Here is a 72,089-nt window from a genome sequence, read left to right as displayed (position 1 = left end):
GCTTCAATCCAGAGACTAAATCCCAACCAAACCTCACAAATCCTGCCCAAAACCTCCCAAAGTCCAAGGGAGGAACCTGGACAATTCCTCACCAAATCCCCCATGACTTGCTGAATCCTTCCCCAACCCCCCACAACCTGACCCAAAACTCCCAAACTCCTAGGGAAGAACTTGGACAAGTGCTGGACCAAGCCAGAACAAATCCTGCCCAAATCCTTCCCCAGACCTCCCAAAGTCCTAGGGAGGAATTTGGCCAAATCCTGGGCAAACCAGACCAAAACCTCCCAAATCCTTCCCCAAAACGTCCAAACCTCTAACCAAGACCTCCCAAACCTGGGTACAACCTGACCAACTGCTGACCAAATCCTGCCCTAAACCTCCCAAAGTCCCAAATAGAAACTTGCCCAAAGCCTGACAATTTCCGCCAAAAATTTCCTCAATCCATTCCCAACCTCCCAACTATGACTATAATTAATAATAGATCTAATCATACCGATAATAATTAATAGAGCAAATAATCCAGCAAATGCCTATAAATAATGTGGCTAATAATATTAACTATGGAAATAATTAATTAAAGACCTAATAATACAGCTAATAATAATTAATTGCACTAATAATCCTGCTAATACCTATAAATATTAGGGCAAATAATCTTAACTATGGCAATAATTAATAAGAGAGCTAATAATCCTCCTAATAATAATTAATATCTCCCAAATTAATATCTCCCAAAGTCCCAGGCAAGAACTTGGACAAAGCCTGAAAAATTCCCCCCAAAACCTCTCAAATCCTGCACCAACCTCCCAAGTCCTTCCCTAAACCTCCCAAATTTTGGACAGAATTTAGCCAAAGATTGGTTCAATCCAGAGACCAAATTCTCTCCAAATCTGCACAACCACCTCCCAAAGTCCTAGGGAAGAACTTCACCAAGTCCTGGCCCAAGCCAGAACAAATCCTGACAAATCCTGCCCCAAACCTCCCAATGACCCAGGGAGCAAGTTAGCCAAAGCCTGTCCAAATCCCCACAAAACCTTCCAAATCCTGCCCAAAACCTCCCAACGTCCTATGAGGGAACTTGGACAAAGCCTGACAAATTCCCCCAAACCTACCAAATGCTGTACAGAACTTGACCAAATCCTGGCCCAAATGAGACCAAAACCTCCCAAAGACTTCCCAAATCCTCCCAAAGTCCCAAAGAGGAACTTGGCCAAAACCTGAGAAATTCCACCCAAAAGGTCCTCAATCCTATCAAAACCCCCAACAACCTGACCCAATCCTGACAAAATCTCCCTAAAACCTCCCAAATCCCGCACCAATCCCCCACAACTTGACCCAAAAGTCCCAAATCCACAACAAAACCTCCCAAATTCTGGGCACGATGTGACCAAACCCTGCTTCAATCCAGAGACCAAATCACAGCAACCCCCCCCAAAACCTCCCAAATCCTGATCAAAACCTCCCAAAGCACCGGGTAGGAAGTTGTCCAAAGCCTGACCTAATCCCCCCTAAATCTCCTCATTCCTGCACTAACCCCCAAATCTTGACCAAAACTTCCCAAATCCTTCCCCAAACCTCCCAAAGTCCCAGGGAGGAACTTGGCCAAATCCAGACCAATTCCCCTCAACCCTTCCTCAATCCTTTCCCAACCCTCCAGAACCTGACCCAAACCTCTCAAATTCTGGCCAGGATTTGACCATAGCCTGCTTCCATCCACAGACCAAATTCTCACCAAATCCCCACATACACCTCCCAGATCCTGCCACAAAACCTCCCAAAGTCCTAGGGAACAACTTCCCAAGTCCTAGCACAAGCCAGAACAACTCCTGACCAGATCCTTCCCAACAACTCCCAAAGCCTAACAAATACCTCCTTAAACCTCCACAATCCTGCACCAACCCCCCACAACCTGACCAAAACCTCCCAAATCCTACCCAAAATCCCCTCAATCCTGTCCCAACCACCCACAACTTGACCCAACCCTCCCAAGCTCTAACCAAGACCTCCCAAACCTGGCCACAATCTGACCAAATCCTGACAAATTCTGACGCAAAACCTCCCAAATCCTGCCCCAAACCTTCCAAAGTCCAAGGGAGGAATTTGGCCAAGTCCTAGCCCAAGCCTGACCAACTCGTGACCAAATCCTGACCAAAACCTCCCAAAGTCCCAAAGAGGAACTTGCCCAAAGCAAGATAATTTTCACCAAAAATTTCCTCAATCCATTCCCAACCCCCAAAAACCTGACCAAAACCTCCTAAGCTCTAACCAAGACCTCCCAAACCTGGCCACAATCTGACCAATTCCTGACAAATTCCCTGCAACACCTCCCAAATCCTGTCCCAACCCCCCACAACCTGACCCAAACCTCCCAAATCCTGAACAAAACCTCCCAAATTCTGGGCAGGATTTGACCAAAGCCTGCTTCAATCCAGAGACCAAATGCTGCACCAAATCCTCACAACACTTCCCAAATCCTGCCCAAAACCTCCCAGATCCAGGACAGAACTTGGCCAAATCCTGGTCCAAACCAGACCAAAAGCTCCCAAATCCTGACCCAAACCTCCCAAAGTCCCAGGGAGGAACTTGGCCAAAGCCTGACCAATTCCCCCCAATACTTCCTCAATCCTTTCCCAACCCTCCACAACCTGACCCCCCACATCCTGACCCAAACCACCCAAACCCTGAACAAAACCTCCCATAGTCCTAGGGAGGAACTTGGCCAAGTCCCGGCCCAAGCCAGAACAACTCCTGACCAAATCCTGCCAATACCCTCCAAAAGTCCCAGGGAAGAACTCAGCCAAACCCTGACAAATTCCCCCCAAAACCTCCCAAATCCTGACCAACCCCAAAAAACCTGACCAAAACCTCCCGAATCCTTACCCAATCCTCCCAAAGTCCCAGGGAGGAACTTGGACAAATCCAGGACAAATTCCCCCCAAAACCTTCCAAATCCGGCACCAAACCCCCACAACCTAACCCAAACCTCCCAAATCCTCAACAAAACCTCTTAAAGTCCTAGGGAAGAACTTGGCCAAGTCCTGGCCCAAGCCAGAACAACTCCTGACCAAATCCTGCCCCAAAACCTCCCAAATTCCTAGTGAAGAACTTTGCCAAAGCCTGACAAATTCCCCCCTAAACTTCCTCAATCCTGTCCCAACCCCCCACAACCTGACCCAAACCTCTCAAATTCTGGCCAGAATTTGACCATAGCCTGCTTCCATCCACAGACCAAATTCTCACCAAATCCCCACAAACACCTCCCAGATCCTGCCCCAAAACCTCCCTAAGTCCTAGGGAACAACTTCCCAAGTCCTAGTGCAAGCCAGGACAACTCCTGACCAGATCCTTCCCAACAACTCCCAAAGCCTAACAAACACACCCTAAAACCTCCCAAATCCTGCACCAACCTCCCACAACTTGACCAAAACCTCCCAAATCCTACCCAAAATCCCCTCAATCCTGTCCCAACCACCCACAACCTGACCCAACCCTTCAAAGCTCTAACCAAGACCTCCCAAACCTGGGCACAACCTGACCCAATCCTGACAAATCCTGACACAAAACCTCCCAAATGCCTCCCCTAACCTCCCAAAGTCCCTAGGAGGAACTTGGCCAAAGCCTGAACAAATCACCCCAAACCTACCAAATGCTGTATAGAACTTGGCCAAATCCAGGCCCAAACGAGACCAAAACCTCCCAAATCCTTCCTTAAACCTCCCAAAGTCCCAAAGAGAACTTGGCCAAATTCTGACAATTTCCAGCAAAAATTTCCTCAATCCTATCCCAATCCCCCAACAACCTGACCCAAACCTCCCAAGCTCTAACCAAGACCTCCCAAACCTGCCCACAACCTGAACAATTCCTGACAAATTCCCCTCAAAAACTCCGAAACCCTGCACCAATCCCCCACAACCTGACCCAAACCTCCCAAATCCTGTACAAAACCTCCCAAATTCTGGGCAGGATTTGACCAAAGCTGCTTCAATCCAGAGACCTCCCAAACCCTGCACCAAATCCTCACAAAACTTCCTAAACCCTTTACAAAACCTCCCAGATCCAGGACAGAACTTGGCCAAATTCTGGTCCAAACCAGACCAAAACCTCCCAAAGTCCTAGCGAAGAACTTGGCTAAACCCTGACAAATTCCCCCCAAAACTTCCTCAATCCTGTCCCAACCCCCCAAAACCTGACCCAAACCTCCCAAGCTCTATCCAAGACCTCCCAAACCTGGCCACAACCTGAACCAACCCTGACAAATTCCCCTCAAAACCTCCACAATCCTGCACCAACGCCCCACAACCTGCCCCAAACCTCCCAAACCCTGGGCAGGATGTGAACAAATCCTGCACCAACCCACAACATATCCTCACCAAATAATGACAAAAACCTCCCAACGTCCTATGGAAGAACCCAAATCCTCAACAAATTGCCCCCAAAGCTTCCTCAATCCTGCCCATACCCTCCAAAACCTCCCAAGCTCTAACCAAGACCTCCTAAACCTGCCCACAACCTGAAACCAATCCTGACAAATTCCCCCCAAAACCTCCCAAATCCCGCACCAACCCCCCACAACCTGACCCAAACTACCCAAATCCTGCCCAACACCTCCCAAAGTCCTAGTGAAGAATTTGGCCAAGTCCTGGCCCAAGCCAGAACAACTCCTGACTAAATCCTGCCCCAAACCTCCCAAACTCCTAGAGAGAAAGTTGGCCAAATCCAGACTTGCTGAATCCATCCCCAACCCCCCACAACCTGACCCAAACCTCCCAAATCCTTCCCCAAACCTCCCTCCCAACCCTCCACAACCTGACCACAACCTCCCAGATCCTGGGCACGGAGTCCTCCAAATCCTTCTTCCTAGAGCTGAGAGTCCTGCTAAGGATTACTAAAGCTAATAGCCCTGCTGCTGAGAATGAATGCTGCTAATGATCCTGCTGGGAGGCATCAACACCATGGCTGCAGTGGGGTTATTGTTGTTATTGTTGTTATTATTATTATTATCATTATCATTATTATTGTACAGAGCTAAAAGTCCTCCTAATAATTACTAATGGAGCTAAGAATCCTGCTAATATTAAGTAATGGCACTAACAATCCTGCCTATAATTAATAAGAGAGCTAACAGTCCTTCCAACAATACGTAGATGAGTAAATAATCCTATTCATAACTAATAACAGACCTAATAGTTCTGCTAAGAATAATTAATAGAGCTAATAATACTGCTAATACTGATAAATAATACGGCTAATAGTCTAAATAATTATTACAGCAATAACTAATAGAGCTAAAAGTCCATCTAATAATAACTAACAGAGCTAATAGTACTGGTAATGAGTAATACTGGAGCTACAATCAGGCTAATAATGATAAATAACATGGCTAAGAGCCTTACTAGTGTGGTGGGTTAAGGACTTTTGCTGAAAACAAAAGAACAAAGCAGGGTGGAGGCCTTGCGGGTACTTTACCCTCCCCGCAGGGCGCTTCCCCTGGCAAAGCTGACTCTGTTCCACTCCCCCCTCCCTGCCCAGCTAGGCTAGAAAAAGCAGGACATCATAGCTGTGGGATCTCCTTTTGGGCTCCTGCCTCTGCTGGATGAGAGCCACTGCAGCTGCCCTCCTGCTCCTCAGCCACGTGGCCGCACCTGATCCTTTTCCCTGCTGCCTCCGCACCTCCTCAGAGAAAGACTGGTTTTGTACTGCTCTTTTCTGTCCCCCTCCCATCCATTCTTGCTCCTTGCCCTTGGGAACTTTTTTTTCCTCTTATTGTCATATATATATAATTTAAAGACAAATTCTTCGCCTCTCTACTTCCAAGCTGACTCCAGATTGTTGTTTAGTGGATTTGCTACTTACTCCTTTTTATTCCCTCTCCCTGTTTGGAGGGAGGAGGGGGGGGGAGTGGGGAAGAGATTCTCAGCCTTTTCCCCATTTGAGCTTTTAACTCCCAGTTAAGGCTCAAACCACTACAACTAGGAATAATAATAAAACTTAGCACTAATAATCATGCTAATCATAAAGATCAGAGCTAATATTCCTGCTAACAACAATCAAGGGAGATAATAATTCTGCTTCTATTGAGATATACTATGGCTAATAGCCTTAATAATGGTAAATATAATGGAGCTAATAGTCCTGCTAGTAACAACAACTAATAGAGCTAACAATCCAGCTAATATTGATAAATAGCATGACTAATAATCCAAATATGGCTAATAATTAATAGGAGAGATAAGAGCAATGCTAATCATGACTAATGGAGCTAAAAGCCCTGCTAATGGTTAACAGAGTTAAGAATCCTGGGAATAAAAATCTATATCGCTAATAATCCTGTTCACAATTAATAATAGAGCTAATACAGCAGCTAAGAATAAATCATAGAGCTAATAATACTGCTAATAATAATTACTGGAGTTAATAATCCTGCTAATACCTATAAATAATATGGCTAAGGATCTCAACTATGACTATATTTAATAATAGAGCTAATCATACTGAGAATAATTAATAGAGCTAATAATCCAGCAAATACCTATAAATAATGTGGCTAATAATATTAACTATGGAAATCATCTTAACTATGGCAATAATTAATAAGAGAACTAATAATCCTCCTAATAATAATTAATATCTCCCAAATTAATTTCTCCCAAAGTCCCAGGGAAGAACTTGGACAAAGCCTGACAAATTCCCCCCAAAACCTCCCAAATCCTGCACCAACCCCCCACAACCTCACCCATACCTCCCAAATCCTTCCCTAAACCACCCACATTCTGGGCAGGATTTCACCAAAGCCTGGTTCAATCCACACACTAAATCCTTACCAAATCCCCACAAAACCTCCCAAATCATGCCCAAAACCTCCCAATATCCTATGGAGGAACTTGGAAAAAGCCTGGCCCAAATGAGATCAAAACTGCCCAAATCCTTCTCCAAACCTCCCAAAGTCCCAGGGAGGAACTTGGCCAAGTCCTGAAAAAATTCCACCCAAACCTGCCTCAATCCTATCAAAAACCCCAACAACCTGACCCAATCCTGACAAAATCTCCCCAAAACCTCCCAAATCCTGCACCAATCCCCCACAACTTGACCCAAACCTCCCAAATTCTGGGCACGATGTGACCAAACCTTGCTTCAATCCAGTGACCAAATCCTCAGCAACCCCCCCCAAAACCTCCCAAACCCTGACCAAAACCTCCCAAAGTACCGGGTAGGAAGTTGTCCAAAGCCTGACCTAATCCTCCCTAAATCTCCTGAATCCTCCACCAACCCGCAAATCCTGACAAAAACTTCCCAAATCCTTCCCCAAACCTCCCAAAGTCCCAGGAAGGAAGTTGGCCAAATTCAGACCAAATTCCCCCCAACACTTCATCAATCCTATCCCAAACCTCCAACAACCTGTCCAAATTCTCCCAACCACTAACCAAGACCTTCCAAACCTGGCAACAACCTGACCAACCCCTGACAAATTCCCCCCAAAACCCCCCAAATCCTGCACCAACCCCCCACAACTCCTGACCAGATCCTGCCCCAAACCTCCCAAACTCGAAGGGAAAGCCTTGGCCAAAGCCTAACAAATTCCCCACAAAGCCTCCAAAACCCTGACCTAAACCTCCCAATGACCCAGGGAGCAAGCTGGCCTAATCCTGAACAAATCCAACCCAAACCTTCTCATACCTGTCCCAACCTCCCAATCCATAACCAAGACCTCCCAAACCTGCCCACAACCGGTCCAACTCCTGACAAATTCCCCCCAAAACTCCCAAATCCTACCCAAAACCTCCCAAAGTCCCAGTGAACAACTCGGCCAAACCCTGAAAAATTCTCCCCAAAACCTCCTCAGTCCCCCCACAACCTGACCCAAACCTCCCAAATCCTTACACAATCATCCCAAAGACCTAGGAAGGAACTTGGTCAAATCCAGGCCAAATTCCCCCCAAAACCTGACAAATCCTGCACTAACGCCCCACAACCTGACCCAAACTTCCTAAGCCTAACCAAGTCCTCCCAAACCTGCCCACAACCTGACCAAATCCCAACTAATTCCCCCCAAAACCTCCCAAATCCCGCAACAACACCCCAAAGCCTGACAAAACCCTCCCAAACCCTCCAAATCCTGCCCAAACTCCTGGGGAAGAACTTCACAAGTCCTGGCCCAAGCCACAACAACTCCTCACCAGATCCTGAACAAAACCTCCCAAAGTCCTAGGGAAAAACTTGGCCAAAGCCTAACAAATTCCCCCCAAAGCTTCCTAAATCCTGACCAAAACCTCCCAATCACCCAGGGAAGAAACTGGCCAAATCCTCAACAAATCCAACCCAAACCTTCTCATACCTCTCCCAACCCCCCAAAACCTACCAACCTCTGTCCAACACAACCCAAACCTGCCCACAACCTGACCAACTCCTGACAAATTCCCCCCAAAACCTCCCAAATCCTTCCCCTAAACTCCCAAAGTCCTAGGGAGGAACTTGGCCAAATCCTGGCCCAAGCCAGAACAACTCCTCACCAAATCCTGCCCAAAACCTCCCAAAGTCCCAGTGAAGAACTCGGCCAAACCCTGACAAATTCTCCCCAAAACTTCCTCAATCCTGCACCAACCCCCCACAACCTGACCAAAACCTCCCAAATCCTTACCCAATCATCCCAAAGACCCAGGAAGGAACTTGGTCAAATCCAGGCCAAATTACCCCCAAAACCTCCCAAATCCCGCACCAACCCCCCACAACCTGAACCAAACCCCCCAGGCTCTAACCAAGGCCTCCCACACCTGGCCACAACCTGATAAATCCTGACTAATTCCCCCCAAAACCTCCCAAATCCTGCACCAACCACCCCACAACCTGTCCCAAAACTCCCAAACTCCTAGGGAAGAACTTGGACAAGTCCTGGACCAAGCCACAACAAATCCTGTACAAATCCTTCCCCACACCTCCCAAAGTCCCAGGGAGGAAGTTGGCCAAATTCAGACCAAATCCCCCAAGATTGCTGAATCCTTCCCCAACCCCACACAGCATGACCCTAAACCTCCCAAATTCTGGCCAGGATTTGACCTAGGCCTGCTTCAATCCAGCAACAAATCCTGCAACAAATCCTCAGAGAACTTCCCAAATTCTGCCCAAAACCTCTTAGATCCAGGACAGAACTTGCCCAAATCCTGACCAAACCAGACCAAAACCTTCCAAATCCTTCCCCAAAACCTCCCAACCTCTAACCAAGACCTCCCAAACCTGGACACAGCCTGACCAACTCCTGACAAATTCCCCCCAAAACCTCCCAAATCCTGCACCTACCCCCCACAACCTGACCAAAACCTCCCAAATCCTGACCCAAACCTCCCAAAGTTCCAGGGAGGAACTTGGCCAAAGCCTGACCAATTCCCCCCAACACTTCCTCAATCCTTTCCCAACCCTCCACAACCTGACCACAACCTCCCAGACCCTGGGCACGGAGTCCTCCAAATCCTTCTTCCTAGAGCTGAGAGTCCTGCTAAGGATTACTAAAGCTAATAGCCCTGCTGCTGAGAATGAATGCTGCTAATGATCCTGCTGGGAGGGATCAACACCATGGCTGCAGTGGGGTTGGGGGTGTTGTTATTATTATTATTAAACAGAGCTAAAAGTCCTCCTAATAATTACTAATGGAGCTAAGAATCCTGCTAATGTTAAGTAATGGCACTAACAATCCTGCCTATAATTAATAAGAGAGCTAACAGTCCTGCTACCAATACTTAGATGAGCTAATAATCCTATTAATTACTAATAAAAGCCCTAATAGTCCTGCTATGAATAATTAATAGAGCTAATAATACTGCTAATACTGATAAATAATATGGCTAATTATCTAAATAATGTTAATAATTAACAATAGAGCTTATAGTCCCGCAAATAATGATAAATAATATGGCTAACAGTCTAAATAATTATAACAGCAATAAGTAATAGAGCTAAAAGTCCTCCTAATAATAACTAACAGAGCTAATAGTACTGGTAATGAGTAATACTGCAGCTACAATCAGGCTAAGTGTCTTATTTCTATTAATAATAAAACTTAGCACTAATAATCATGCTATTCATACAGAATAGAGCTAATATTCCTGCTAATAACTATTAAGGGAGCTAGTAACCCTGCTTATATTGATAAATACTATGGCTAATAGCCTTAATAATGGTAATAATAATGGAGCTAATAGTCCTGCTAATAATAACAACTAATAGAGCTAATAATCCTGCTAATATTGATAAATGACTAACAATCCAAATATGGCTAATAATTAATAGTAGAGCTAAGAGCCCTGTTAATCATAACTGAAGGAGCTAAAAGCCCTGCAAATGGTTAATAGAGTTAAGAGTCCTGGGAATAAAAATCCATATAGCTAATAATCCTGTTCACAATTAATAATAGAGCTAATACACTGGCTAAGGAGAAATGATAGAGCTAATAATATTGCTAATTATAATTAATGGAGCTAATAATCCTGCTAATACCTATAAATAATATGGCTAAGGATGTAAACTATGACTATAACTAATAACAGAGCTAATGATACTGATAATAATTAATAGAGGTAATAATCCTGCTAATACCTATAACTAAGATGGCTAATAATATCAACTATGGAAATAATTAATAATAGACCTAATTACCCAAATATCCTCATCATAATAATTAATGAAGCTAATTATCCTGCTAATACCTATAAATAATATGGCTAATAATTTTAACTATGGCAATAATTCATAATAGAGGTAATAATATTCCTAGTAATAATTAATAGAGCTAACAATCTTGCCAATACCTATAAATAATGTGGATAATAATCTTAGCTACTGCAATAATTAATAATGGACCTAATTATCCTGGTAATAATAATTAATGGAGCTAATAATCCTGCTAAAACCAATAACTACGGTGGCTAAGAATGTTAACTATGGTAATAGGTAATAATAGAAATAATAAAGAAAGGTAATAATCCTGCTAATGCCTATGAATAGCAAGGCTAATAATCTCCACTATGCAATAATTAATGATAGAGCTAATTATCCTGATAATAATAACTAATGGAGCTAATTATCCTGCTAATACCTATAACTACAGTGGCTATTAATCATAATTATGGCAATAATTAATAATAGACCTAATTATCCAATTATCCTGGTAATACTAATTAATGGAGCTAATAATTCTGCTAATACCTATAACTAAGGTGGCTAATAATCTTTACTATGTAAATAATTAATAATAGAGCTAATAATACTGGTAATAATTATTAATGGATCTAATAATCCTGCAAATACAGATAACTAAGAAGGCTAATAGTCTTAACTGTGGCAATAATTAATAATAGAGCAAATAATCCTAAAAATTATTAATAGAGCTAATAATACCACTAACATGTCTAGTAACCTTAATTATGGTCATAATTAATAATAGAGCTTATAGTCCTATTACTAGTAATAACTAATAGTGCTAATAATAGTAATTATAGTCAATGGAGCTAATAGCTCTGATATCAGCAATTAATGGAGGTAATAATCTTGCTAATAGTAATAAATCATATGGCTTATAAATAATAAGTCTTAATACTACCACTAATAATAATACTACTAATAATTAACAGAGCTAAAAGACCTCCTAATAATAACTAATAGAGCTAACATTCCTGCTGGGGATTAATACTAGAGCTAGAATCAGGCTAAGAATGAGAAACAATATGGCTAAGTGTCTCAGAAATAATAAGAAGAACAAAGAATTAGAGCTAATATCCCTGCTAATAAGAAGTAATGGAGTAGTAGTAAGATTTAATCATCATCATCATCAAATAGTGATGTTAATGACAACAGGGCTAATAACTCTGCTAATAATTAATATCATCATCATCATCATCATCATCTAATAGTGATGTTAATGACAACAGGGCTAATAATTCTGCTAATAATTAATATCAGGGGATTCCCCCAGAGACCCAGAGGACCTCACAGCCTCCAAGAGTTGTCTCAAGACCAAGCGTGGCCAAGCCCTTCCCAAAACCTCCCAAAGTCCCAGGGAGGAACTTGGCCACAGCCTGGCCCAATGCAGAACAAATCTTCCCCAAACCTCCCAAATCCTCAGCTGAACCTCACCAAATCCTGACCAAAACCCCCAAAACCTCCTGAACCCTTCCCCAGTCCCCCAGAACTTGAACCGAACCTCCCAACCTCTAACCAAGACCTCCCAAACCTGGGCCCAACCTGACCCAATCCTGACAAATTACCCCCAAAACCTCCCAAATCCTCCCCAAAACCTCCCAAAGTCATAGGGGAAAGTTTGGCCAAAGCCTAAAAAGTTCTCCCCAAAGCCTCCTAAATCCTGACCAAAACCTCCCAATGACCCAGGGAGGAAGCTGGCCAAACCCTGAACAAGTCCACCCCAAACCTTCTCATACCTCTCCCAACACCCCAAAACCTCCCAACCTCTAACCAAGACCTCCCAAACCTGGCCACAACCTGACCAACTCCTGACAAATGCCCCCCAAAACCTCCCAAATCCTTCCCCAAAACCTCCCGCAGTCCTAGGGAGGAACTTGGCCATAGTCTGACAAATTCCCCCCAACACTTCCTCAATCCTGCACCAACCCCCAACAACCTGACCCAAACCTCCCAAGCTCTAACCAGGACCTCCTAAATTTGGCCACAACATGACATAATAATGGTAATAATAATGGAGCTAATAGTCCTGTTAATAATAACAACTAATAGAGCTAATAATTCACCTAATATTGATTAAGAACACAACTAATAATCCAAATATGGCTAATAATTAATAGGAGAGCTAAGAGCCCTGCTAACCATATCTAATAGAGCTAAAAGTCTTGCTAATGCTTAATAAAGTTAAGAGTCCTCAGAATAAATTTAATATAGCTAATAATCCTGTTAACAATTAATAATAGAGCAAATAAACCTGCTAAGAATCATTAATAGAGCTAATATTACTGCTAATACTAATAATTCAAAAAGCTAATAATCCTGCTAATACCTATAACTAAATTGGCTAATAATCTCAACTCTGGAAATAATTATAGACCTAATTAGCCAATTATCCTGAAAATAATAATTAATGGAGCTCATACTCCTGCTAATATCTATAAATAATGTGGCTAATAATCTTAACCATGGAAATAATTCACAATAGAAGTAATAATACTCCTAATAATAATTAATAGAGCTAAAAATCCTGTCAATACCTATAAATAATGTGGATAATAATCTTAGCTATTGCAATAATTAATAATGGATGTAATTATCCAATTATCCTGTTAATAATAGTTAATGGAGCTAATAATCCTGCTAAAACCTATAACTAAGGTGGCTAATAATCTTAACTATGGCAATAATTAATAAGAGAGCTAATAATACAGCTAATAATAGTTAATGGAGCTAATAATCCTGCTAAAACCTATAACTAAGGTGGCTAATAATCTTAACTATGGCAACAATTAATAATAGAACTAAAAAACCTGCTATTTATAATTATTGGAGCAAATAATACAGGTAACATTGATACATAATAGGTCTAATAATCTTAATGATGGTAATAATAATAGAGATTATAGTCCTATTACTACTAATAACTACTAGTGCTACTAATAATAATTATAATTAATGGAGTTAATAAACCTGCTAAGAGTGATAAATCACATGGCTAAAGGCTAAAGACCACAACTAATAATAATAATACTACCAATAACTAACAGAGCTAAAAGTCCTCCTAATAATAACTAATAGAGCTAATATTCCTGCTGGGGATGAATACTAGAGCTATAATTAGGCTAAGAATGAGAAACAATATGGCTAAGAGTCTGAGAAATAATAATAAGTAATGGAGTTAATATTCCTGCTAACACTGATAAATACTATGGCTAATAATCTGACTTATGGTAACAGTTAATAACAGACCTAATAACACCACTGATGCTAATGTTTAAAAGAGCTAAGAATCCTGCTAACATTGATGAATAATATGGCTAAGCATCTTAATAATGGAAAGAATTCATAATAGAGCTAAGAATCCCACAAATATTGAGTAATGGTGCTAATAACCCTGTGAATAATTAATAACAGAGCTAATACTCTTCTTAACAACTAATTACACAGCGAACAGTAATACTAATACTTAAAAGAGCTAATAATAATTAATGCACCTAATAGTCCTGCTAATACTGATAAATAATGTGCCTAATAGTCTTAATAAGATAATAAATAATAGAGCTAAAAGACATCCTAATAATAACTAAGAGAGATAATTACTAATACAGCTAACAGTCCTGCTAAGGAATTAATTATAGAGCTATAGTCCTAATAATGGTAATAATTAAGAATAGAGCTGGTAGTAGCTACAGAAAACAATTGACAGAGCTAATAACCCTGCTAATAAAAATAGATAATGTGGCCAATAATCCTGATAATAATGATAAACAATGTGGCTAACAGTTATAGTCTCAGTAGTAGGAGTAGTAGTAATAATAATAACAACAATAATAATAATAATAACAACAACAATAATAAAGCAGCTAATAGTCATGTTAATGACAATAGGGCTAATAATTCTGCTAATAATTAATATCAGGGAATTCCCCCAGAGGAACTCACAGCCTCCCAGAGCTGTCTTCAGACCAAGCCCTGGCCAAACCCTTCCCAAACCTCCCAAAGTCCTAGGAGGACTCGGTCAAAGCAGAACAAATCTTACCCCAAACCTCCCAAATCCTCAGCTGAACCTCACCAAATCCTGACCAAAACCTCCCAAAACCTCCTGAACCATTCCCCAGTCCCCCTGAATCTGAACCAAACATCCCAACCTCTAACCAAGACCTCCCAAACCTGGGCACAACCTGGCCCAATCCTGACAAATTCCCCCCAAAACCACCCAAATCCTGCACCAACCCCCCCACAACCTGACCCAAACCTCCCAAATCCTTACCCAATCATCCCAAAGACCTAGGAAGGAACTTGGTCAAATCCAGGCCAAATTCCCCCCAAAACCTCCCAAATTCTGCACCAACCCCCAAAACCTGACCCAAACCTCCCAAATCCTTCCCTAAGCCCCCCAAATTCTGGACAGAATGTGACCAAACCCTGCTTCAATCCAGAGACTAAATCCCAACCAAACCTCACAAATCCTGCCCAAAACCTCCCAAAGTCCAAGGGAGGAACCTGGACAATTCCTCACCAAATCCCCCATGACTTGCTGAATCCTTCCCCAACCCCCCACAACCTGACCCAAAACTCCCAAACTCCTAGGGAAGAACTTGGACAAGTGCTGGACCAAGCCAGAACAAATCCTGCCCAAATCCTTCCCCAGACCTCCCAAAGTCCTAGGGAGGAATTTGGCCAAATCCTGGGCAAACCAGACCAAAACCTCCCAAATCCTTCCCCAAAACGTCCAAACCTCTAACCAAGACCTCCCAAACCTGGGTACAACCTGACCAACTGCTGACCAAATCCTGCCCTAAACCTCCCAAAGTCCCAAATAGAAACTTGCCCAAAGCCTGACAATTTCCACCAAAAATTTCCTCAATCCATTCCCAACCTCCCAACTATGACTATAATTAATAATAGAGCTAATCATACTGATGATAATTAATAGAGCTAATAATCCAGCAAATGCCTATAAATAATGTGGCTAATAATATTAACTATGGAAATAATTAATTACAGACCTAATAATACAGCTAATAATAATTAATTGCACTAATAATCCTGCTAATACCTATAAATATTAGGGCTAATAATCTTAACTATGGCAATAATTAATAAGAGAGCTAATAATCCTCCTAATAATAATTAATATCTCCCAAATTAATATCTCCCAAAGTCCCAGGCAAGAACTTGGACAAAGCCTGAAAAATTCCCCCCAAAACCTCTCAATTCCTGCACCAACCTCCCAAGTCCTTCCCTAAACCTCCCAAATTTTGGACAGAATTTAGCCAAAGATTGGTTCAATCCAGAGACCAAATTCTCTCCAAATCTGCACAACCACCTCCCAAAGTCCTAGGGAAGAACTTCACCAAGTCCTGGCCCAAGCCAGAACAAATCCTGGCAAATCCTGCCCCAAACCTCCCAATGACCCAGGGAGCAAGTTAGCCAAAGCCTGTCCAAATCCCCACAAAACCTTCCAAATCCTGCCCAAAACCTCCCAATGTCCTATGAGGGAACTTGGACAAAGCCTGACAAATTCCCCCAAACCTACCAAATGCTGTACAGAACTTGACCAAATCCTGGCCCAAATGAGACCAAAACCTCCCAAAGACTTCCCAAATCCTCCCAAACTCCCAAAGGGGAACTTGGCCAAAACCTGAGAAATTCCACCCAAAAGGTCCTCAATCCTATCAAAAACCCCAACAACCTGACCCAATCCTGACAAAATCTCCCTAAAACCTCCCAAATCCTGCACCAATCCCCCACAACTTGACCCAAAAGTCCCAAATCCACAACAAAACCTCCCAAATTCTAGGCACGATGTGACCAAACCCTGCTTCAATCCAGAGACCAAATCACAGCAACCCCCCCCAAAACCTCCCAAATCCTGACCAAAACCTCCCAAAGCACTGGGTAGGAAGTTGTCCAAAGCCTGACCTAATCCCCCCTAAATCTCCTGAATCCTGCACTAACCCCCAAATCCTGACAAAAACTTCCCAAATCCTTCCCCAAACCTCCCAAAGTCCCAGGGAGGAACTTGGCCAAATCCAGACCAATTCCCCTCAACCCTTCCTCAATCCTGTCCCAACCCTCCAGAACCTGACCCAAACCTCTCAAATTCTGGCCAGGATTTGACCATAGCCTGCTTCCATCCACAGACCAAATTCTCACCAAATCCCCACAAACACCTCCCAGATCCTGCCACAAAACCTCCCAAAGTCCTAGGGAACAACTTCCAAGTCCTAGCACAAGCCAGGACAACTCCTGACCAGATCCTTCCAACAACTCCCAAAGCCTAACAAACACCTCCTTAAACCTCCACAATCCTGCACCAACCCCCCACAACCTGACCAAAACCTCCCAAATCCTACCCAAAATCCCCTCAATCCTGTCCCAACCACCCACAACTTGACCCAACCCTCCCAAGCTCTAACCAAGACCTCCAAACCTGGGCACAATCTGACCAAATCCTGACAAATTCTGACGCAAAACCTCCCAAATCCTGCCCCAAACCTTCCAAAGTTCAAGGGAGGAATTTGGCCAAGTCCTAGCCCAAGCCTGACCAACTCGTGACCAAATCCTGCCCTAAACCTCCAAAGTCCCAAAGAGGAACTTGCCCAAAGCAAGATAATTTTCACCAAAAATTTCCTCAATCCATTCCCAACCCCCAAAAACCTGACCAAAACCTCCTAAGCTCTAACCAAGACCTCCCAAACCTGGCCACAATCTGACCAATTCCTGACAAATTCCCTGCAACACCTCCCAAATCCTGTCCCAACCCCCCACAACCTGACCCAAACCTCCCAAATCCTGAACAAAACCTCCCAAATTCTGGGCAGGATTTGACCAAAGCCTGCTTCAATCCAGAGACCAAATGCTGCACCAAATCCTCACAACACTTCCCAAATCCTGCCCAAAACCTCCCAGATCCAGGACAGAACTTGGCCAAATCCTGGTCCAAACCAAACCAGAATCTCCCAAATCCTGACCCAAACCTCCCAAAGTCCCAGGGAGGAACTTGGCCAAAGCCTGACCAATTCCCCCCAACACTTCCTCAATCCTTTCCCAACCCTCCACAACCTGACCCCCCACATCCTGACCCAAACCACCCAAACCCTGAACAAAACCTCCCATAGTCCTAGGGAGGAACTTGGCCAAGTCCCAGCCCAAGCCAGAACAACTCCTGACCAAATCCTGCCAATACCCTCCAAAAGTCCCAGGGAAGAACTCGGCCAAACCCTGACAAATTCCCCCCAAAACCTCCCAAATCCTGACCAACCCCAAAACACCTGACCAAAACCTCCCGAATCCTTACCCAATCCTCCCAAAGTCCCAGGGAGGAACTTGGTCAAATCCAGGACAAATTCCCCCCAAAACCTTCCAAATCCGGCACCAAACCCCCACAACCTAACCCAAACCTCCCAAATCCTCAACAAAACCTCTTAAAGTCCTAGGGAAGAACTTGGCCAAGTCCTGGCCCAAGCCAGAACAACTCCTGACCAAATCCTGCCCCAAAACCTCCCAAAATCCTAGTGAAGAACTTTGCCAAAGCCTGACAAATTCCCCCCTAACCTTCCTCAATCCTGTCCCAAACCCCCAAACCCTGACCCAAACCTCTCAAATTCTGGCCAGGATTTGACCATAGCCTGCTTCCATCCACAGACCAAATTCTCACCAAATCCCCACAAACACCTCCCAGATCCTGCCCCAAAACCTCCCAAAGTCCTAGGGAACAACTTCCCAAGTCCTAGTGCAAGCCAGGACAACTCCTGACCAGATCCTTCCCAACAACTCCCAAAGCCTAACAAACACACCCTAAAACCTCCCAAATCCTGCACCAACCTCCCACAACTTGACCAAAACCTCCCAAATCCTACACAAAACCCCCTCAATCCTGTCCCAACCACCCACAACCTGACCCAACCCTTCAAAGCTCTAACCAAGACCTCCCAAACCTGGGCACAACCTGACCAAATCCTGTCAAATCCTGACACAAAACCTCCCAAATGCCTCCCCTAACCTCCCCATGTCCCTAGGAGGAACTTGGCCAAAGCCTGAACAAATCACCCCAAACCTACCAAATGCTGTATAGAACTTGGCCAAATCCAGGCCCAAACGAGACCAAAACCTCCCAAATCCTTCCCTAAACCTCCCAAAGTCCCAAAGAGAACTTGGCCAAATTCTGACAATTTCCAGCAAAAATTTCCTCCCAAATCTGGCACCAACCCCCCACAACCTGACCCAAACCTCCCAAATCCTTACCCAATCCTCCCAAAAACCCAGGGAGGAACTTGCTCAAATCCAGGCCAAATTCCCCCAAAAAACCTCCCAATTCCTGCACCAACCCCCCACAACCTCACCCAAACCTCCCCAATCCTTCCCTAAACCCCCCAAATTCTGGGCAGGATCTGACCAAACCCTGCTTCAATCCAGAGACTAAATCCCCACCAAAACTCCCAAATCCTGACCCAAACCTCCCAAAGGCCAAGAGAGGAACCTGGACAATTCCTCACCAAAACCCCCAAAACTTGCACAATCCTTCTCCAACCCCCCACAACCTCTCCCAAACCTCCCAAACTCCTAGGGAAGAACTTGGACAAGTCCTGGCCCAAGCCACAGTTAAGAGTCCTCGGAATAAAGTTAATAGAGCTAATAATCCTGTTAACAATTAATAATAGAGCTAATAAACCCGCTAAGAATAATTAATAGAGCTAATATTACTGCTAATACTAGTAATTCAAAAAGCTAATAATCCTGCTAATACCTATAACTAAATTGGCTAATAATCTCAACTATGGAAAGAATTAATAATAGAGCTAATAATACTCCTAATAATAATTAAGAGAGCTAACAATCCCACCAATACCTATAAATAATGTGGATAATACTCCTCTTAACAACTAATTACACAGCCAATAGTAATACTAATACTTAAAAGAGTAATAATAATTAATGCACCTAATAGTCCTGCTAATACTGATAAATAATGTGCCTAATAGTCTTAATAAGATAATAAATAATAGAGCTAAAAGACATCCTAATAATAACTAAGAGACATAATTACCAATAGAGCTAATAGTCCTGCTAGGGATTAATTATAGAGCTATAGTCCTAATAATAGTAATAATTAAGAATAGAGCTGGTAGTAGCTAAGGAAAACAATTGACAGAGCTAACAACCCAGCTGATAAAAATAGATAATGTGGCCAATAATCCTGCTAATAATGATAAACAATGTGGCTAACAGTTATAGTCTCAGTAGTAGGAGTAATAGTTAATAATAATAATAATAATAATAATAATAATAATAATAATAATAATAATAATAATAACAATAATAATAATAATAAAGCAGCTAATAGTGATGTTAAGGAGAATAGAGCTAATAATTCTGCTAATAATTAATATCAGGGGATTCCCCCAGAGCACCTCACAGCCACCCAGAGCTGTCTCCAGACCAAGCCCTGGCCAAACCCTTCCCAAAACCTCCCAAAGTCCTAGCGAGGACTCGGCCAAAGCCAAAAAATCTTGCCCCAAACCTCCCAAATCCTCAGCTGAACCTCACCAAATCCTGACCAAAACTCCCAAAACCTTCTGAACCCTTCCCCAGTCCCCCACAACCTGACCCGAACCTCCCTGCCTCTAACCAAGACCTCCCAAACCTGCCCACAACCTGACCCAATCCTGACAAATTCCCCCCAAAACCTCCCAAATCCTGCACCAGTCCCCCACAACCTAACCACAACCTCCCAAATCCTTACACAATCATCCGAAACACCCAGGAAGGAACTTGGTCAAATCCAGGCCACATTCCCCCCAAAACCTCCCAAATCCTGCACCAAAACCTCCCACAACCTGTCCCAAAACTCCCAAACTCCTAGGGAAGAACTTGGACAAGTCCTGGACCAAGCCACAACAACTCCTGATCAAATCCTTCCTCAAACCTCCCAAAGTCCTAGGGAGGACCTTGTCCACAACCAGGCAAATTCCCCCCAAAACTTCCTCAATCCTTCACCAACCCCAAAAAACCTGACCAAAACCTCCCAAGCTCTAACCAGGACCTCCCAAATTAGGGCACAACCTGACCCAATCCTGACAAATTCCCCCCAAAACCTCCCAAATCCTGCTCCAATCCCCCCACAACCTGACCCAAACATCCCAAATCCTGAAGAAGACCTCCCAAAATCCTACAGAAGAACTTGACCAAGTCCTGCCTCAAGCCGCAACAACTGCTCACCAAATCCTACCCAAAGCCTTCCAAACTCCCAATGAGGAAATTCACCAAATCCTGATATATTCCCCCCAAAACTTACTAATTCCTACATCAAACCCCAAAAACCTGACCAAAACCTCCCCAGCTCTAACCAGCACCTCCCAAATTTGTCGACAAACTGACCAAATATTGACAAATTCCCCCCAAAACCTGACAAATCCTGCACTAACCCCCCACAACCTGACCCAAACTGCCTAAGCCTAACCAAGTCCTCCCAAACCTGCCCACAACCTGACCAAATCCCAACTAATTCCCCCCAAAACCTCCCAAATCCCGCAACAACACCCCAAAGCCTGACAAAACCCTCCCAAACCCTCCAAATCCTGCCCAAACTCCTGGGGAAGAACTTCACAAGTCCTGGCCCAAGCCAGAACAACTCCTCACCAGATCCTGAACAAAACCTCCCAAAGTCCTAGGGAAAAACTTGGCCAAAGCCTAACAAATTCCCCCCAAAGCCTCCTAAATCCTGACCAAAACCTCCCAATGACCCAGGGAAGAAACTGGCCAAATGCTGAACAAATCCAACCCAAACCTTCTCATACCTCTCCCAACCCCCCAAAACCTACCAACCTCTGTCCAACACAACCCAAACCTGCCCACAACCTGACCAACTCCTGACAAATTCCCCCCAAATCCTTCCCCTAAACTCCCAAAGTCCTAGGGAGGAACTTGGCCAAATCCTGGCCCAAGCCAGAACAACTCCTCACCAAATCCTGCCCAAAACCTCCCAAAGTCCCAGTGAAGAACTCGGCCAAACCCTGACAAATTCTCCCCAAAACTTCCTCAATCCTGCACCAACCCCCCACAACCTGACCAAAACCTCCCAAATCCTTACCCAATCATCCCAAATACCCAGGAAGGAACTTGGTCAAATCCAGGACAAATTACCCCCAAAACCTCCCAAATCCCGCACCAAGCCCCCACAACCTGAACCAAACCCCCCAAGCTCTAACCAAGGCCTCCCACACCTGGCCACAACCTCATCAAATCCTGACTAATTCCCCACAAAACCTCCCAAATCCTGCACCAACCCCCCACAACCTGTCCCAAAACTCCCGAACTCCTAGGGAAGAACTTGGACAAGTCCTGGACCAAGCCACAACAAATCCTGTCCAAATCCTTCCCCACACCTCCCAAAGTCCCAGCGAGGAACTTCGCCAAATTCAGACCAAATCCCCCAAGACTTGCTGAATCCTTCCCCAACCCCACACAGCATGACCCTAAACCTCCCAAATTCTGGGCAGGATTTGACCTAGGCCTGCTTCAATCCAGCAACAAATCCTGCAACAAATCCTCAGAGAACTTCCCAAATTCTGCCCAAAACCTCTTAGATCCAGGACAGAACTTGGCCAAATCCTGACCAAACCAGACCAAAACCTTACAAATCCTTCCCCAAAACCTCCCAACCTCTAACCAAGACCTCCCAAACCTGGACACAACCTGACCAACTCCTGACAAATTCCCCCCAAAACCTCCCAAATCCTGCACCAACCCCCCACAACCTGACCAAAACCTCCCAAATCCTGACCCAAACCTCCCAAAGTTCCAGGGAGGAACTTGGCCAAAGCCTGACCAATTCCCCCCAGCGCTTCCTCAATCCTTTCCCAACCCTCCACAACCTGACCACAACCTCCCAGACCCTGGGCACGGAGTCCTCCAAATCCTTCTTCCTAGAGCTGAGAGTCCTGCTAAGGATTACTAAAGCTAATAGCCCTGCTGCTGAGAATGAATGCTGCTAATGATCCTGCTGGGAGGGATCAACACCATGGCTGCAGTGGGGTTGTTGTTGTTGTTGTTGCTGTTATTATTATTATTATTATTATTATTATAATTATTATAATTATTATTATTATTATACAGAGCAAAAAGTCCTCCTAATAGAATAGAATAAACCAGGTTGGAAGAGACCTTCAAGATCATCGCGTCCAACCTATCATCCAACACCACCTAATCAACTAACCCATGGCACCAAGCACCTGGCCACAAACTGACCAAATACTGACAAATCCCCCCCAAAACCTCCCATATCCTGCACCAACCCCCCAAAGCCTAACAAAACCCTCCCAAACCCTCCAAATCCTGCCCAAACTCCTACGGAAGAACTTCACAAGTCCTGGTCCAAGCCAGAACAACTCCTCACCAGATCCTGCCCAACACCTCCCAAAGTCTTAGGGAAAAACTTGGCCAAAGCCTAACAAATTCCCCACAAAGCCTCCTAAATCCTGACCTAAACCTCCCAATGTCCCAGGGAGGAAGCTGCCCAAATCCTCAACAAATCCACCCCAAACCTTCTCAAACCTGTCCCAACCTCCCCAAAACCTCCCAACCTCTAACCAAGACCTCCCAAACCTGCCCACAACCTGACCCAATCCTGACAAATTCCCCCCAAAACCTCCCAAATCCTGCACCAGTCCCCCACAACCTAACCACAACCTCCCAAATCCTTACACAATCATCCGAAACACCCAGGAAGGAACTTGGTCAAATCCAGGCCACATTCCCCCCAAAACCTCCCAAATCCTGCACCAAAACCTCCCACAACCTGTCCCAAAACTCCCAAACTCCTAGGGAAGAACTTGGACAAGTCCTGGACCAAGCCACAACAACTCCTGATCAAATCCTTCCTCAAACCTCCCAAAGTCCTAGGGAGGACCTTGTCCACAACCAGGCAAATTCCCCCCAAAACTTCCTCAATCCTTCACCAACCCCAAAAAACCTGACCAAAACCTCCCAAGCTCTAACTAGGACCTCCCAAATTAGGGCACAACCTGACCCAATCCTGACAAATTCCCCCCAAAACCTCCCAAATCCTGCTCCAATCCCCCCACAACCTGACCCAAACATCCCAAATCCTGAAGAAGACCTCCCAAAATCCTTCCCAAAATCCTACAGAAGAACTTGACCAAGTCCTGCCTCAAGCCAGAACAACTGCTCACCAAATCCTACCCAAAGCCTTCCAAACTCCCAATGAAGAAATTCACCAAATCCTGATATATTCCCCCCAAAACTTACTAATTCCTACATCAAACCCCAAAAACCTGACCAAAACCTCCCCAGCTCTAACCAGCACCTCCCAAATTTGTCAACAAACTGACCAAATATTGACAAATTCCCCCCAAAACCTGACAAATCCTGCACTAACCCCCCACAACCTGACCCAAACTTCCTAAGCCTAACCAAGTCCTCCCAAACCTGCCCACAACCTGACCAAATCCCAACTAATTCCCCCCAAAACCTCCCAAATCCCGCAACAACCCCCCAAAGCCTAACAAAACCCTCCCAAACCCTCCAAACCCTGCCCAAACTCCTGGGGAAGAACTTCACAAGTCCTGGCCCAAGCCAGAACAACTCCTCACCAGATCCTGAACAAAACCTCCCAAAGTCCTAGGGAAAAACTTGGCCAAAGCCTAACAAATTCCCCCCAAAGCCTCCTAAATCCTGACCAAAACCTCCCAATGACCCAGGGAAGAAACTGGCCAAATCCTGAACAAATCCAACCCAAACCTTCTCATACCTCTCCCAACCCCCCAAAACCTACCAACCTCTGTCCAACACAACCCAAACCTGCCCACAACCTGACCAACTCCTGACAAATTCCCCCCAAAACCTCCCAAATCCTTCCCCTAAACTCCCAAAGTCCTAGGGAGGAACTTGGCCAAATCCTGGCCCAAGCCAGAACAACTCCTCACCAAATCCTGCCCAAAACCTCCCAAAGTCCCAGTGAAGAACTCGGCCAAACCCTGACAAATTCTCCCCAAAACTTCCTCAATCCTGCACCAACCCCCCACAACCTGACCAAAACCTCCCAAATCCTTACCCAATCATCCCAAAGACCCAGGAAGGAACTTGGTCAAATCCAGGCCAAATTACCCCCAAAACCTCCCAAATCCCGCACCAACCCCCCACAACCTGAACCAAACCCCCCAAGCTCTAACCAAGGCCTCCCACACCTGGCCACAACCTCATCAAATCCTGACTAATTCCCCCCAAAACCTCCCAAATCCTGCACCAACCCCCCACAACCTGACCAAAACTTCCCAAATCCTGCCGAACACTTCCCAAAGTCCTAGGGAAGATCTTCCCTAGTCCTGGCCCAAGCCAGAACAACTCCTGACCAGATCTTGAACAAAACCTCCCAATGTCGTGGGGTAAAAACTTGGCCAAAGCCTAAAATATTCCCCACAAAGCCTCCTAAATCCTGACCTAAACCTCCCAGTCTCCCTGGGAGAAAGCTGGCCAAATCCTGAATAAATCCAACCCAAACCTTCTCATACCTGTCCCAACCCTCCAAAACCTACCAAACTCTAACCAAGATCTCCCAAACAGGCCCACAACCTGACCAACTCCTGACAAATTCCCCCCAAAACCTCCCAAATCCTGCATCTACCCCCCACAGCCTGACCCAAACCTCCCAAATCCTCAAAAAAACCTCCCAAAGCAGTAGGGAAGAACTTGGCCAAGTCCTGGCTCATGCCAGAACAACTCCTCACCAAATCCTGCCCAAAACCTCCCAAAGTCCCAAAGAGGAAATGGACACTCTAAATTCTGGGCAGGATGTGACCAAACCCTGCTTCAATCCAGAGACTAAATCTTTACCAAATCCCCACCAAACCTCCCAAATCCTGCCCAAAACCTCCCAAAGTCCAAGAGAGGAACCTGGACAATTCCTCATCAAAACCCCCAAAACTTGCTGAATCCTTCCCCAACCCCCCACAGCATGACCCAAAGCCTCCCAGATCCAGGACAGAACTTGCCCAAATCCTGCCCACACCTGATCAAAACCTCCCAAATCCTCCTCCAAAACCTCCAAACCTCTAACCAAGACCTCTGAAGCCGGGGCACAACCTGACCAACTCCTGACAAATTCCCCCCAAAACCACCCAAACCCTGCACCAGCCTCCCACAGCCGGACCCAAACCTCCCAAATCCTGAACAAAAACTCCTAAAGTTGTAGGGAAAAATTTGGCCAAAGCCTAACAAATTTCTCCCAAAGCCTCCTAAATCCTGACCTAAACCTCCCAGTGTCCCACGGAGGAAGCTGGCCAAATCCTGCACAAATCCAAACCAAACCTTCTCATACCTCTCCCAACCCCCTGAAACCTCCCAAGCTCTAACCAAGACCTCACAAACCTGCCCACAACCTGACCAACTCCTGACAAATTCCCCCTAAAACCTCCCAAATCCTTCCCCTAACCACCCAAAGTCCCAGGGAGAAACTTGGCAGATCCTGGCCCAAGCCAGAACAACTCCTCACCAAATCCTGCCCAAAACCTCCCAAAGTCCCAGGAAAGAACTTGGCCAAACCCTGACAAATCCTCCCCAAAACTTCCTCAATCCTGCACCAACCCCCCACAACCTGACCCAAACCTCCCAAATCCTTACCCAATCCTCCCAAAGTCCCAGGGAGGAACTTGGTCAAATCCAGCCCAAATTCCCCCAAAAAACCTCCCAAATCCTGCACCAACCCCCACAACCTGTCCCAAAACTCCCAAACTCCTAGGGAAGAACTTGGACAAGTCCTGGACCAAGCCACAACAAATCCTGTCCAAATCCTTCCCCAGACTTCCCAAAGTCCCAGGGAGGAAGTTGGTCAAATTCAGACTAAATCTCCCTAGACTTGCTGCATCCTTCACCCAACCCCACACAGCATGATCCACAACCTCCCAAATTCTGGGCAGGATTTGACCAAAGCCTGCTTCAATCCAGCAACAAATCCTGCAACAAATCCTCCAAAACTTCTCAAATCCTGCCCAAAACCTCCCAGATCCAGGACAGAATTAGGCCAAGTCCTGGCCCAAACCAGACCAAAACCTCACCAAATCCTTTCCCAAAACCTCCCAACCTCTAACCAAGTCCTCCCAAACCTGGCCACAACCTGACCAAATCCTGACAAATTCCCCCAAACCCTTCAAATCCTGCACCAACCTCCCACAACCTGACCAAACCCTCCCAAATCCTCAACAAAACCTCCCAATGTCCTAGGGAGGAACTTGGCAAAAGCCTGACAAATTTCTCCCAAGGCCTCCTAAATCCTGAAAAAAACCTCCCAATGTCCCAGGGAATAAGCTGGCCGAACCCAGATCAAATCCACCCCAAACCTTCTCATACATGTCCAAACACCCCAAAACCTCCCAACCTCTAACCATGACCTCCCAAACCTGCCCACAACCTGACCAATTCCTGACAAATTCCCCCCAAAACCTGCACTATCCATTCCCAACCCCCCCAAAACCTGACTAAAGCCTCCCAACCTCTAACCTAGACCTCCTAAACCTGGCCACAAACTGACCAAATACTGACAAATTCACCCCAAAACCTCCCAAATCTTGCACCAACCCCCCAAAGCCTGACCCAAAACTCCCATGCTCTAACCAAGTCCTCCCAAACCTGGCCACAACCTGACCAAATCCCAACTAATTTCCTGCGAAACCTCCTAAATCCTTCTCCAACCTCCCACAAGCTGACCCAAACCTCCCAAATCCTGCACCAATCCCCCAAAGCCTAACAAAACCCTCCCAAACCCTCCAAATCCTGCCCAAACTCCTAGTGAAGAAATTCCCAAGTCCTGGCCCAAGCCAGAACAACTCCTCACCAGATCCTGCCCAACACCTCCCAAAGTCCTAGGGAAAAACGTGGCAAAAGCCTAACAAATTCCCCACAAAGCCTCCTAAATCCTGACCTAAACCTCCCATTGTCCCAGGGAGGAAGCTGGCCAAATCCTGAACAAATCTACCCCAAACCTTCTCAAACCTGTCCCAACCACCCAAAACCTCCCAACCTCTAACCAAGACCTCCCAAACCTGCCCACAACGTGACTAACTCCTGACAAATTCCCCCCAAAACCTCCCAAATCCTGCTCCAACCCCCCAGAACCTGACCAAAACCTCCCAAATCCTGAACAAAACCTCCCAAAGTCCTAGGGAAGAACTCAGCCCAAGCCAGAACAACTCCTGACCAGATCCTTCCCAACAACTTGCAAAGCCTTACAAATACCTCCTTAAACCTCCCAAATCCTGCACCAACCCCCACAACTTGACCAAAGCTTCCCAAATCCTACCCAAAATCCTCTCAATCCTATCCCAACCACCCACAACCTGACCCAAACCTCCCAAGCTCTAACCAAGACTTCGCAAACCTGGCCACAACCTGACAAAATCCTGACAAATTCTGACACAAAACCTCCCAAATCCTGCACCAACCCCCCACAACCTGAACAAAACCTCCCAAATCCTGACCCAAACCTCCCAAAGTCCCGACCCAAACCTCCCAAAGTCCCAGCGAGGAACTTGGCCAAATCCTGACCAATTCCCCCCAACACTTCCTCAATCCTTTCCCAGCCCTCCACAACCTGACCACAACCTCCCAGACCCTGGGCACGGAGTCCTCCAAATCCTTCTTCCTAGAGCTGAGAGTCCTGCTAAGGATTACTAAAGCTAATAGCCCTGCTGCTGAGAATGAATGCTGCTAATGATCCTGCTGGGAGGCATCAACACCATGGCTGCAGTGGGGTGGTTGTTGTTGTTGTTATTATTATTATTATTATTATTATTATTATTATTATTATTATTATTATTATTATGATGATGATGATGATGATTATTATTAAACAGACCTAAAAGTCCACCTAATAATTACTAAGAGCTAAGAGTCCTGCTAATATTAAGTAATGGCACTAACAATCCTGCCTATAATTAATAAGAGAGCTAACAGTCCTGCTACCAATACTTACATGAGATAATAATCCTCTTAATAACTAATAAAAGACCTAATAGTCCTGCTAAGAATAATTAATAGAGCTAATAATACTGCTAATACTGATGAATAATATGGCTAATAATCTAAATAATGTTAATAATTAGCAATAGAGCTTATAGTCCTGCTAATCATGATAAATAATATGGCTAATAGTCTAAATAATTATAACAGCAATAACTAATAGAGCTAAAAGTCCTCCTAATAATAACTAATAGAGCTGATAGTACTGGTAATGAGTAATACTGCAGCTACAATCAGGCTAATAATGATAAATAACATGGCTAAGAGTCTTACTAATAATAATAATAAAATGTAGCACTAATAATCATGCTATTCATAAAGAACAGAGCTAATATTCCTGCTAATAATTATTAAGGGAGCTAGTAATCCTGCTTGTATTGATAAACACGATGGCTAATAGCCTTAATAATGGTACTAATAATGGAGCTAATAGTCCTGCTAATAACAACAACTAATAGAGCTAATAATCCTGCTAATATTGATAAATGACTGGCAATCCAAATATGGCTAATAATTAACAGTAGAGCTAAGAGCCCTGCTAATCATAACTAATAGAGCTAAAAGCCCAGCTAATGGTTAATAGAGTTAAGAGTCCTGGGAATAAAAATCACTGTAGCTAATAATCCTGTTAATTAATAATAGAGCTAATACATTGGCTAAGAGTAAATCATAGAGCTAATAATATTGCTACTAATAATTAATGGAGCTAATAATCCTGCTAATACCTATAAATAATATGGCTAAGGTCTGAACTACAACTATAATTAATAATACAGCTAATCATACTGATAATAATTAATAGAGCTAATAATCCAGCAAATACCTATAACAATGTGGCTAATAATATTAACAATGGAATAATTAACAATAGTCCTAATAATACAGCTAATAATAACTAATTGAGCTAATAATCCTGCTAATATCTATAAATATTATGGCTAATAATTTTAACTATGGCAATAATTAATGAGAGCTAATAATCCTCCTAATAATGATTAATATCTCCCAAATTAATTTCTCCCAAAGTCCCAGGATTGAACTTGGACAAAGCCTGGAAAATTCCCCCCAAAACCTCCCAAATCCTGCACCAACCCCCCACAACCTCACCCAAACCTCCCAAATCCTTCCGTAAACCACCCACATTCTGGGCAGGATTTCACCAAAGCCTGGTTCAATCCACACACCAAATCCTTACCAAATCCCCACAAAACCTCCCAAATCCTGAACAAAACCTCCCAATGTCCGATGGAGGAACTTGGACAAAGCCTGGCCCAAACGAGATCAAAACTGCCCAAATCCTTCACCAAACCTCCCAAAGTCCCAAAGAGGAACTTGGCCAAATCCTGACAAATTCCACCCAAAAGGTCCTCAATCCTATCAAAAACCCAACAACCTGACCCAATCCTGACAAAATCTCCACAAAAATCTCCCAAATCCCGCACCTACCCCCCACAACTTGACCCAAACCTCCCAAATCCTCAACAAAACCTCCCAAATTCTGGGCACGATGTGACCAAACCCTGCTTCAATTCAGAGACCAAATCACAGCAAACCCCCCCAAATCCTCCCAAATCCTGACCACAACCTCCCAAAGCACCGGGTAGGAAGTTGTCCAAAGCCAGACCTAATCTCCCCTAAATCTCCTCAATCCTGCACCAACCCCCAAATCTTGACCAAAACTTCCCAAATCCTTCCCCAAACCTCCCAAAGTTCCAGGGAGGAAGTTGGCCAAATCCTGGCCAATACCCCTCAACACTTCCTCAATCCTTTCCCACCCCCCCCCCCCCAACCTGACCCAAACTTCCTAAATACTGAACAAAACCTCCCAAATCCTTCCCCTAATCTACCAAAGTCCTAGGGACGAACTTGGCCAAGTCCTGGCCCAAGCCAGAACAACTCCTGACCAGATCCTGCCCCAAACCACCCAATGTTGTGGGGAAAAACTTGGCCAAAGCCTAAAATATTCCCCGCAAAGCCTCCTAAATCCTGACCAAAACCTCCCAATGTCCCTGGGAGGAAACTGGCCAAATCCTGAACAAATCCACCCCAAACCTTCTCATACCTTTCTCAACCCCCCAAAACCTCCCAACCTCTAACCAAGACCTCCCAAACCTGCCCACAAACTGACCAACTCCTGACAAATTCCCCCCAAAACCTCCCAAATCCTGCACCAACCCCCCACAGACTGTCCCAAACGTCCCAAATCCTGCCCAAAACCTCCCAAAGTCCCAATGAGGAAATGGACCCTCCAAATTCTGGGCAGGATGTGACCAAACCCTGCTTCAATCCAGAGACTAAATCTTTACCAAATCCCCACCAAACCTCCCAAATCCTGCAAAAAACCTCCCCAAGTCCAAGAGAGGAATCTGGACAGTTCCTCACCAAAACCCCCAAGACTTGCTGAATCCTTCCCCAACCCCACACAGCATGACCCAAAACCTCCCAGATCCAGGACAGAACTTGGCCAAATCCTGCCCAAACCAGACCAAAACCTCCCAAATCCTCCCCCAAAACCTCCCAACCTCTAACCAAGACCTCCGAAGCCGGGGCACAAACTGACCAACTCCTGACAAATTCCCCCCAAAACCTTCCAAATCCTGACCAAAACCTCACAAAGTCATAGGGAGGAACTTGGCCAAGTCCTGGCCCGAGCCAGAACAAATCCTGAGCAAAACAAATCCTGCCCCAAACCTCCCAAAGTCCTAGGGAGGAACGTGTCCATGGGCTGAGAAATTCCCCCCAAAACTTCCTCAATCCTCTCCCAACCCTCCAAAACCTGACCCAAACCTCTCAAATTCTGGCCAGGATTTGACCAGAGCCTGCTTCCATCCACAGACCAAATTCTCACCAAATCCCCACAAACACCTCCCAGATCCTGCCCCTAAACCTCCCTAAGTCCTAGGGAAGAACTTCCCAAGTCTTAGCACAAGCCACAACAACTCCTGACCAGATCCTTCCCAACAACTCCCAAAGCCTAACAAACACCCCCTAAAACCTCCCAAATCCTGCACCAACACCGCACAACCTGACCCAAACCTCCCAAAGTCCCAGGGAGGAACCTGGCCAAATAATAATTAATAGAACTAATAATCCTGCTAATTCTAATTAGTAGAGCTAATAATCCTGCTAATAGCTATAAATTATATGGCTAATAATCTTAACTATGGCAATAACTAATCATAGAGCTTATCGTCCTATTACTACTAATAACTAATAGTGCTAAGAAAACTAATTATAATTAATGGAGCTAATAATTCTGCTAACAGTAATAAATAGAGCTAATAATACTGCTAATAGTGATAAATGATATGGCTAAAGTCTTAATACTACTACTAATAATATTACTAATAATAACTAACAGAGCTAAAAGTCCTCCTAATAATAACTAATAGAGCTAACATTCCTGCTGGGGATTAATACTACAGCTATAATCAGGCTAAGAATGAGAAACAATATGGCTAAGAGTCTGAGAAATAAGAAGAACAAAGAATTAGAGCTAATATTCCTGATAATAAGAAGTAATGGAGTTAATGTTCCTGCTAATACTGATAAATAATATGGCTAATAATCTGACTTATGGTAACAGTTAATAACGGACCGAATAACACCACTAATGCTAATGTTTAAAAGAGCTAAGAATCCTGCTAACATTGATGACTAATATGGCTAAGCATCTTAATAATGGAAATAATTAATAATAGAGATAAGAATCCTAATAACATTGAGTAATGGTGCTAATACCACTGTTAGTAATTAATAACAGAGCTAATACTTCTCTTAACAACTAATTACACAGCAAACAGTAATACTAATACTTAAAAGAGCTAATAATAATTAATGCACCTAATAGTCCTGCTAATACTGATAAATAATGTGCCTAATAGACTTAATAAGATAAGAAATAATAGAGCTAAAAGACATCCTAATAATAGGTTATAGAGAAAATTACTAATAGAGCTAACAGTCCTGATAGGGATTAATTGTAGAGCAGTAGTCCTAATAGTGGTAATAATTAAGAACAGAGCTGGTAGTAGATACAGAAAACAATTGACAGAGTTAATAACCCAGCTGTTAAAAATAGATAATGTGGCCAATAATCCTGCTAATAATGATAAACAATGTGGCTAACAGTTATAGCCTCAGAAGTAGTAGTAATAGTTAATAATAATAATAATAATAATAATAATAATAATAATAATAAATCAGCTAGTAGTGTTGCTAATGACAATAGGGTTAATAACTCTGCAAATAATTAATATCAGGGGATTCCCCCAGAGCACCTCACAGCCACCCAGAGCTGTCTCCAAACCAAGCCCTGGCCAAACCTTTCCCAAAACCTCCTAGGGAGGACTCGGCCATAGCAGAACAAATCTTGCCCCAAACTTCCCAAACCTCCTGAACCCTTCCTCAGTCCCCCAGAACCTGAATTGAACCTCCCAACCTCTAACCAAGACCTCCCAAACCTGGGCACAACCTGACCTAATCCAGACAAATTCCCCCACAAACCTCCCAAATCCTGCACCAACACCACACAACCTGACCCAAACCTCCCAAATCCTCAAGAAAACCTCACAAATTCTGGGCATGATGTGACCAAACCCTGTTTCAATCCAGAGATTTAATTCTCAGCTACCCCCCACAAAACGTCCCAAATCCTGAACCAAAACCGCTCCCAGAACCTCCTACATCCTGTACAGAACTTGGCCAAATCCTGGCCTGAAATGAGACCAAAACCTCCCAAATCCTGAACCAAACCTCCCAAAGAGGAACTTGGCCAAATCCTGACCAAGTCCCCCCAACACTTCCTCAGTCCTTTCCCAACCCTCCACAACCTGACCACAACCTCCCAGACCCTGGGCACGGAGTCCTCCAAATCCTTCTTCCTAGAGCTGAGAGTCCTGCTAAGGATTACTAAAGCTAATAGCCCTGCTGCTGAGAATGAATGCTGCTAATGATCCTGCTGGGAGGGATCAACACCATGGCTGCAGTGGGGTTGTTGCTGTTGCTGTTGTTGCTGTTGTTATAACAGCAATAACTAAGAGAGCTAAAAGTCCTAATAATAATAACTAATAGAGGTAATAGTACTGGTAATGATTAATATGTTAGCTACAATCAGGCTAATAATGATAAAAAACATGGCTAAGAGTCTTACTACTAATAATAATAAAACTTAGTGCTAATAATCATGCTAATCATAAAGATCAGAGCTAATATTCCGGCTAATATAAATCAAGGGAGCTAATTCTTCTGCTGATACTGAGAAATACTATGGGAAATACAGGGACCCAATCCTGACAAAATCTCCACAAAAATCTCCCAAGTCCTGCACCAATCCCCCACAACTTGACCCAAACCTCCCAAATCCTCAACAAAACCTCCCAAATTCTGGGCATGATGTGACCAAACCCTGCTTCAATCCAGAGACCAAATCACAATGTGGCTAACAGTTATAGTCTCAGTAGTAGGAGTAATAGTTAATAATAATAATAATAATAATAATAATAATAATAATAATAATAATAATAATAATAATAATAATAATAATAATAATAATAATAATAATAAAGCAGCTAATAGTGATGTTAAGGAGAATAGAGCTAATAATTCTGCTAATAATTAATATCAGGGGATTCCCCCAGAGCACCTCACAGCCACCCAGAGCTGTCTCCAGACCAAGCCCTGGCCAAACCCTTCCCAAAACCTCCCAAAGTCCTAGCGAGGACTCGGCCAAAGCCAAAAAATCTTGCCCCAAACCTCCCAAATCCTCAGCTGAACCTCACCAAATCCTGACCAAAACTCCCAAAACCTTCTGAACCCTTCCCCAGTCCCCCACAACCTGACCCGAACCTCCCTGCCTCTAACCAAGACCTCCCAAACCTGCCCACAACCTGACCCAATCCTGACAAATTCCCCCCAAAACCTCCCAAATCCTGCACCAGTCCCCCACAACCTAACCACAACCTCCCAAATCCTTACACAATCATCCCAAACACCCAGGAAGCATCTTGGTCAAATCCAGGCCACATTCCCCACAAAACCTCCCAAATCCTTCCCGAAAACCTCCCACAACCTGTCCCAAAACTCCCAAACTCCTAGGGAAGAACTTGGACAAGTCCTGGACCAAGCCACAACAACTCCTGATCCAATCCTTCCTCAAACCTCCCAAAGTCCTAGGGAGGACCTTGTCCACAACCAGCCAAATTCCCCCCAAAACTTCCTCAATCCTTCACCAACCCCAAAAAACCTGACCAAAACCTCCCAAGCTCTAACCAGGACATCCCAAATTAGGGCACAACCTGACCCAATCCTGACAAATTCCCCACAAAACCTCCCAAATCCTGCTCCAATCCCCCCACAACCTGACCCAAACATCCCAAATCCTGAAGAAGACCTCCCAAAATCCTACAGAAGAACTTGACCAAGGCCTGGCTCAAGCCAGAACAACTGCTCACCAAATCCTACCCAAAGCCTTCCAAAGTCCCAATGAGGAAATTCACCAAATCCTGATATATTCCCCCCAAAATTTACTAATTCCTACATCAAACCCCAAAAACCTGACCAAAACCTCCCCAGCTCTAACCAGCACCTCCCAAATTTGTCGACAAACTGACCAAATATTGACAAATTCCCCCCAAAACCTGACAAATCCTGCACTAACCCCCCACAACCTGACCCAAACTTCCTAAGCCTAACCAAGTCCTCCCAAACCTGCCCACAACCTGACCAAATCCCAACTAATTCCCCCCAAAACCTCCCAAATCCCGCAACAACACCCCAAAGCCTGACAAAACCCTCCCAAACCCTCCAAATCCTGCCCAAACTCCTGGGGAAGAACTTCACAAGTCCTGGCCCAAGCCAGAACAACTCCTCACCAGATCCTGAACAAAACCTCCCAAAGTCCTAGGGAAAAACTTGGCCAAAGCCTAACAAATTCCCCACAAAGCCTCCTAAATCCTGACCAAAACCTCCCAATGACCCAGGGAAGAAACTGGCCAAATCCTGAACAAATCCAACCCAAACCTTCTCATACCTCTCCCAACCCCCCAAAACCTACCAACCTCTGTCCAACACAACCCAAACCTGCCCACAACCTGACCAAATCCTGACAAATTCCCCCCAAAACCTCCCAAATCCTTCCCCTAAACTCCCAAACTCCTAGGGAAGAACTTGGACAAGTCCTGGACCAAGCCACAACAAATCCTGTCCAAATCCTTCCCCACACCTCCCAAAGTCCCAGGGAGGAACTTCGCCAAATTCAGACCAAATCCCCCAAGACTTGATGAATCCTTCCCCAACCCCACACAGCATGACCCTAAACCTCCCAAATTCTGGCCAGGATTTGACCTAGGCCTGCTTCAATCCAGCAACAAATCCTGCAACAAATCCTCAGAGAACTTCCCAAATTCTGCCCAAAACCTCTTAGATCCAGGAAAGAACTTGGCCGAATCCTGACCAAACCAGACCAAAACCTTACAAATCCTTCCCCAAAACCTCCCAACCTCTAACCAAGACCTCCCAAACCTGGACACAACCTGACCAACTCCTGACAAATTCCCCCCAAAACCTCCCAAATCCTGCACCAACCCCTCACAACCTGACCAAAACCTCCCAAATCCTGACCCAAACCTCCCAAAGTTCCAGGGAGGAACTTGGCCAAATCCTGACCAATTCCCCCCAACACTTCCTCAATCCTTTCCCAACCCTCCACAACCTGACCACAACCTCCCAGACCCTGGGCACGGAGTCCTCCAAATCCTTCTTCCTAGAGCTGAGAGTCCTGCTAAGGATTACTAAAGCTAATAGCCCTGCTGCTGAGAATGAATGCTGCTAATGATCCTGCTGGGAGGGATCAACACCATGGCTGCAGTGGGGTTGGGGTTGTTGTTGTTGCTGTTGTTGTTGTTATTATTATTATTATTATTATTATTATTATTATTATTATTATTATACAGAGCAAAAAGTCCTCCTAATGGAATAGAATAGAATAGAATAAACCAGGTTGGAAGAGACCTTCAAGATCATCGCGTCCAACCTATCACCCAACACCACCTAATCAACTAACCCATGGCACCAAGCACCTGGCCACAAACTGACCAAATACTGACAAATCCCCCCCAAAACCTCCCATATCCTGCACCAACCCCCAAAGCCTAACAAAACCCTCCCAAACCCTCCAAATCCTGCCCAAACTCCTACGGAAGAACTTCCCAAGTCCTGGCCCAAGCCAGAACAACTCCTCACCAGATCCTGCCCAACACCTCCCAAAGCCTTAGGGAAAAACTTGGCCAAAGCCTAACAAATTCCCCACAAAGCCTCCTAAATCCTGACCTAAACCTCCCAATGTCCCAGGGAGGAAGCTGCCCAAATCCTCAACAAATCCACCCCAAACCTTCTCAAATCTGTCCCAACCTCCCCAAAACCTCCCAACCTCTAACCAAGACCTCCCAAACCTGCCCACAACCTGACCAACTCCTGAAAAATTCCCCCCAAAACCTCCCAAATCTGGCACCAACCCCTAACAACCTGACCCAAACCTCCCAAATCCTTACCCAATCCTCCCAAAAACCCAGGGAGGAACTTGGTCAAATCCAGGCCAAATTCCCCCAAAAAACCTCCCAATTCCTGCACCAACCCCCCACAACCTCACCCAAACCTCCCCAATCCTTCCCTAAAGCCCCCAAATTCTGGGCAGGATCTGACCAAACCCTGCTTCAATCCAGAGACTAAATCCCCACCAAAACTCCCAAATCCTGACCCAAACCTCCCAAAGGCCAAGAGAGGAACCTGGACAATTCCTCACCAAAACCCCCAAAACTTGCAGAATCCTTCTCCAACCCCCCACAACCTCTCCCAAACCTCCCAAACTCCTAGGGAAGAACTTGGCTAAGTCCTGGCCCAAGCCACAGTTAAGAGTCCTCAGAATAAAGTTAATAGAGCTAATAATCCTGTTAACAATTAAGAATAGAGCTAATAAACCCGCTAACAATAATTAATAGAGCTAATATTACTGCTAATACTAGTAATTCAAAAAGCTAATAATCCTGCTAATACCTATAACTAAATTGGCTAATAATCTCAACTATGGAAAGAATTAATAATAGAGCTAATAATACTCCTAATAATAATTAAGAGAGCTAACAATCCCACCAATACCTATAAATAATGTGGATAATACTCCTCTTAACAACTAATTACACAGCGAATAGTAATACTAATACTTAAAAGAGTAATAATAATTAATGCACCTAATAGTCCTGCTAATACTGATAAATAATGTGCCTAATAGTCTTAATAAGATAATAAATAATAGAGCTAAAAGACATCCTAATAATAACTAAGAGAGATAATTACCAATAGAGCTAATAGTCCTGCTAGGGATTAATTATAGAGCTATAGTCCTAATAATAGTAATAATTAAGAAGAGAGCTGGAAGTAGCTACGGAAAACAATTGACAGAGCTAATAACCCAGCTGATAAAAATAGATAATGTGGCCAATAATCCTGCTAATAATGATAAACAATGTGGCTAACAGTTATAGTCTCAGTAGTAGGAGTAATAGTTAATAATAATAATAATAATAATAATAATAGTAATAATAATAAAGCAGCTAATAGTGATGTTAATGACAATAGGGCTAATAATTCTGCTAATAATTAATATCAGGGGATTCCCCCAGAGCACCTCACAGCCACCCAGAGCTGTCTCCAGACCAAGCCCTGGCCAAACCCTTCCCAAAACCTCCCAAAGTCCTACGGAGGACTCGGCCAAAGCCAAAAAATCTTGCCCCAAACCTCCCAAATCCTCAGCTGAACCTCACCAAATCCTGAGCAAAACTCCCAAAACCTTATGAACCCTTCCCCAGTCCCCCACAACCTGACCCGAACCTCCCTGCCTCTAACCAAGACCTCCCAAACCTGCCCACAACCTGACCCAATCCTGACAAATTCCCCCCAAAACCTCCCAAATCCTGCACCAGTCCCCCACAACCTAACCACAACCTCCCAAATCCTTACACAATCATCCCAAACACCCAGGAAGGAACTTGGTCAAATCCAGGCCACATTCCCCCCAAAACCTCCCAAAGCCTTCCCCAAAACCTCCCACAACCTGTCCCAAAACTCCCAAACTCCTAGGGAAGAACTTGGACAAGTCCTGGACCAAGCCACAACAAATCCTGTCCAAATCCTTCCCCACACCTCCCAAAATCCCAGGGAGGAACTTCGACAAATTCAGACCAAATCCCCCAAGACTTGATGAATCCTTCCCCAACCCCACACAGCATGACCCTAAACCTCCCAAATTCTGGCCAGGATTTGACCTAGGCCTGCTTCAATCCAGCAACAAATCCTGCAACAAATCCTCAGAGATCTTCCCAAATTCTGCCCAAAACCTCTTAGATCCAGGACAGAACTTGGCCAAATCCTGACCAAACCAGACCAAAACCTTCCAAATCCTTCCCCAAAACCTTCCAACCTCTAACCAAGACCTCCCAAACCTGGACACAACCCGACCAACTCCTGACAAATTCCCCCCAAAACCTCCCAAATCCTGCACCAACCCCCCACAACCTGACCAAAACCTCCCAAATCCTGACCCAAACCTCCCAAAGTTCCAGGGAGGAACTTGGCCAAAGCCTGACCAATTCCCCCCAACACTTCCTCAATCCTTTCCCAACCCTCCACAACCTGACCACAACCTCCCAGACCCTGGCCACAGAGTCCTCCAAATCCTTCTTCCTAGAGCTGAGAGTCCTGCTAAGGATTACTAAAGCTAATAGCCCTGCTGCTGAGAATGAATGCTGCTAATGATCCTGCTGGGAGGGATCAACACCATGGCTGCAGTGGGGTTGGGGTTGTTGTTGTTGCTGTTATTATTATTATTATTATTATTATTATTATTATTATTATTATTATTATTATTATTATTATTATTATACAGAGCAAAAAGTCCTCCTAATAGAATAGAATAGAATAAACCAGGCTGGAAGAGACCTTCAGGATCATCGCGTCCAACCTATCACCCAACACCACCTAATCAACTAACCCATGGCACCAAGCACCTGGCCACAAACTGACCAAATACTGACAAATCCCCCCCAAAACCTCCCATATCCTGCACCAACCCCCCAAAGCCTAACAAAACCCTCCCAAACCCTCCAAATCCTGCCCAAACTCCTACGGAAGAACTTCCCAAGTCCTGGCCCAAGCCAGAACAACTCCTCACCAGATCCTGCCCAACACCTCCCAAAGTCTTAGGGAAAAACTTGGCCAAAGCCTAACAAATTCCCCACAAAGCCTCCTAAATCCTGACCTAAACCTCCCAATGTCCCAGGGAGGAAGCTGGCCAAATCCTCAACAAATCCACCCCAAACCTTCTCAAACCTCTCCCAACCTCCCCAAAACCTCCCAACCTCTAACCAAGACCTCCCAAACCTGCCCACAATCTGACCAACTCCTGAAAAATTCCCCCCAAAACCTCCCAAATCTGGCACCAACCCCCCACAACCTGACCCAAACCTCCCAAATCCTTACCCAATCCTCCCAAAAACCCAGGGAGGAACTTGGGCAAATCCAGGCCAAATTCCCCCAAAAAACCTCCCAATTCCTGCACCAACCCCCCACAACCTCACCCAAACCTCCCCAATCCTTCCCTAAAGCCCCCAAATTCTGGGCAGGATCTGACCAAACCCTGCTTCAATCCAGAGACTAAATCCCCACCAAAACTCCCAAATCCTGACCCAAACCTCCCAAAGGCCAAGAGAGGAACCTGGACAATTCCTCACCAAAACCCCCAAAACTTGCAGAATCCTTCTCCAACCCCCCACAACCTCCCAAATCCTTACACAATCATCCCAAAGACCCAGGAAGGAACTTGGTCAAATCCAGGCCACATTCCCCACAAAACCTCCAAAATCCTGCACCAAAACCTCCCACAACCTGTCCCAAAACTCCCAAACTCCTAGGGAAGAACTTGGACAAGTCCTGGACCAAGCCACAACAACTCCTGATCCAATCCTTCCTCAAACCTCCCAAAGTCCTAGGGAGGACCTTGTCCACAACCAGGCAAATTCCCCCCAAAACTTCTTCAATCCTTCACCAACCCCAAAAAACCTGACCAAAACCTCTCAAGCTCTAACCAGGACCTCCCAAATTAGGGCACAACCTGACCCAATCCTGACAAATTCCCCCCAAAACCTCCCAAATCCTGCTCCAATCCCCCCACAACCTGACCCAAACATCCCAAATCCTGAAGAAGACCTCCCAAAATCCGACAGAAGAACTTGACCAAGTCCTGCCTCAAGCCACAACAACTGCTCACCAAATCCTACCCAAAGCCTTCCAAAGTCCCAATGAGGAAATTCACCAAATCCTGATATATTCCCCCCAAAACTTACTAATTCCTACATCAAACCCCAAAAACCTGACCAAAACCTCCCCAGCTCTAACCAGCACCACCCAAATTTGTCGACAAACTGACCAAATATTGACAAATTCCCCCCAAAACCTGACAAATCCTGCACTAACCCCCCACAACCTGACCCAAACTGCCTAAGCCTAACCAAGTCCTCCCAAACCTGCCCACAACCTGACCAAATCCCAACTAATTCCCCCAAAACCTCCCAAATCCCGCAACAACACCCCAAAGCCTGACAAAACCCTCCCAAACCCTCCAAATCCTGCCCAAACTCCTGGGGAAGAACTTCACAAGTCCTGGCCCAAGCCAGAACAACTCCTCACCAGATCCTGAACAAAACCTCCCAAAGTCCTAGGGAAAAACTTGGCCAAAGCCTAACAAATTCCCCACAAAGCCTCCTAAATCCTGACCAAAACCTCCCAATGACCCAGGGAAGAAACTGGCCAAATCCTGAACAAATCCAACCCAAACCTTCTCATACCTGTCCCAACCCCCCAAAACCTACCAACCTCTGTCCAACACAACCCAAACCTGCCCACAACCTGACCAACTCCTGACAAATTCCCCCCAAAACCTCCCAAATCCTTCCCCTAAACTCCCAAAGTCCTAGGGAGGAACTTGGCCAAATCCTGGCCCAAGCCGGAACAACTCCTCACCAAATCCTGCCCAAAACCTCCCAAAGTCCCAGTGAAGAACTCGGCCAAACCCTGACAAATTCTCCCCAAAACTTCCTCAATCCTGCACCAACCCCCCACAACCTGACCAAAACCTCCCAAATCCTTACCCAATCATCCCAAATACCCAGGAAGGAACTAGGTCAAATCCAGGCCAAATTACCCCCAAAACCTCCCAAATCCCGCACCAACCCCCCACAACCTCAACCAAACCCCCCAAGCTCTAACCAAGGCCTCCCACACCTGCCCACAACCTCATCAAATCCTGACTAATTCCCCCCAAAACCTCCCAAATCCTGCACCAACCCCCCACAACCTGTCCCAAAACTCCCAAACTCCTAGGGAAGAACTTGGACAAGTCCTGGACCAAGCCACAACAAATCCTGTCCAAATCCTTCCCCACACCTCCCAAACTCCCAGGGAGGAACTTCGACAAATTCAGACCAAATCCCCCAAGACTTGCTGAATCCTTCCCCAACCCCACACAGCATGACCCTAAACCTCCCAAATTCTGGCCAGGATTTGACCTAGGCCTGCTTCAATCCAGCAACAAATCCTGCAACAAATCCTCAGAGAACTTCCCAAATTCTGCCCAAAACCTCTTAGATCCAGGACAGAACTTGGCCAAATCCTGACCAAACCAGACCAAAACCTTCCAAATCCTTCCCCAAAACCTCCCAACCTCTAACCAAGACCTCCCAAACCTGGACACAACCTGACCAACTCCTGACAAATTCCCCCCAAAACCTCCCAAATCCTGCACCAACCCCCCACAACCGGACCAAAACCTCCCAAATCCTGACCCAAACCTCCCAAAGTTCCAGGGAGGAACTTGGCCAAATCCTGACCAATTCCCCCCAACACTTCCTCAATCCTTTCCCAACCCTCCACAACCTGACCACAACCTCCCAGACCCTGGCCACAGAGTCCTCCAAATCCTTCTTCCTAGAGCTGAGAGTCCTGCTAAGGATTACTAAAGCTAATAGCCCTGCTGCTGAGAATGAATGCTGCTAATGATCCTGCTGGGAGGCATCAACACCATGGCTTCAGTGGGGTTGGGGGTGTTGTTGTTGTTGCTGTTATTATTACTATTATTATTATTATTATTATTATTATTATTATTATTATTATTATTATTATTATTATTATTATTATTATTATACAGAGCAAAAAGTCCTCCTAATAGAATAGAATAGAATAAACCAGGCTGGAAGAGACCTTCAGGATCATCGCGTCCAACCTATCACCCAACACCACCTAATCAACTAACCCATGGCACCAAGCACCTGGCCACAAACTGACCAAATACTGACAAATCCCCCCCAAAACCTCCCATATCCTGCACCAACCCCCCAAAGCCTAACAAAACCCTCCCAAACCCTCCAAATCCTGCCCAAACTCCTACGGAAGAACTTCCCAAGTCCTGGCCCAAGCCAGAACAACTCCTCACCAGATCCTGCCCAACACCGCCCAAAGTCTTAGGGAAAAACTTGGCCAAAGCCTAACAAATTCCCCACAAAGCCTCCTAAATCCTGACCTAAACCTCCCAATGTCCCAGGGAGGAAGCTGCCCAAATCCTCAACAAATCCACCCCAAACCTTCTCAAACCTCTCCCAACCTCCCCAAAACCTCCCAACCTCTAACCAAGACCTCCCAAACCTGCCCACAATCTGACCAACTCCTGAAAAATTCCCCCCAAAACCTCCCAAATCTGCCACCAACCCCCCACAACCTGACCCAAACCTCCCAAATCCTTACCCAATCCTCCCAAAAACCCAGGGAGGAACTTGGGCAAATCCAGGCCAAATTCCCCCAAAAAACCTCCCAATTCCTGCACCAACCCCCCACAACCTCACCCAAACCTCCCCAATCCTTCCCTAAAGCCCCCAAATTCTGGGCAGGATCTGACCAAACCCTGCTTCAATCCAGAGACTAAATCCCCACCAAAACTCCCAAATCCTGACCCAAACCTCCCAAAGGCCAAGAGAGGAACCTGGACAATTCCTCACCAAAACCCCCAAAACTTGCAGAATCCTTCTCCAACCCCCCACAACCTCCCAAATCCTTACACAATCATCCCAAAGACCCAGGAAGGAACTTGGTCAAATCCAGGCCACATTCCCCACAAAACCTCCAAAATCCTGCACCAAAACCTCCCACAACCTGTCCCAAAACTCACAAACTCCTAGGGAAGAACTTGGACAAGTCCTGGACCAAGCCACAACAACTCCTGATCAAATCCTTCCTCAAACCTCCCAAAGTCCTAGGGAGGACCTTGTCCACAACCAGGCAAATTCCCCCCAAAACTTCTTCAATCCTTCACCAACCCCAAAAAACCTGACCAAAACCTCCCAAGCTCTAACCAGGACCTCCCAAATTAGGGCACAACCTGACCCAATCCTGACAAATTCCCCCCAAAACCTCCCAAATCCTGCTCCAATCCCCCCACAACCTGACCCAAACATCCCAAATCCTGAAGAAGACCTCCCAAAATCCGACAGAAGAACTTGACCAAGTCCTGCCTCAAGCCAGAACAACTGCTCACCAAATCCTACCCAAAGCCTTCCAAAGTCCCAATGAGGAAATTCACCAAATCCTGATATATTCCCCCCAAAACTTACTAATTCCTACATCAAACCCCAAAAACCTGACCAAAACCTCCCCAGCTCTAACCAGCACCACCCAAATTTGTCGACAAACTGACCAAATATTGACAAATTCCCCCCAAAACCTGACAAATCCTGCACTAACCCCCCACAACCTGACCCAAACTGCCTAAGCCTAACCAAGTCCTCCCAAACCTGCCCACAACCTGACCAAATCCCAACTAATTCCCCCCAAAACCTCCCAAATCCCACAACAACACCCCAAAGCCTGACAAAACCCTCCCAAACCCTCCAAATCCTGCCCAAACTCCTGGGGAAGAACTTCACAAGTCCTGGCCCAAGCCAGAACAACTCCTCACCAGATCCTGAACAAAACCTCCCAAAGTCCTAGGGAAAAACTTGGCCAAAGCCTAACAAATTCCCCCCAAAGCCTCCTAAATCCTGACCAAAACCTCCCAATGACCCAGGGAAGAAACTGGCCAAATCCTGAACAAATCCAACCCAAACCTTCTCATACCTCTCCCAACCCCCCAAAACCTACCAACCTCTGTCCAACACAACCCAAACCTGCCCAGAACCTGACCAACTCCTGACAAATTCCCCCCAAAACCTCCCAAATCCTTCCCCTAAACTCCCAAAGTCCTAGGGAGGAACTTGGCCAAATCCTGGCCCAAGCCACAACAACTCCTCACCAAATCCTGCCCAAAACCTCCCAAAGTCCCAGTGAAGAACTCGGCCAAACCCTGACAAATTCTCCCCAAAACTTCCTCAATCCTGCACCAACCCCCCACAACCTGACCAAAACCTCCCAAATCCTTACCCAATCATCCCAAAGACCCAGGAAGGAACTTGGTCAAATCCAGGCCAAATTACCCCCAAAACCTCCCAAATCCCGCACCAACCCCCCACAACCTGAACCAAACCCCCCAAGCTCTAACCAAGGCCTCCCACACCTGGCCACAACCTCATCAAATCCTGACTAATTCCCCCCAAAACCTCCCAAATCCTGCACCAACCCCCCACAACCTGTCCCAAAACTCCCAAACTCCTAGGGAAGAACTTGGACAAGTCCTGGACCAAGCCACAACAAATCCTGTCCAAATCCTTCCCCAGCCCTCCCAAAGACCCAGGGAGGAAGTTGGCCAAATTCAGACCAAATCCCCCAAGACTTGCTGAATCCTTCCCCAACCCCACACAGCATGACCCTAAACCTCCCAAATCCTGGGCAGGATTTGACCAAAGCCTGCTTCAATCCAGCAACAAATCCTGCACCAAATCCTCACAAAACATCACAAATCCTGCACAAAATCTCCCAGATCCAGGAGAGAACTTGGCCAAATCCTGGTCCAAACCAGACCAAAACCTCCCAAATCCTTCCCCAAAACCTCCCAAGCTCTAACCAAGACCTCCCAAACGTGGCCACAACCTGACCAACTCCTGACAAATTCCCCCCAAAACCTCCCAAATCCTGCACCAACGCCCCACAGCCTGGGTGCTAATGATCCTGCTGGGAGGCATCAACACCATGGCTGCAGTGGGGTTGGGGTTGTTGTTGTTATTATTATTATTATTATTAAACAGAGCTAAAAGTCCTCCTAATAATTACTAATGGAGCTAAGAATCCTGCAAATGTTAAGTAATGGCACTAACAATCCTGCCTATAATTAATAAGAGAGCTAACAGTCCTGCTACCAATACTTAGATGAGCTAATAATCCTATTAATTACTAATAAAAGCCCTAATAGTCCTGCTATGAATAATTAATAGAGCTAATAATACTGCTAATACAGATAAATAATATGGCTAATTATCTAAATAATGTTAATAATTAACAATAGAGCTTATAGTCCCGCTAATAATGATAAATAATATAGCTAATAGTCTAAATAATTATAACAGCAATAACTAATGGAGCTAAAAGTCCTCCTAATAATAACTAAGAGAGCTAATAGTACTGGTAATGAGTAATACTGCAGCTACAATCAGGCTAAGTGTCTTATTTCTATTAATAATAAAACAGAGCTAATATTCCTGCTAATAACTATTAAGGGAGCTAGTAACCCTGCTTATATTGATAAATACTATGGCTAATAGCCTTAATAATGGTAATAATAATGGAGCTAATAGTCCTGCTAATAATAACAACTAATAGAGCTAATAATCCTGCTAATATTGATAAATGACTAACAGTCCAAATATGGCTAATAATTAATAGTAGAGCTAAGAGCCCTGCTAATCATAACTGAAGGAGCTAAAAGCCCTGCAAATGGTTAATAGAGTTAAGAGTCCTGGGAATAAAAATCCATATAGCTAATAATCCTGTTCACAATTAATAATAGAGCTAATACACTGGCTAAGGAGAAATGATAGAGCTAATAATATTGCTAATAATAATTAATGGCGCTAATAATCCTGCTAATACCTATAAATAATATGGCTAAGGATGTAAACTATGACTATAACTAATAACAGAGCTAATGATACTGATAATAATTAATAGAGGTAATAATCCTGCTAATACCTATAACTAAGATGGCTAATAATATCAACTATGGAAATAATTAATAATAGACCTAATTATCCAAATATCCTCATCATAATAATTAATGGAGCTAATTATCCTGCTAATACCTATAAATAATATGGCTAATAATTTTAACTATGGCAATAATTCATAATAGAGGTAATAATATTCCTAATAATAATTAATAGAGCTAACAATCTTGCCAATACCTATAAATAATGTGGATAATAATCTTAGCTACTGCTATAATTAATAATGGACCTAATTATCCTGGTAATAATAATTAATGGAGCTAATAATCCTGCTAAAACCAATAACTACGGTGGCTAAGAATGTTAACTATGGTAATAGGTAATGATAGAAATAATAAAGAACGGTAATAATCCTGCTAATGCCTATGAATAGCAAGGCTAATAATCTCCACTATGCAATAATTAATGATAGAGCTAATTATCCTGATAATAATAACTAATGGAGCTAATTATCCTGCTAATACCTCTAACTACAGTGGCTATTAATCATAATTATGGCAATAATTAATAATAGACCTAATTATCCAATTATCCTGGTAATACTAATTAATGGAGCTAATAATTCTGCTAATACCTACAACTAAGGTGGCTAATAATCTTTACTATGGAAATAATTAATAATAGAGCTAATAATACTGGTAATACTTATTAATGGACCTAATAATCCTGCAAATACAGATAACTAAGAAGGCTAATAATCTTAACTGTGGCAATAATTAATAATAGAGCAAATAATCCTAACAATGATTAATAGAGCTAATAATACCACTAACATGTCTAGTAACCTTAATTATGGTCATAATTAATAATAGCGCTTATAGTCCTATTACTAGTAATAACTAATAGTGCTAATAATAGTAATTATAGTCAATGGAGCTAATAGTTCTGATATCAGCAATTAATGGAGGTAATAATCTTGCTAATAGTAATAAATCATATGGCTTATAAATAATAAGTCTTAATACTACCACTAATAATAATACTACTAATAATTAACAGAGCTAAAAGACCTCCTAATAATAACTAATAGAGCTAACATTCCTGCTGGGGATTAATACTAGAGCTAGAATCAGGCTAAGAATGAGAAAAAATATGGCTAAGTGTCTGAGAAATAATAAGAAGAACAAAGAATTAGAGCTAATATCCCTGCTAATAAGAAGTAATGGAGTAGTAGTAAGATTTAATCATCATCATCATCATCATCATCATCAAATAGTGATGTTACTGACAACAGGGCTAATAACTCTGCTAATAATTAATATAATCATCATCATCATCATCTAATAGTGATGTTAATGACAATAGGGCTAATAACTCTGCTAATAATTAATATCAGGGGATTCCCCCAGAGACCCAGAGGACCTCACAGCCTCCAAGAGTTGTCTCAAGACCAAGCGTGGTCAAGCCCTTCCCAAAACCTCCCAAAGTCCCAAGGAGGAACTTGGCCACAGCCTGGCCCAATGCAGAACAAATCTTCCCCAAACCTCCCAAATCCTCAGCTGAACCTCACCAAATCCTGACCAAAACCCCCAAAACCTCCTGAACCCTTCCCCAGTCCCCCAGAACTTCAACCGAACCTCCCAACCTCTAACCAAGACCTCCCAAACCTGGGCCCAACCTGACCCAATCCTGACAAATTACCCCCAAAACCTCCCAAATCCTCCCAAAGTCATAGGGGAAAGTTTGGCCAAAGCCTAAAAAGTTCTCCCCAAAGCCTCCTAAATCCTGACCAAAACCTCCCAATGACCCAGGGAGGAAGCTGGCCAAACCCTGAACAAGTCCACCCCAAACCTTCTCATACCTCTCCCAACACCCCAAAACCTCCCAACCTCTAACCAAGACCTCCCAAACCTGGCCACAACCTGACCAACTCCTGACAAATTCCCCCCAAAACCTCCCAAATCCTTCCCCAAAACCTCCCACAGTCCTAGGGAGGAACTTGGCCATAGTCTGACAAATTCCCCCCAACACTTCCTCAATCCTGCACCAACCCCCAACAACCTGACCCAAACCTCCCAAGCTCTAACCAGGACCTCCTAAATTTGGCCACAACATGACATAATAATGGTAATAATAATGGAGCTAATAGTCCTGTTAATAATAACAACTAATAGAGCTAATAATTCACCTAATATTGATTAAGAACACAACTAATAATCCAAATGTGGCTAATAATTAATAGGAGAGCTAAGAGCCCTGCTAACCATATCTAATAGAGCTAAAAGTCTTGCTAATGCTTAATAAAGTTGAGTCCTCAGAATAAATTTAATATAGCTAATAATCCTGTTAACAATTAATAATAGAGCAAATAAACCTGCTAAGAATCATTAATAGAGCTAATATTACTGCTAATACTAATAATTCAAAAAGCTAATAATCCTGCTAATACCTATAACTAAATTGGCTAATAATCTCAACTCTGGAAATAATTATAGACCTAATTAGCCAATTATCCTGAAAATAATAATTAATGGAGCTCATACTCCTGCTAATATCTATAAATAATGTGGCTAATAATCTTAACCATGGAAATAATTCATAATAGAAGTACTAATACTCCTAATAATAATTAATAGACCTAAAAATCCTGCCAATACCTATAAATAATGTGGATAATAATCTTAGCTATTGCAATAATTAATAATGGATGTAATTATCCAATTATCCTGTTAATAATAGTAAATGGAGCTAATAATCCTGCTAAAACCTATAACTAAGGTGGCTAATAATCTTAACTATGGCAATAATTAATAAGAGAGCTAATAATACAGCTAATAATTATTAATGGAGCGAATTATCCTGCTAATACCTCAAAATAATGTGGCTAATAATCTTAACTATGGCAACAATTAATAATAGAACTAAAAAACCTGCTAATTATAATTATTGGAACTAATAATACTGGTAACATTGATACATAATAGGTCTAATAATCTTCATGATGGTAATAATTAATAATAGAGATTATAGTCCTATTACTACTAATAACTACTAGTGCGACTAATAGTAATTATAATTAATGGAGTTAATAAACCTGCTAATAGTGATAAATAATATGGCTAAAGGCTAAAGACCACAACTAATAATAATAATAATAATAATACCAATAACTAACAGAGCTAAAAGTCCTCCTAATAATAACTAATAGAGCTAACATTCCTGCTGGGGATTAATACTAGAGCTATAATCAGGCTAAGAATGAGAAACAATATGGCTAAGAGTCTGAGAAATAATAATAAGTAATGGAGTTAATATTCCTGCTAACACTGATAAATACTATGGCTAATAATCTGACTTATGGTAACAGTTAATAACAGACCTAATAACACCACTGATGCTAATGTTTAGAAGAGCTAAGAATCCTGCTAACATTGATGACTAATATGGCTAAGCATCTTAATAATGGAAAGAATTCATAATAGAGCTAAGAATCCCACAAATATTGAGTAATGGTGCTAATAACCCTGTGAATAATTAATAACAGAGCTAATACTCCTCTTAACAACTAATTACACAGAGCTAATAATAATTAATGCACCTAATAGTCCTGCTAATACTGATAAATAATGTGCCTAATAGTCTTAATAAGATAATAAATAATAGAGCTAAAAGACTTCCTAATAATAACTAAGAGAGATAATTACTAATACAGCTAACAGTCCTGCTAGGGATTAATTGTAGAGCTATAGTGCTAATAATGGTAATAATTAAGAATAGAGCTGGTAGTAGCTACAGAAAACAATTGACAGAGCTAATAACCCTGCAAATAAAAATAGATCATGTGGCCAATAATCCTGCTAATAATGATAAACAATGTGGCTAACAGTTATAGTCTCAGTAGTAGGAGTAGTAGTAATAATAATAATAATAATAATAGTAATAATAATAATAATAATAATAATAATAATAATAATAACAACAATAATAAAGCAGCTAATAGTGATGTTAATGACAATAGGGCTAATAATTCTGCTAATAATTAATATCAGGGAATTCCCCCAGAGGAACTCACAGCCTCCCAGAGCTGTCTCCAGACCAAGCCCAGGCCAAACCCTTCCCAAAACCTCCCAAAGTCCCAGGGAGGACTCGGCCAAAGCCGAACAAATCTTACCCCAAACCTCCCAAATCCTCAGCTGAACCTCACCAAATCCTGACCAAAACCTCCCAAAACCTCCTGAACCATTCCCCAGTCCCCCTGAATCTGAACCAAACATCCCAACCTCTAACCAAGACCTCCCAAACCTGGGCACAACCTGGCCCAATCCTGACAAATTCCCCCCAAAACCACCCAAATCCTGCACCAACCCCCCACAACCTGACCCAAACCTCCCAAATCCTTACCCAATCATCCCAAAGACCTAGGAAAGAACTTGGTCAAATCCAGTCCAAATTCCCCCCAAAACCTCCCAAATCCTGCACCAACCCCCAAAAACCTGACCCAAACCTCCCAAATCCTTCCCTAAGCCCCCATATTCTGGCCAGAATGTGACCAAACCCTGCTTCAATCCAGAGACTAAATCCCAACCAAACCTCACAAATCCTGCCCAAAACCTCCCAAAGTCCAAGGGAGGAACCTGGACAATTCCTCACCAAATCCCCCATGACTTGCTGAATCCTTCCCCAACCCCCCACAACCTGACCCAAAACTCCCAAACTCCTAGGGAAGAACTTGGACAAGTGCTGGACCAAGCCAGAACAAATCCTGCCCAAATCCTTCCCCAGACCTCCCAAAGTCCTAGGGAGGAATTTGGCCAAATCCTGGGCAAACCAGACCAAAACCTCCCAAATCCTTCCCCAAAACGTCCAAACCTCTAACCAAGACCTCCCAAACCTGGGTACAACCTGACCAACTGCTGACCAAATCCTGCCCTAAACCTCCCAAAGTCCCAAATAGAAACTTGCCCAAAGCCTGACAATTTCCACCAAAAATTTCCTCAATCCATTCCCAACCTCCCAACTATGACTATAATTAATAATAGAGCTAATCATACTGATGATAATTAATAGAGCTAATAATCCAGCAAATGCCTATAAATAATGTGGCTAATAATATTAACTATGGAAATAATTAATTACAGACCTAATAATACAGCTAATAATAATTAATTGCACTAATAATCCTGCTAATACCTATAAATATTAGGGCTAATAATCTTAACTATGGCAATAATTAATAAGAGAGCTAATAATCCTCTTAATAATAATTAATATCTCCCAAATTAATATCTCCCAAAGTCCCAGGCAAGAACTTGGACAAAGCCTGAAAAATTCCCCCCAAAACCTCTCAAATCCTGCACCAACCTCCCAAGTCCTTCCCTAAACCTCCCAAATTTTGGACAGAATTTAGCCAAAGATTGGTTCAATCCAGAGACCAAATTCTCTCCAAATCTGCACAACCACCTCCCAAAGTCCTAGGGAAGAACTTCACCAAGTCCTGGCCCAAGCCAGAACAAATCCTGGCAAATCCTGCCCCAAACCTCCCAATGACCCAGGGAGCAAGTTAGCCAAAGCCTGTCCAAATCCCCACAAAACTTTCCAAATCCTGCCCAAAACCTCCCAATGTCCTATGAGGGAACTTGGACAAAGCCTGACAAATTCCCCCAAACCTACCAAATGCTGTACAGAACTTGACCAAATCCTGGCCCAAATACGACCAAAACCTCCCAAAGACTTCCCAAATCCTCCCAAAGTCCCAAAGAGGAACTTGGCCAAAACCTGAGAAATTCCACCCAAAAGGTCCTCAATCCTATCAAAAACCCCAACAACCTGACCCAATCCTGACAAAATCTCCCTAAAACCTCCCAAATCCTGCACCAATCCCCCACAACTTGACCCAAAAGTCCCAAATCCACAACAAAACCTCCCAAATTCTGGGCACGATGTGACCAAACCCTGCTTCAATCCAGAGACCAAATCACAGCAACCCCCCCCAAAACCTCCCAAATCCTGACCAAAACCTCCCAAAGCACTGGGTAGGAAGTTGTCCAAAGCCTGACCTAATCCCCCCTAAATCTCCTGAATCCTGCACCAACCCCCAAATCCTGACAAAAACTTCCCAAATCCTTCCCCAAACCTCCCAAAGTCCCAGGGAGGAACTTGGCCAAATCCAGACCAATTCCCCTCAACCCTTCCTCAATCCTTTCCCAACCCTCCAGAACCTGACCCAAACCTATCAAATTCTGGCCAGGATTTGACCATCGCCTGCTTCCATCCACAGACCAAATTCTCACCAAATCCCCACAAACACCTCCCAGATCCTGCCACAAAACCTCCCAAAGTCCTAGGGAACAACTTCCCAAGTCCTAGCACAAGCCAGGACAACTCCTGACCAGATCCTTCCCAACAACTCCCAAAGCCTAACAAACACCTCCTTAAACCTCCACAATCCTGCACCAACCCCCCACAACCTGACCAAAACCTCCCAAATCCTACCCAAAATCCCCTCAATCCTGTCCCAACCACCCACAACTTGACCCAACCCTCCCAAGCTCTAACCAAGACCTCCCAAACCTGGGCACAATCTGACCAAATCCTGACGAATTCTGACGCAAAACCTCCCAAATCCTGCCCCAAACCTTCCAAAGTCCAAGGGAGGAATTTGGCCAAGTCCTAGCCCAAGCCTGACCAACTCGTGACCAAATCCTGCCCAAAACCTCCCAAAGCCCCAAAGAGGAACTTGCCCAAAGCAAGATAATTTTCACCAAAAATTTCCTCAATCCATTCCCAACCCCCAAAAACCTGACCAAAACCTCCTAAGCTCTAACCAAGACCTCCCAAACCTGGCCACAATCTGACCAATTCCTGACAAATTCCCTGCAACACCTCCCAAATCCTGTCCCAACCCCCCACAACCTGACCCAAACCTCCCAAATCCTGAACAAAACCTCCCAAATTCTGGGCAGGATTTGACCAAAGCCTGCTTCAATCCAGAGACCAAATGCTGCACCAAATCCTCACAACACTTCCCAAATCCTGCCCAAAACCTCCCAGATCCAGGACAGAACTTGGCCAAATCCTGGTCCAAACCAAACCAGAATCTCCCAAATCCTGACCCAAACCTCCCAAAGTCCCAGGGAGGAACTTGGCCAAAGCCTGACCAATTCCCCCCAACACTTCCTCAATCCTTTCCCAACCCTCCACAACCTGACCCCCCACATCCTGACCCAAACCACCCAAACCCTGAACAAAACCTCCCATAGTCCTAGGGAGGAACTTGGCCAAGTCCCAGCCCAAGCCAGAACAACTCCTGACCAAATCCTGCCAATACCCTCCAAAAGTCCCAGGGAAGAACTCGGCCAAACCCTGACAAATTCCCCCCAAAACCTCCCAAATCCTGACCAACCCCAAAACACCTGACCAAAACCTCCCGAATCCTTACCCAATCCTCCCAAAGTCCCAGGGAGGAACTTGGTCAAATCCAGGCCAAATTCCCCCCAAAACCTTCCAAATCCGGCACCAAACCCCCACAACCTAACCCAAACCTCCCAAATCCTCAACAAAACCTCTTAAAGTCCTAGGGAAGAACTTGGCCAAGTCCTGGCCCAAGCCAGAACAACTCCTGACCAAATCCTGCCCCAAAACCTCCCAAAATCCTAGTGAAGAACTTTGCCAAAGCCTGACAAATTCCCCCCTAAACTTTCTCAATCCTGTCCCAAACCCCCAAACCCTAAACCAAACCTCTCAAATTCTGGCCAGGATTTGACCATAGCCTGCTTCCATCCACGGACCAAATTCTCACCAAATCCCCACAAACACCTCCCAGATCCTGCCACAAAACCTCCCTAAGTCCTAGGGAACAACTTCCCAAGTCCTAGTGCAAGCCAGGACAACTCCTGACCAGATCCTTCCCAACAACTCCCAAAGCCTAACAAACACCCCCTAAAACCTCCCAAATCCTGCACCAACCTCCCACAACCTGACCCAAACCTCCCAAATCCTTACCCAATCCTCCCAAAAACCCAGGGAGGAACTTGGGCAAATCCAGGCCAAATTCCCCCAAAAAACCTCCCAATTCCTGCACCAACCCCCCACAACCTCACCCAAACCTCCCCAATCCTTCCCTAAACCCCCCAAATTCTGGGCAGGATCTGACCAAACCCTGCTTCAATCCAGAGACTAAATCCCCACCAAAACTCCCAAATCCTGACCCAAACCTCCCAAAGGCCAAGAGAGGAACCTGGACAATTCCTCACCAAAACCCCCAAAACTTGCACAATCCTTCTCCAACCCCCCACAACCTCTCCCAAACCTCCCAAACTTCTAGGGAAGAACTTGGCTAAGTCCTGGACCAAGCCACAGTTAAGAGTCCTCGGAATAAAGTTAATAGAGCTAATAATCCTGTTAACAATTAATAATAGAGCTAAGAAACCCGCTAAGAATAATTAATAGAGCTAATATTACTGCTAATACTAGTAATTCAAAAAGCTAATAATCCTGCTAATACCTATAACTAAATTGGCTAATAATCTCAACTATGGAAAGAATTAATAATAGAGCTAATAATACTCCTAATAATAATTAAGAGAGCTAACAATCCCACCAATACCTATAAATAATGTGGATAATACTCCTCTTAACAACTAATTACACAGCGAATAGTAATACTAATACTTAAAAGAGTAATAATAATTAATGCACCTAATAGTCCTGCTAATACTGATAAATAATGTGCCTAATAGTCTTAATAAGATAATAAATAAGAGAGCTAAAAGACACCCTAATAATAACTAAGAGAGATAATTACCAATAGAGCTAATAGTCCTGCTAGGGATTAATTATACAGCTATAGTCCTAATAATAGTAATAATTAAGAATAGAGCTGGAAGTAGCTACAGAAAACAATTGACAGAGCTAATAACCCAGCTGATAAAAATAGATAATGTGGCCAATAATCCTGCTAATAATGATAAACAATGTGGCTAACAGTTATAGTCTCAGTAGTAGGAGTAATAGTTAATAATAATAATAATAATAATAAAGCAGCTAATAGTGATGTTAAGGAGAATAGGGCTAATAATTCTGCTAATAATTAATATCAGGGGATACCCCCAGAGCACCTCACAGCCACCCAGAGCTGTCTCCAGACCAAGCCCTGGCCAAACCCTTCCCAAAACCTCCCAAAGTCCTACGGAGGACTCGGCCAAAGCCAAAAAATCTTGCCCCAAACCTCCCAAATCCTCAGCTGAACCTCACCAACTCCTGACCAAAACTCCCAAAACCTTCTCAACCCTTCCCCAGTCCCCCACAACCTGACCCGAACCTCCCTGCCTCTAACCAAGACCTCCCAAACCTGCCCACAACCTGACTCAATCCTAATAAATTCCCCCCAAAACCTCCCAAATCCTGCACCAGTCCCCCACAACCTAACCACAACCTCCCAAATCCTTACACAATCATCCCAAAGACCCAGGAAGGAACTTGGTCAAATCCAGGCCACATTCCCCACAAAACCTCCCAAAGCCTTCCCCAAAACCTCCCACAACCTGTCCCAAAACTCCCAAACTCCTAGGGAAGAACTTGGACAAGTCCTGGACCAAGCCACAACAACTCCTGATCAAATCCTTCCTCAAACCTCCCAAAGTCCTAGGGAGGACCTTGTCCACAACCAGCCAAATTCCCCCCAAAACTTCCTCAATCCTTCACCAACCCCAAAAAACCTGACCAAAACCTCCCAAGCTCTAACCAGGACCTCCCAAATTAGGGCACAACCTGACCCAATCCTGACAAATTCCCCCCAAAACCTCCCAAAGCCTGCTCCAATCCCCCCACAACCTGACCCAAACATCCCAAATCCTGAAGAAGACCTCCCAAAATCCTACAGAAGAACTTCACCAAGTCCTGCCTCAAGCCACAACAACTGCTCACCAAATCCTACCCAAAGCCTTCCAAACTCCCAATGAGGAAATTCACCAAATCCTGATATATTCCCCGCAAAACTTACTAATTCCTACATCAAACCCCAAAAACCTGACCAAAACCTCCCCAGCTCTAACCAGCACCTCCCAAATTTGTCGACAAACTGACCAAATATTGACAAATTCCCCCCAAAACCTGACAAATCCTGCACTAACCCCCCACAACCTGACCCAAACTGCCTAAGCCTAACCAAGTCCTCCCAAACCTGCCCACAACCTGACCAAATCCCAACTAATTCCCCCCAAAACCTCCCAAATCCCGCAACAACACCCCAAAGCCTGACAAAACCCTCCCAAACCCTCCAAATCCTGCCCAAACTCCTGGGGAAGAACTTCACAAGTCCTGGCCCAAGCCAGAACAACTCCTCACCAGATCCTGAACAAAACCTCCCAAAGTCCTAGGGAAAAACTTGGCCAAAGCCTAACAAATTCCCCCCAAAGCCTCCTAAATCCTGACCAAAACCTCCCAATCACCCAGGGAAGAAACTGGCCAAATCCTGAACAAATCCAACCCAAACCTTCTCATACCTCTCCCAACCCCCCAAAACCTACCAACCTCTGTCCAACACAACCCAAACCTGCCCACAACCTGACCAACTCCTGACAAATTCCCCCCAAAACCTCCCAAATCCTTCCCCTAAACTCCCAAAGTCCTAGGGAGGAACTTGGCCAAATCCTGGCCCAAGCCACAACAACTCCTCACCAAATCCTGCCCAAAACCTCCCAAAGTCCCAGTGAACAACTCGGCCAAACCCTGACAAATTCTCCCCAAAACTTCCTCAATCCTGCACCAACCCCCCACAACCTGACCAAAACCTCCCAAATCCTTACCCAATCATCCCAAAGACCCAGGAAGGAACTTGGTCAAATCCAGGACAAATTACCCCCAAAACCTCCCAAATCCCGCATCAACCCCCCACAACCTGAACCAAACCCCCCAAGCTCTAACCAAGGCCTCCCACACCTGGCCACAACCTCATCAAATCCTGACTAATTCCCCACAAAACCTCCCAAATCCTGCACCAACCCCCCACAACCTGTCCCAAAACTCCCAAACTCCTAGGGAAGAACTTGGACAAGTCCTGGACCAAGCCACAACAAATCCTGTCCAAATCCTTCCCCACACCTCCCAAAGTCCCAGGGAGGAACTTCGCCAAATTCACACCAAATCCCCCAAGACTTGCTGAATCCTTCCCCAACCCCACACAGCATGACCCTAAACCTCCCAAATTCTGGCCAGGATTTGACCTAGGCCTGCTTCAATCCAGCAACAAATCCTGCAACAAATCCTCAGAGAACTTCCCAAATTCTGCCCAAAACCTCTTAGATCCAGGACAGAACTTGGCCAAATCCTGACCAAACCAGACCAAAACCTTACAAATCCTTCCCCAAAACCTCCCAACCTCTAACCAAGACCTCCCAAACCTGGACACAACCTGACCAACTCCTGACAAATTCCCCCCAAAACCTCCCAAATCTGGCACCAACCCCCCACAACCTGACCCAAACCTCCCAAATCCTTACCCAATCCTCCCAAAAACCCAGGGAGGAACTTGGCCAAATCCTGACCAATTCCCCCAAAAAACCTCCCAATTCCTGCACCAACCCCCCAAAACCTCACCCAAACCTCCCCAATCCTTCCCTAAACCCCCCAAATTCTGGGCAGGATCTGACCAAACCCTGCTTCAATCCAGAGACTAAATCCCCACCAAAACTCCCAAATCCTGACCCAAACCTCCCAAAGGCCAAGAGAGGAACCTGGACAATTCCTCACCAAAACCCCCAAAACTTGCACAATCCTTCTCCAACCCCCCACAACCTCTCCCAAACCTCCCAAACTCCTAGGGAAGAACTTGGACAAGTCCTGGCCCAAGCCACAGTTAAGAGTCCTCGGAATAAAGTTAATAGAGTTAATAATCCTGTTAACAATTAATAATAGAGCTAATAAACCCGCTAAGAATAATTAATAGAGCTAATATGACTGCTAATACTAGTAATTCAAAAAGCTAATAATCCTGCTAATACCTATAACTAAATTGGCTAATAATCTCAACTATGGAAAGAATTAATAATAGAGCTAATAATACTCCTAATAATAATTAAGAGAGCTAACAATCCCACCAATACCTATAAATAATGTGGATAATACTCCTCTTAACAACTAATTACACAGCGAATAGTAATACTAATACTTAAAAGAGTAATAATAATTAATGCACCTAATAGTCCTGCTAATACTGACAAATAATGTGCCTAATAGTCTTAATTAGATAATAAATAATAGAGCTAAAAGACATCCTAATAATAACTAAGAGAGATAATTACCAATAGAGCTAATAGTCCTGCTAGGGATTAATTATAGAGCTATAGTCCTAATAATAGTAATAATTAAGAATAGAGCTGGAAGTAGCTACGGAAAACAATTGACAGAGCTAATAACCCAGCTGATAAAAATAGATAATGTGGCCAATAATCCTGCTAATAATGATAAACAATGTGGCTAACAGTTATAGTCTCAGTAGTAGGAGTAATAGTTAATAATAATAATAATAATAATAATAATAATAATAATAATAAAGCAGCTAATAGTGATGTTAATGACAATAGGGCTAATAATTCTGCTAATAATTAATATCAGGGGATTCCCCCAGAGCACCTCACAGCCACCCAGAGCTGTCTCCAGACCAAGCCCTGGCCAAACCCTTCCCAAAATCTCCCAAAGTCCTACGGAGGACTCGGCCAAAGCCAAAAAATCTTGCCCCAAACCTCCCAAATCCTCAGCTGAACCTCACCAAATCCTGACCAAAACTCCCAAAACCTTCTGAACCCTTCCCCAGTCCCCCACAACCTGACCCGAACCTCCCTGCCTCTAACCAACACCTCCCAAACCTGCCCACAACCTGACCCAATCCTGACAAATTCCCCCCAAAACCTCCCAAATCCTGCACCAGTCCCCCACAACCTAACCACAACCTCCCAAATCCTTACACAATCATCCCAAACACCCAGGAAGGAACTTGGTCAAATCCAGGCCACATTCCCCCCAAAACCTCACAAATCCTTCCCCAAAACCTCCCACAACCTGTCCCAAAACTCCCAAACTCCTAGGGAAGAACTTGGACAAGTCCTGGACCAAGCCACAACAACTCCTGATCCAATCCTTCCTCAAACCTCCCAAAGTCCTAGGGAGGACCTTGTCCACAACCAGCCAAATTCCCCCCAAAACTTCCTCAATCCTTCAACAACCCCAAAAAACCTGACCAAAACCTCCCAAGCTCTAACCAGGACCTCCCAAATTAGGGCACAACCTGACCCAATCCTGACAAATTCCCCCCAAAACCTCCCAAATCCTGCTCCAATCCCCCCACAACCTGACCCAAACATCCCAAATCCTGAAGAAGACCTCCCAAAATCCGACAGAAGAACTTGACCAAGTCCCGGCTCAAGCCAGAACAACTCCTCACCAAATCCTACCCAAAGCCTTCCAAAGTCCCAATGAGGAAATTCACCAAATCCTGATATATTCCCCCCAAAACTTACTAATTCCTACATCAAACCCCAAAAACCTGACCAAAACCTCCCCAGCTCTAACCAGCACCTCCCAAATTTGTCGACAAACTGACCAAATATTGACAAATTCCCCCCAAAACCTCCCAAATCCTGCACTAACCCCCCACAACCTCACCCAAACTTCCTAAGCCTAACCAAGTCCTCCCAAACCTGCCCACAACCTGACCAAATCCCAACTAATTCCCCCCAAAACCTCCCAAATCCCGCAACAACCCCCCAAAGCCTGACAAAACCCTCCCAAACCCTCCAAATCCTGCCCAAACTCCTGGGGAAGAACTTCACAAGTCCTGGCCCAAGCCACAACAACTCCTCACCAGATCCTGAACAAAACCTCCCAAAGTCCTAGGGAAAAACTTGGCCAAAGCCTAACAAATTCCCCACAAAGCCTCCTAAATCCTGACCAAAACCTCCCAATCACCCAGGGAAGAAACTGGCCAAATCCTGAACAAATCCAACCCAAACCTTCTCATACCTCTCCCAACCCCCCAAAACCTACCAACCTCTGTCCAACACAACCCAAACCTGCCCACAACCTGACCAACTCCTGACAAATTCCCCCCTAAACCTCCCAAATCCTTCCCCTAAACTCCCAAAGTCCTAGGGAGGAACTTGGCCAAATCCTGGCCCAAGCCACAACAACTCCTCATCAAATCCTGCCCAAAACCTCCCAAAGTCCCAGTGAAGAACTCGGCCAAACCCTGACAAATTCTCCCCAAAACTTCCTCAATCCTGCACCAACCCCCCACAACCTGACCAAAACCTCCCAAATCCTTACCCAATCATCCCAAAGACCCAGGAAGGAACTTGGTCAAATCCAGGACAAATTACCCCCAAAACCTCCCAAATCCCGCACCAACCCCTCACAACCTGAACCAAACCCCCCAAGCTCTAACCAAGGCCTCCCACACCTGGCCACAACCTCATCAAATCCTGACTAATTCCCCCCAAAACCTCCCAAATCCTGCACCAACCCCCCACAACCTGAACCAAAACTCCCAAACTCCTAGGGAAGAACTTGGACAAGTCCTGGACCAAGCCACAACAAATCCTGTCCAAATCCTTCCCCACACCTCCCAAAGTCCCAGGGAGGAACTTCGCCAAATTCACACCAAATCCCCCAAGACTTGCTGAATCCTTCCCCAACCCCACACAGCATGACCCTAAACTTCCCAAATTCTGGCCAGGATTTGACCTAGGCCTGCTTCAATCCAGCAACAAATCCTGCACCAAATCCTCAGAGAACTTCCCAAATTCTGCCCAAAACCTCTTAGTTCCAGGACAGAACTTGGCCAAATCCTGACCAAACCAGACCAAAACCTTACAAATCCTTCCCCAAAACCTCCCAACCTCTAACCAAGACCTCCCAAACCTGGACACAACCTGACCAACTCCTGACAAATTCCCCCCAAAACCTCCCAAATCCTGCACCAATCCCCCACAACCTGGACAAAACCTCCCAAATCCTGACCCAAACCTCCCAAAGTTCCAGGGAGGAACTTGGCCAAATCCTGACCAATTCCCCCCAACACTTCCTCAATCCTTTCCCAACCCTCCACAACCTGACCACAACCTCCCAGACCCTGGGCACGGAGTCCTCCAAATCCTTCTTCCTAGAGCCGAGAGTCCTGTTAAGGATTACTAAAGCTAATAGCCCTGCTGCTGAGAATGAATGCTGCTAATGATCCTGCTGGGAGGGATCAACACCATGGCTGCAGTGGGGTGGTTGTTGTTGTTGTTGCTGTTATTATTATTATTATTATTATTATTATTATTATTATTATTATTATTATAATACAGAGTAAAAAGTCCTCCTAATAGAATAGAATAGAATAAACCAGGCTGGAAGAGACCTTCAAGATCATCGCGTCCAACCTATCACCCAACACCACCTAATCAACTAACCCATGGCACCAAGCACCTGGCCACAAACTGACTAAATACTGACAAATCCCCCCCCAAAACCTCCCATATCCTGCACCAACCCCCCAAAGCCTAACAAAACCCTCCCAAACCCTCCAAATCCTGCCCAAACTCCTATGGAAGAACTTCCCAAGTCCTGGCCCAAGCCAGAACAACTCCTCACCAGATCCTGCCCAACACCTCCCAAAGTCTTAGGGAAAAACTTGGCCAAAGCCTAACAAATTCCCCACAAAGCCTCCTAAATCCTGACCTAAACCTCCCAATGTCACAGGGAGGAAGCTGGCCAAATCCTCAACAAATCCACCCCAAACCTTCTCAAACCTGTCCCAACCTCCCCAAAACCTCCCAACCTCTAACCAAGACCTCCCAAACCTGCCCACAATCTGACCAACTCCTGAAAAATTCCCCCCAAAACCTCCCAAATCTGGCACGAAACCCCCACAACCTGACCCAAACCTCCCAAATCCTTACCCAATCCTCCCAAAAACCCAGGGAGGATCTTGGGCAAATCCAGGCCAAATTCCCCCAAAAAACCTCCCAATTCCTGCACCAACCCCCCAAAACCTCACCCAAACCTCCTCAATCCTTCCCTAAACCCCCCAAATTCTGGGCAGGATCTGACCAAACCCTGCTTCAATCCAGAGACTAAATCCCCACCAAAACTCCCAAATCCTGACCCAAACCTCCCAAAGGCCAAGAGAGGAACCTGGACAATTCCTCACCAAAACCCCCAAAACTTGCACAATCCTTCTCCAACCCCCCACAACCTCTCCCAAACCTCCCAAACTCCTAGGGAAGAACTTGGCTAAGTCCTGGACCAAGCCACAGTTAAGAGTCCTCGGAATAAAGTTAATAGAGCTAATAATCCTGTTAACAATTAATAATAGAGCTAAGAAACCCACTAAGAATAATTAATAGAGCTAATATGACTGCTAATACTAGTAATTCAAAAAGCTAATAATCCTGCTAATACCTATAACTAAATTGGCTAATAATCTCAACTATGGAAAGAATTAATAATACAGCTAATAATACTCCTAATAATAATTAAGAGAGCTAACAATCCCACCAATACCTATAAATAATGTGGATAATACTCCTCTTAACAACTAATTACACAGCGAATAGTAATACTAATACTTAAAAGAGTAATAATAATTAATGCACCTAATAGTCCTGCTAATACTGATAAATAATGTGCCTAATAGTCTTAATTAGATAATAAATAATAGAGCTAAAAGACATCCTAATAATAACTAAGAGAGATAATTACCAATGGAGCTAATAGTCCTGCTAGGGATTAATTATAGAGCTATAGTCCTAATAATAGTAATAATTAAGAAGAGAGCTGGAAGTAGCTACGGAAAACAACTGACAGAGCTAATAACCCAGCTGATAAAAATAGATAATGTGGCCAATAATCCTGCTAATAATGATAAACAATGTGGCTAACAGTTATAGTCTCAGTAGTAGGAGTAATAGTTAATAATAATATTAATATTAATAATAATAATAATAATAATAATAATAATAATAATAATAATAATAATAATAATAAAGCAGCTAATAGTGATGTTAAGGACAATAGGGCTAATAATTCTGCTAATAATTAATATCAGGGGATTCCCCCAGAGCACCTCACAGCCACCAAGAGCTGTCTCCAGACCAAGCCCTGGCCAAACCCTTCCCAAAACCTCCCAAAGTCCTACGGAGGACTCGGCCAAAGCCAAAAAATCTTGCCCCAAACCTCCAAATCCTCAGCTGAACCTCACCAAATCCTGACCAAAACTCCCAAAACCTTCTCAACCCTTCCCCAGTCCCCCACAACCTGACCCCAACCTCCCTGCCTCTAACCAAGACCTCCCAAACCTGCCCACAACCTGACCCAATCCTGACAAATTCCCCCCAAAACCTCCCAAATCCTGCACCAGTCCCCCACAACCTAACCACAACCTCCCAAATCCTTACACAATCATCCCAAACACCCAGGAAGGAACTTGGTCAAACCCAGGCCACATTCCCCACAAAACCTCCCAAATCCTGCACCAAAACCTCCCACAACCTGTCCCAAAACTCCCAAACTCCTAGGGAAGAACTTGGACAAGTCCTGGACCAAGCCACAACAACTCCTGATCAAATCCTTCCTCAAACCTCCCAAAGTCCTAGGGAGGACCTTGTCCACAGCCAGGCAAATTCCCCCCAAAACTTCCTCAATCCTTCACCAACCCCAAAAAACCTGACCAAAACCTCCCAAGCTCTAACCAGGACCTCCCAAATTAGGGCACAACCTGACCCAATCCTGACAAATTCCCCCCAAAACCTCCCAAATCCTGCTCCAATCCCCCCACAACCTGACCCAAACATCCCAAATCCTGAAGAAGACCTCCCAAAATCCTACAGAAGAACTTCACCAAGTCCTGCCTCAAGCCAGAACAACTGCTCACCAAATCCTACCCAAAGCCTTCCAAACTCCCAATGAGGAAATTCACCAAATCCTGATACATTCCCCCCAAAACTTACTAATTCCTACATCAAACCCCAAAAACCTGACCAAAACCTCCCCAGCTCTAACCAGCACCTCCCAAATTTGTCGACAAACTGACCAAATATTGACAAATTCCCCCCAAAACCTGACAAATCCTGCACTAACCCCCCACAACCTGACCCAAACTTCCTAAGCCTAACCAAGTCCTCCCAAACCTGCCCACAACCTGACCAAATCCCAACTAATTCCCCCCAAAACCTCCCAAATCCCGCACCAACACCCCAAAGCCTGACAAAACCCTCCCAAACCCTCCAAATCCTGCCCAAACTCCTGGGGAAGAACTTCACAAGTCCTGGCCCAAGCCAGAACAACTCCTCACCAGATCCTGAACAAAACCTCCCAAAGTCCTAGGGAAAAACTCGGCCAAAGCCTAACAAATTCCCCCCAAAGCCTCCTAAATCCTGACCAAAACCTCCCAATGACCCAGGGAAGAAACTGGCCAAATCCTGAACAAATCCAACCCAAACCTTCTCATACCTCTCCCAACCCCCCAAAACCTACCAACTTCTGTCCAACACAACCCAAACCTGCCCACAACCTGACCAACTCCTGACAAATTCCCCCCAAAACCTCCCAAATCCTTCCCCTAAACTCCCAAAGTCCTAGGGAGGAACTTGGCCAAATCCTGGCCCAAGCCACAACAACTCCTCACCAAATCCTGCCCAAAACCTCCCAAAGTCCTACGGAGGACTCGGCCAAAGCCAAAAGATCTTGCCCCAAACCTCCCAAATCCTCAGCTGAACCTCACCAAATCCTGACCAAAACTCCCAAAACCTTATGAACCCTTCCCCAGTCCCCCAGAAACTGACCCGAACCTCCGTGCCTCTAACCAAGACCTCCCAAACCTGCCCACAACCTGACCCAATCCTGACAAATTCCCCCCAAAACCTCCCAAATCCTGCACCAGTCCCCCACAACCTAACCACAACCTCCCAAATCCTTACCCAATCATCCCAAAGACCCAGGAAGGAACTTGGTCAAATCCAGGCCAAATTACCCCCAAAACCTCCCAAATCCCGCACCAACCCCCCACAACCTGAACCAAACCCCCCAAGCTCTAACCAAGGCCTCCCACACCTGGCCACAACCTCATCAAATCCTGACTAATTCCCCCCAAAACCTCCCAAATCCTGCACCAACGCCCCACAACCTGTCCCAAAACTCCCAAACTCCTAGGGAAGAACTTGGACAAGTCCTGGACCAAGCCACAACAAATCCTGTCCAAATCCTTCCCCACACCTCCCAAAGTCCCAGGGAGGAACTTCGCCAAATTCAGACCAAATCCCCCAAGACTTGATGAATCCTTCCCCAACCCCACACAGCATGACCCTAAACCTCCCAAATTCTGGCCAGGATTTGACCTAGGCCTGCTTCAATCCAGCAACAAATCCTGCAACAAATCCTCAGAGAACTTCCCAAATTCTGCCCAAAACCTCTTAGATCCAGGATAGAACTTGGCCAAATCCTGACCAAACCAGACCAAAACCTTACAAATCCTTCCCCAAAACCTCCCAACCTCTAACCAAGACCTCCCAAACCTGGACACAACCTGACCAACTCCTGACAAATTCCCCCCAAAACCTCCCAAATCCTGACCCAAACCTCCCAAAGTTCCAGGGAGGAACTTGGCCAAATCCTGACCAATTCCCCCCAACACTTCCTCAATCCTTTCCCAACCCTCCACAACCTGACCACAACCTCCCAGACCCTGGGCACCGAGTCCTCCAAATCCTTCTTCCTAGAGCTGAGAGTCCTGCTAAGGATTACTAAAGCTAATAGCCCTGCTGCTGACAATGAATGCTGCTAATGATCCTGCTGGGAGGCATCAACACCATGGCTGCAGTGGGGTTGGGGGTGTTGTTGTTGTTGTTGTTGTTATTATTATTATGATTATAATTATTATTATTATTATTATTATTATTATTATTATTATTATTATACAGAGCAAAAAGTCCTCCTAATAGAATAGAATAGAATAGAATAGAATAAACCAGGTTGGAAGAGACCTTCAAGATCATCGCGTCCAACCTATCACCCAACACCACCTAATCAACTAACCCATGGCACCAAGCACCTGGCCACAAACTGACCAAATACTGACAAATCCCCCCCAAAACCTCCCATATCCTGCACCAACCCCCCAAAGCCTAACAAAACCCTCCCAAACCCTCCAAATCCTGCCCAAACTCCTACGGAAGAACTTCCCAAGTCCTGGCCCAAGCCACAACAACTCCTCACCAGATCCTGCCCAACACCTCCCAAAGTCTTAGGGAAAAACTTGGCCAAAGCCTAACAAATTCCCCACAAAGCCTCCTAAATCCTGACCTAAACCTCCCAATGTCCCAGGGAGGAAGCTGCCCAAATCCTCAACAAATCCACCCCAAACCTTCTCAAACCTGTCCCAACCTCCCCAAAACCTCCCAACCTCTAACCAAGACCTCCCAAACCTGCCCACAATCTGACCAACTCCTGAAAAATTCCCCCCAAAACCTCGCAAATCTGCCACCAACCCCCCACAACCTGACCCAAACCTCCCAAATCCTTACCCAATCCTCCCAAAAACCCAGGGAGGAACTTGCTCAAATCCAGGCCAAATTCCCCCAAAATACCTCCCAATTCCTGCACCAACCCCCCACAACCTCACCCAAACCTCCCCAATCCTTCCCTAAACCCCCCAAATTCTGGGCAGGATCTGACCAAACCCTGCTTCAATCCAGAGACTAAATCCCCACCAAAACTCCCAAATCCTGACCCAAACCTCCCAAAGGCCAAGACAGGAACCTGGACAATTCCTCACCAAAACCCCCAAAACTTGCACAATCCTTCTCCAACCCCCCACAACCTCTCCCAAACCTCCCAAACTCCTAGGGAAGAACTTGGCTAAGTCCTGGCCCAAGCCACACTTAAGAGTCCTCGGAATAAAGTTAATAGAGCTAATAATCCTGTTAACAATTAATAATAGAGCTAATAAACCTGCTAAGAATAATTAATAGAGCTAATATTACTGCTAATACTAGTAATTCAAAAAGCTAATAATCCTGCTAATACCTAGAACTAAATTGGCTAATAATCTCAACTATGGAAAGAATTAATAATAGAGCTCATAATACTCCTAATAATAATTAAGAGAGCTAACAATCCCACCAATACCTATAAATAATGTGGATAATACTCCTCTTAACAACTAATTACACAGCGAATAGTAATACTAATACTTAAAAGAGTAATAATAATTAATGCACCTAATAGTCCTGCTAATACTGATAAATAATGTGCCTAATAGTCTTAATAAGATAATAAATAAGAGAGCTAAAAGACATCCTAATAATAACTAAGAGAGATAATTACCAATAGAGCTAATAGTCCTGCTAGGGATTAATTATAGAGCTATAGTCCTAATAATAGTAATAATTAAGAATAGAGCTGGAAGTAGCTACGGAAAACAATTGACAGAGCTAATAACCCAGCTGATAAAAATAGATAATGTGGCCAATAATCCTGCTAATAATGATAAACAATGTGGCTAACAGTTATAGTCTCAGTAGTAGGAGTACTAGTTAATAATAATAATAATAATAATAATAATAATAATAATAATAACAAAAAAGCAGCTAATAGTGATGTTAAGGAGAATAGGGCTAATAATTCTGCTAATAATTAATATCAGGGGATTCCCCCAGAGCACCTCACAGCCACCCAGAGCTGTCTCCAGACCAAGCCCTGGCCAAACCCTTCCCAAAACCTCCCAAAGTCCTACGGAGGACTCGGCCAAAGCCAAAACATCTTGCCCCAAACCTCCCAAATCCTCAGCTGAACCTCACCAAATCCTGACCAAAACTCCCAAAACCTTCTGAACCCTTCCCCAGTCCCCCACAACCTGACCCGAACCTCCCTGCCTCTAACCAAGACCTCCCAAACCTGCCCACAACCTGACCCAATCCTGACAAATTCCCCCCAAAACCTCCCAAATCCTGCTCCAATCCCCCCACAACCTGACCCAAACATCCCAAATCCTGAAGACGACCTCCCAAAATCCTACAGAAGAACTTGACCAAGTCCTGCCTCAAGCCAGAACAACTGCTCACCAAATCCTACCCAAAGCCTTCCAAACTCCCAATGAGGAAATTCACCAAATCCTGATACATTCCCCCCAAAACTTACTAATTCCTACATCAAACCCCAAAAACCTGACCAAAACCTCCCCAGCTCTAACCAGCACCTCCCAAATTTGTCGACAAACTGACCAAATATTGACAAATTCCCCCCAAAACCTGACAAATCCTGCACTAACCCCCCACAACCTGACCCAAACTTCCTAAGCCTAACCAAGTCCTCCCAAACCTGCCCACAATCTGACCAAATCCCAACTAATTCCCCCCAAAACCTCCCAAATCCCGCAACAACACCCCAAAGCCTGACAAAACCCTCCCAAACCCTCCAAATCCTGCCCAAACTCCTGGGGAAGAACTTCACAAGTCCTGGCCCAAGCCAGAACAACTCCTCACCAGATCCTGAACAAAACCTCCCAAAGTCCTAGGGAAAAACTCGGTCAAAGCCTAACAAATTCCCCCCAAAGCCTCCTAAATCCTGACCAAAACCTCCCAATGACCCAGGGAAGAAACTGGCCAAATCCTGAACAAATCCAACCCAAACCTTCTCATACCTCTCCCAACCCCCCAAAACCTACCAACCTCTGTCCAACACAACCCAAACCTGCCCACAACCTGACCAACTCCTGACAAATTCCCCCCAAAACCTCCCAAATCCTTCCCCTAAACTCCCAAAGTCCTAGGGAGGAACTTGGCCAAATCCTGGCCCAAGCCACAACAACTCCTCACCAAATCCTGCCCAAAACCTCCCAAAGTCCCAGGGAAGAACTTGGCCAAACCCTGACAAATTCTCCCCAAAACTTCCTCAATCCTGCACCAACCCCCCACAACCTGACCAAAACCTCCCAAATCCTTACCCAATCATCCCAAATACCCAGGAAGGAACTTGGTCAAATCCAGGACAAATTACCCCCAAAACCTCTCAAATCCCGCATCAACCCCCCACAACCTGAACCAAACCCCCCAAGCTCTAACCAAGGCCTCCCACACCTGGCCACAACCTCATCAAATCCTGACTAATTCCCCCCAAAACCTCCCAAATCCTGCACCAACCCCCCACAACCTGTCCCAAAACTCCCAAACTCCTAGGGAAGAACTTGGACAAGTCCTGGACCAAGCCACAACAAATCCTGTCCAAATCCTTCCCCACACCTCCCAAAGTCCCAGGGAGGAACTTCGCCAAATTCAGACCAAATTCCCCAAGACTTGATGAATCCTTCCCCAACCCCACACAGCATGACCCTAAACCTCCCAAATTCTGGCCAGGATTTGACCTAGGCCTGCTTCAATCCAGCAACAAATCCTGCAACAAATCATCAGAGAACTTCCCAAATTCTGCCCAAAACCTCTTAGATCCAGGACAGAACTTGGCCAAATCCTGACCAAACCAGACCAAAACCTTCCAAATCCTTCCCCAAAAACTCCCAACCTCTAACCAAGACCTCCCAAACCTGGACACAACCTGACCAACTCCTGACAAATTCCCCCCAAAACCTCCCAAATCCTGCACCAACCCCCCACAACCTGAACAAAACCTCCCAAATCCTGACCCAAACCTCCCAAAGTCCCAGCGAGGAACTTGGCCAAACCCTGACCAATTCCCCCCAACACTTCCTCAATCCTTTCCCAACCCTCCACAACCTGACCACAACCTCCCAGACCCTGGGCACGGAGTCCTCCAAATCCTTCTTCCTAGAGCTGAGAGTCCTGCTAAGGATTACTAAAGCTAATAGCCCTGCTGCTGAGAATGAATGCTGCTAATGATCCTGCTGGGAGGGATCAACACCATGGCTGCAGTGGGGTTGTTGTTGTTGTTGTTATTATTATTATAATACAGAGCTAAAAGTCCTCCTAATAATTATTAATAGAGCTAAGAGTCCTGCAAATATTAAGTAATGGCACTAACAATCCTGCCTATAATTAATAAGAGAGCTAACAGTTCTGCTACCAATACTTAGATGAGCTAATACTCCTCTTAATAACTAATAAAAGACCTAATAGTCCTGCTAAGAATAATTAATAGAGCTGATAATACTGCTAATACTGATAAATAATATGGCTAATATAAAAATAATGTTAATAATTAACAATAGAGCTTATAGTACTGCTAATAATTATAAATAATATGGCTAATAATCTAAATAATTATAACAGCAATAACTAATAGAGCTAAAAGTCCACCTAATAATAACTAACAGAGCTAATAGTACCGGTAATGAGTAATACTGCAGCTACAATCAGGCTAATGATGATAAATAACATGGCTAAGAGTCTTACTACTAATAATAATAAAACTTAGCGCTAATAATCATGCTATTCATAAGTAACAGAGCTAATATTCCTGCTTATAACTATTAAGGGAGCTAGTAATCCTGCTTGTATTGATAAATACGATGGCTAATAGCCTTAATAATGGTAATAATAATGGAGCTAATAGTCCTGCTAATAATAACAACTAATAGAGCTAATAATCCTGCTAATATTGATAAATGACTAGCAATCCAAATATGGCTAATGATGCTAATCATACCTAATAGAGCTAAAAGTCCAGCTAATGGTTAATAGAGTTAAGAGTCCTGGGAATAAAAATCAATAGAGCTAATAATCCTGTTAACAATTAATAATAGAGCTAATACACTGGCTAAGAATAAATCATAGAGCTAATAATATTGCTAATAATAATTAATGGAACTAATAACCCTGCTAAAACCTATAAATAATATGGCTAAGGATCTCAACTATGACTATAATTAATAATAGATATAATGATACTGATAATAGTTAATAGAGCTAATAATCCAGCAAATACGTATAATAATGTGGCTAATAATATTAACAATGGAATAATTAATAATAGTCCTAATAATACAGCTACTAATAATTAATTGAGCTAATAATCCTGCTAATATCTATAAATATTATGGCTAATAATCTTAAGTATGGCAATAATTAATAAGAGAGCTAATAATCCTCTTAATAATAATTAATATGTCCCAAATTAATATCTCCCAAAGTCCCAGGCAAGAACTTGGACAAAGCCTGGAAAATTCCCCCCAAAACC

This window comes from Melanerpes formicivorus, unplaced genomic scaffold (assembly GCF_026170545.1).
Source record: "Melanerpes formicivorus ecotype bairdi unplaced genomic scaffold, bMelFor1.0.p_v2 SCAF_209, whole genome shotgun sequence".
Lineage (NCBI taxonomy): Eukaryota > Metazoa > Chordata > Aves > Piciformes > Picidae > Melanerpes > Melanerpes formicivorus.
The sequence above is the reverse complement of the archived record's forward strand: the minus strand, read 5'-3'. Positions refer to the sequence as shown.